This window comes from Ipomoea triloba, chromosome 12, assembly GCF_003576645.1.
Source record: "Ipomoea triloba cultivar NCNSP0323 chromosome 12, ASM357664v1".
NCBI classification, from domain to species: Eukaryota; Viridiplantae; Streptophyta; class Magnoliopsida; order Solanales; family Convolvulaceae; genus Ipomoea; species Ipomoea triloba.
Window position 1 is genome coordinate 24781250 of NC_044927.1, and position 68289 is coordinate 24849538.

The window sequence follows — 68289 nt, forward strand, 5'->3', positions numbered from 1 at the left end:
CTTTTGAATAAGGTACCTCACAAGAAGCTCGATAAGACTCCTTATGAGCTGTGGAAAGGTAGCAAGAAGCTCGATAAGACTCCTTATGAGCTGTGGAAAGGTAGGAAGAAGCTCGATAAGACTCCTTATGAGCTGTGGAAAGGTAGGAAGCCTTCTTACCAATACCTCAAAGTGTGGGGGTGTCTTGCCAAAGTTTTGGTTCCAACACCAAAGAAAATAAAGATAGGTCCAAAGACGGTGGATTGTATCTTTATTGGATATGCACACAATAGTAGTGCTTATCGATTCTTAGTACATGAATCCCAAAATCAGGACGTGCATAAGAACACTATAATTGAATCAAGGAATGCATGTTTCTTTGAAAATGTATTTCCTGTAGGTCCAGTGAGAGACCAAGTACGTCACTTCGAGAGATCGATGCACCTCGAGTGATCGATACACTTCGAGAGGTCGACGGACTGAGTACATCACTTCGAGAGGTGGATGTTACTATGGACGATGATGGCGGGCATTCTAAGGAAATAACCGAGCTCGAGCCGAGACGTAGTAAACGGGCGAGAGTTGAAAAATCATTTGGTCCAGATTTTCTAACTTACTTGTTAGAGTATGATTCGAACACTCTAACTTGTTTGATAGAAAATGAACCGGATTTTCTATCTTGTTTGATAGAGAACGAACCCAGGACTTATCGAGAAGCTGTGACTTCTACGGAAGGTCCTATGTGGAAGGAAGCTATCAAAAGTGAAGTGGATTCTATCCTACAGAATCACACTTGGGAACTTGTTGATCTTTCTCCGGGTTGTAAACCTTTAGGATCCAAGTGGGTCTTTAAAAGGAAAATGAAACCAGATGGTTCCATCGAGAAGTATAAGGCTAGACTTGTAATCAAGNTTCCATCGAGAAGTATAAGGCTAGACTTGTAATCAAGGGTTATAGGCAACGAGAAGGCCTTGATTACTTCGATACGTATTCTCCTGTGACGAGAATAAATTCCATTAGGATGATCCTTGCCATAGCCGCATTGCGGAATTTGGAAGTTCATCAAATGGATGTAAAAACAGCTTTCTTAAATGGTGAGTTAGAAGAGGAAATCTACATGGACCAACCCGAAGGGTTTGTGGTTCCAGGCCAAGAAAAGAAAGTATGTAAATTAGTTAAATCGCTCTATGGTTTGAAACAAGCGCCTAAGCAATGGCACGAGAAGTTTGACCACTCGATGTTAACTAATGGGTTTAAAATAAACGAAAGTGACAAATGTATCTACGTTAAGGAAACGGTAGATGGCTACGCCATTCTTTGTTTATATGTGGATGATATACTCATCGTTGGTAGTAATGATCGAATGATCAAGTCTACCAAGAACATGTTAAATGCAAGATTTGACATGAAAGATATGGGTTTGGCTGATTTAATCCTCGGGATTAAGATCATCAAAAGACCTGACGGTCTTGTGTTGAGCCAATCTCATTATGTTGATAAAATCCTTGGAAAGTTTAACAAGGATGATAATCAATTGGCTAAAACACCATTTGATACAAACTTTCAACTGACCAAAAACCACGGACAGTGTATCTCTCAAGTAGAGTATGCTCGGGTTATTGGTAGTTTGATGTATCTTATGAGTTGTACAAGGCCGGATATTGCCTTCGCGGTTAGTAAACTTAGTAGGTATACTAGCAATCCCGGTGAAATGCACTAGAAGGCAATAGTGAGAGTCATGAGATACTTAAGGTATACTCGTGATTTCGGACTGCACTATGTAAGATATCCTGCTGTACTCAAAGGGTATAGCGACGCAAGTTGGATATCTGACATTAAGGATTCTAAATCCACGAGTGGTTATGTGTTTACACTAGCCGGTGCAGCCGTTGCGTGGAAATCTTCCAAGCAAACAGTAATAGCTAGATCCACAATGGAATCTGAAATGATTGCCTTGGACAAATGCTGTGAAGAGGCTGAATGGCTACGCCATTTTTTGGAAGACATTCCTAGTTGAGAAAGATCTGTACCTCCAATTTGTGTGCATTGTGATAGTCAAGCAACAATCGGGAGAGTAAAGAGTCATATGTATAATGGTAAGTCTAGACATATGCGTCGTAGACATAACACCATTAAACAACTTCTCGCAACTGGTGTTGTCTCGATTGACTTCGTGAGGTCAATAGACAATATAGCGGATTCGCTAACCAAAGGGTTAAGCAAAGAAGTTGTCGAGAGGTTGGCACGAGGAATGGGTCTAAAGCTCCTGAGCTAAAACTTCCATAGTGGATACCCAACCTAGCTGGCACCTAGGTTCAATGGGACAACTAAATTATGGAATAGCATGTCATTGTGGGGGTCCCGGACTCCCTACCACTCCTCGTTAAAACAGTGAGTCCCGACAGAGGCTAGCACATTAGTGCTTTAATGATTCGATTGTTGAATTGATTTTTGCTAAGTGCGCAAAGTCAATTAACATGTGTTGAGTTGCGGGAAACTCGAGAAAGAATCACCTATGTGAGAGAGAAGTGTGGGTCACTTCAAAGGAGAATTGAATTGGGCTTAATTCTTTAGAAACTCTTGCAGAACCAGGCAGGTGTCCCACGACCAAAATGGGCACACTCATGAGAACAGGACGTGGTTGGATGGTTCCTGTGTGAGATTTGTCAATGTCTACACAAACGGCAGTCGGTTCAAAGACATTGCGTTCTACCGTACAGCCAGTAGAGTATATAGATCTCACGAGGCAAGGTTCAAAGGGTTACACCTACCTTTGCTATGCAGGAATCAACCGTTGAACGCAGTTGTTTCTGATTTCAAAATTCCCTTGAAAATCAATTTTCATTCATGTGGGGGATTGTTGGAAAAATAGCACTAAAATGACATTTTAAGTGGCCATTTTGTGGTATAAATATATGTAGGGTCCACATCCGATTTGGGTCGGGTCAAAGTGGATTCGGATTCTTCGCAGTGAGACGAAGAGATCGATATATTATACGCTCAAAATTGATAATGGGTGAATGAGAAATTGGTTCTCAAAGTAGACCCATTTGAGATGGAATTTTAAGTGAGGAAAAGCTTATTAGCTTTGTCCCACATTGGTTGGGAATGAAGATTTTCCCTGATACACTCTCATTTGTACCTATTTTACTTGTGTTTTTATGTAGGTTTTATAGTTAATTGTGTGATAAAATGTTGTGTCCAATGCTTATTTCCTTGTTTTCATATTTTAAATGGTATAATGCTTGGTTTAGATGTTTTTGATGTGTTTAGAAGTGCATTAGAACTATTTGGGAGCAAAAGCCAATTCAAAGGAACCAAAGAGTTGTAATTCCCGCTACCATGGCGACATCTTGGTAATCGGACCATATCTCTTCCTATGAATATCCAAATGAGATGATTCTTGAGCCATTGGAAAGAAGACTTCAAGGGCTACAATTCTTATGAAGACATCAAANCGAGCCACTTATCAAGGAAACACACCACCAAGTTCACAACCCTTGTGGTGTACGTTATGTGGAGGACCTCATGAGACAGAAAATTGCTTCACCTTTGATCCTAATTACCAATATGGTGGGCGATCTCAAGAGCCATTCTACCAAGAACCTCAACAAGAATACCCATCATTTAATCAAGATCCCGAGATGAAGTCTCTAATGGCCAACTTACTTGTGGAAATGAATGAGTTACAATTTCAACTACACAACATGATGGCTCAAAGACAAGGTTTGGCAACTCAAGAACCCAATCAAGAATTGTTTTCCAATGGGGAGGTTCAACAAGAGTTGTTCTTGCCTAATGAAAGTTTTGTGGTTGAAGAAAATAAAAAGCAAGGTGAGGACATTGATGATGAAGATGATGATGCCTATAATGAATGCGTTGAGAAAGAGACACCAAGTTGGGGAGAAAGAGTAGAGTTGCAAGGGATTGGTGGTGATGAGCAACTTGAAGATAATCCAATTGAAGATGTATTCAAGAATGGTGAAATGGAAGAAGATTGTGGCACAAACAATGAATGCTCTTCGTTGGATGACACCCTCTTTGATGAAAATTTTAGAACAATTTGGGAACCGGGGGGTGTCAATGTTCTTGAAAGTGTAGGCCGTCATTGGCCAATATTCATATCCAATGACTCTCATCTCTTATTGGTGCATGAGAAAGACCAAAGATTCCCCTTAATTGTTCAAGAAAAAGAGATGAGGGTTGATGAAGATAGCATATTCTTAGAAGTGGATTGTTGTAATTTCTTTGAGGAGAATATGCTACTTGTGAGCTTAAAGGAGTTCCTTAATGCCCGGCATTTAAGGACATATTTTGAGGAAAAAGTGGACGGAGAAAATGGACTCATCTTTGTCCAAACATGCATGGATTGTTCCTTGAAAGGTTGAGTCGAGCTAGCGACGTTAAACTTAGCGCTTCATGGGAGGCACCCCATGTTATCTTACATTTTCATGCATTTCCCTTTATTGCAATTTTTTTTGCTTCTTTATGTTTTTGTTTACCTTTAGTTTATTTTGGTTAATAATTTTCTCTCCTTATTTTGTCATGCCATGCTTACATTTTTGTTTAGATGTGTATATCCCTTGGCTCGTAGGATCGATTTTGAGGAGTAGATCTTGATTTGAGGAGGCTTCTTGATGTGCACAAGATACTCACTAAGGGAGTCTCATTATCTTTCTCTTGCTCCTTGTGCTTTATTGCATTATCTTGTTCAAATCGATCCAACCTCACCCTACCCCCTCTTGTGCTTAATGTTTTATCTATTGTGCTTTATTTTCTTTTTACATCGAGGACGATGTAAATTTTTAAGTGTGGGGGAGAAGACAAGTATTGAGGTAAAGTTTTGCTTGGATGACTCATATGCTTTTTGTGTAAATAAATTGCTATCTAGGCTTGAAGTTGTGATTATTTCCTCTTTGATGGTTGGTGGTTTGCTTTGGTGGAACTTGTAACAATTTGACTTGTGATAGATGAATCAATGTGAAACATATGATTGAGCTATTCTCTTTCCAATATCCTTGTTAACCACTAATCAATTGGATAAATTTCAATCTAGTGTGTTGTGCATTGCTAGTGAAGGTTTATGTGAGATACCGGTGTTGGTTTAATTGCTATACCTTGTCATAATACTGTCTATGTGAAGTCCAATGATTGCATGCTTAGAAATGATTTAGGCTATTTTTGTTAGCCCCCGAGCCTTCAAACCTACCCGTTATATATGTTACCCTTGTTACCCCCGTTGAGCCTTTTGATTTTTTTTGTTAAACCCCGTTGTATTTATTTTCTTGTGTTCTCAATTATCCTAATTTTTCCTCATATGCATTAAAAGGAAGATTAAGGTGATTGAGTTCTTAACCTTGTCATTTAACCCTTAGCCATAACCAAAAATGTTTTCCCTTCACCCTTGAGAGAATTTATCATTTATTCATAATTTTTGTTGAAGAGATGTAATATGGAGCATTGAATTTTATTTGCAACATTTTGTAAATATTTATGTTTGGGGTTGTCATGACATTTGGAATAGCTTATTACTCCCATGAGCTATTCAATAAACTAGAATGCTTATTACTCCCATGAGCTATTCTTGTCAAAAATTGAGAAAAAGAAAAAAAAAAAAAGAAAATGAAAAGAAAAATAAAAGATACGAAAAAAAAAATCAAAATTTGTATTTTTACTTTTCATCCCCTTTTGTAGAAATGTTGTCTTTTTCTCATTTGTAAAATGCTCCTAAAAATTCATATCTCTTCTAAATCCAATTTGTGAATAAATGTGAATTTTCTCTCTTTTGATTTCCTTATTCCTTCTTTGTTTAAACCTTAACCCATAGCCCCATTATAAGCTCAATAAAAGTCCTACTTGATCTTTGCGTGCAATCTTGGAGTTGAATTAGTAAGAGTATGAAGGACACACCACTTTTGCATANTTTCTATTTTAAAGCTTTGTTGTATATTTGTTGAATTTATTTTAGCCATGATAGGCTAAGCTTTCCTTTGGGATTTTTGGATTGATAAGTGTTTATGAACCTATGTGCCTAGTTCTTTAATTGCTTGAATGAAATATCTATTTGGATTTATTACTTGTGTTGTAATTGTGGCTTAATTTCTTGATGCTTGTAGTTAAGGATCCTAATTACTTGTTTCATTGCTAAATTTGTCTATGAATTAGAGCACCCACAATTGCACTTGATTCTTGTACCTCGAGAGAGGACATGTTGATTAAGGGATTTATTGTGAATAGCTCACGAGAGTGAGTATTCCAATTGTGAATAGCCCACGAGAGTGGGTATTCCATTTATTGCTTGTTCTTGCTTATACGTTGTGAATAGCTCACGAGAGTGAGTATTCCAATTACCTTATTTTGGGTTTGAATTACGAGAGTAATCTTTCCCTTTTAGATTGCAATCATCCACACTTGTTGAACTCGAATGGTTATTTCACTTTAGATTGGCACTAGGTGATTAACACTTTGACAACCAAAAATCCCGCTCTTAATCTCTTGTATATAAAAGTCCGTTTGCCTTGCTTCATTTATTTTGTTTTCATAATTTTAGATAAATACCCATTGTTAGCGTTGGAATAGCTTCTCGTGAATTAATTAGTAACTAGTGCTTAATACCGCGCTTCCCTGTGGATCGATAACCCCGGAATACTCCAGGTATTTGTTTGTACCTCAAAAAGGCTACGACCATTCCCCACTATAAATACAAGAACCTTTTTAAGGCTAATTGACTTGTATGGCATGGAGGCTCTCTCGCGCGCAGGGGGGGGGTGCAAATCAAATCCTAAAATGAGTTCGGAAAGGCTTGAACTCGTGTGCGCCGGCACCTGCGGACACGAATGTCGTTCGAAAAAGTGGCTAGCCTTGCGGGCTAAGTTATGCCAAAATTCCGAACGAGTCTTCCATCTCAGACCACATGAGATCGAACTGATCTCTCGTTCGAGACATCAAATGAGCCGACCTTTCGAGGTAGTTCGATGTCTCGAAGCTCAGCGGAGTCGACCTCTCGAAGGTCGTGCGAGTGCGATGTCGCACGGCCCGGGCTGGCGCGCGCGTCCAATGTCTCGCGGACCAGTGCCATGATGTCTCGAAGCTTGCACTTCTCGACGTCTCGCAGCACGGCGATGTCTCGATGGTTCACAGCTGAACCATGTCTCGCACTGCGACTCCAGTAACCTCTCGAACGCGACGTTTCACCTACTGTGTCCGTTCAGAAATGACTCTTGATATTACGGAATTAATTTGATTAATTCCAATCATTATTTTCAGAGTTATTTCGTGAATAATGGACTTAGTAGTGGGTGTAAATGTGTGCTAATGACAGAATTAAGTATTCTGCTAGTGGGAGGAGGTTACAAATGGATTATCAATGCCATGATTAATGCTATGATCCATTTCCTCCACTATATATTCATTGTGAGCAGCAGGTTTGGAACACAGTACAATACACTGCTTTCTCCTCAAAACTCTGCTCACATTTCCTTCTAGCCACCTGCGTTGAACCCACGTTCCTAGTTCGCCGGATCCAAGTTCGTGTGCTCGAACGATTGGATCGTAGTACGTTTTACCCTGGGAAACCTAGACCGCAACGCTCCAGCACCCGGGAGGCGGTAAATAAGGTTTTAAGGAGAGTGGCAACACGACTCGTGCTTCCAACCACCCGAGATCGTCCGGATTTCATCCTCAACCGTAGTTCAGGTTTTCAACCTTTTGTAGGTTGTGATATTTCCTGTAATATTGATCCTTCGTGGATAATTTTCTGTTTGTATTTCCGTTATTTCCTTGTATTTTCGAGATCAACCTTGTAACATATAGGGCTTGAGTTCAGCTTTGTAGAATTAGTTTTCTTCTTTCTTTGTGTTAATTAGATTTTCAATTTTTTGATGTGGATTAAATGTATATGATATTTCTGTGTTTTCCCTTGTATTTTTGTTTAGATTTAATTTCGGATTTTTCGAACACCAAAGTATTCTAAGTATTTAAGCTTATGTTTCTTATGTAATTTTATGGAAATGCCGCTTTTAAAAAAATCTTGGGACCATTACAAGCATGCAGGACCACATAGGAATGCTCATATATTGAGTGATGAAGAATTCTAGACACATCCCTGTACTCTTCTGATCTCCAGTGAAATTAAATTTTTATTTTTGTGTAATAGAGCATAAGAGTGTATATTGGACAAATCATGGAAAGAAGGAATTTTAGAGCAACCACGCGTACAACCTCCGATTTAACACTACTAGCACCAAACACCAAAGCTACTCAATATTTTTATTGTTGCATGATATTGAAATGTAACGCTGATGACTGCTACGCACGTATAAGAAAATAAAGTTGTACATATGTGACTAGCTATATTTTTGATATAATGATAAGTGTTTTTTTTGAGAATACATAATGGTAAGTGTTTAATCCTAAAAAGAGTTGCAGAATGAAATATATATTTTTAAATGATATGGGAATGTTGAATCAATTAGATTTTTCCATAGTTTATGTTCCCGCTTTATTTGGTTTCAATTTATGGACTGGTTAATTGAGAGAAACCCCTTTCTATTTATATATATCTCTATGTAAGAGGGTTTTTTTTTTTTTTTTAAACTTAGGTGACTCTATTTCGCTGGACTAATTCTAAGTCGAAGGACTCTGTCCCTAGAGACATCACTGAAGTAAATTGCGAGTTATGCACAATCCGCCCACTAGTCAAATTAAATCCTAATTTGCATGTGCACACAAGGATCAAATCCAGACCTTCCATCATTTTCCGAACTCTCACACTGCCGTCTCCCGTCATGACCTTTAAGTCAAGTGACGAACCAGCTACGCTAAGTCCCGGGAATTTTAATTGTTATATTAATTCACTATCAAAACATAATATAATAATATTTAAATTTATTATTAAAAAATACAAATTCCCATGCAAAAAGTCAACAAAAGACAAAGGTGGGACAAAAAGGATAAAGAATAGTCAATTTCTGTTATAAATATATTACTAATGGCCATTATTTTGAGACTTTTCATTTGTCACTTTCCAAACTCCCTCATTATGTTGAGAAATAAAGAGTTGTACTATTGTATATATATACATGTTGATGGATGAATAAAATGAGGCTTTTGAGCTTTTGTGATCTTGTGTTCTTGTTCTTCTTCTTCTCCTTTGCCTTATCTACACTACATTATCATATATATAATCCTAAGCAATTACCGGGCAATCACCACGCGAGAACTGAGCTAATTGAGAAGCCAAATTACAACACGTTATCAGCACGAGTCTCTATCGTGATTTTCGGTGAACGGTATGCTTGCTATCTTGTCTTGTGCATGTTATTATGAAATCTATGACTTTGTTTGTGCATATTGCCTTCCAATATGAATTGGAACCTCCAATCCTTGTTTCTGCGAAATGAGTATTCTCCCTTTTGATTTTATTATCTGTATATATGTGCTTCTGATAATTAGTGTGATAATACTCCATGTTTGTTAACTACTTGTGAGTATATGAACCCCTCATCAAGCTATGGTTAAAGTTTTGGGGTAAATACATGGGTTTGTAAATATAAATTCTCTTGATTTATCCTCCTGGATCATGGATATGTATTAAGCTCTACATGAACCATGATGCTTGAAAATGGTAAATACATGTGGTTATATACCAAATTGTATGTATATGTATCCATGTATGTTCTATGACTTTGGATATCGAATGCATAATCAATTCTTATTATGTTTGTATCGAATTGCTATATTTGCATCAGAATACTAAGATACATATACGCATATTTTTGTAAAATGGTGTTTCTTCATCCATTGTTTGAACATGTATTCAAAATAGTGGTTTTTCCCATTGTTGTCACGCATTGCTTCGTAGAGTTACATGAAAATGATGATCTTGTAGATGATGTCCTCCATTGCCAAATGTGGTTTTATTAAACTCTCTTTTGGTAGAAGCAATTATTAAACTTGGGCTCTAGATATTGAATACATTTGGCATCTAAGGAATTGAGACAAGCTTTTGTTGCTAAGTCACAGAGCACTGATACCCAGAAGGTAAAAGCTCTCATTTTCATACGTCACCACTTGAACCGCGACCTTAAAAATGAGTATTTGATTGGAAGTCCCTGAAGGACCATTTCGACCAATAGTCATCAATTGTCCTTCCTTAGGCACAATTTGACTAGCTCTTTTAATATCGAGTTTTAAGATTATAAGTCAGTAAGTGACTATAATTCAGCTCTGCATAAAATAGTCTCGCAATTAAAACTCTGCAAACAGGAAGTTTCAGAAAAATGCTTATTTGAAAATATTATATATACTTTTCATGCGAGCAAATGCTTATTTGAAAATATTATATATACTTTTCATGCGAGCAACCTTGTACTCTAGCAGCAGTACAAGACAACAAATTATGAAGCATTCTAAGCTGATTAGCACCCATTGTAGCTAAGAAACATAACTAGTTGTTGATGAAGAATCAAAATGCATGTATTGTTGGTTTTGCACTGTTGATGAAGAATCAAAATGCATGTATTGTTGGTTTTGCACGGGTGCCTGAAGCACATAATGTTGTATAGTCGAGCAACTTTATAAGGGGTTGAGGTCGAGGTTGTAACTGGTGTGGTATGAGTTTCGAGCTCAAAAAAAAATTAAGAAACAAAGTGATCAAGGTAATCAATGACGACCATACTTATTGAGGCAAAATTCTAGCCAGAAGTTTGCTTTCAATGTTGGTGTGAAGGGCATTGGTCCCTACATGCCGCGCACCAAAGCATTTTGTCATCGAAGAATGAGTCTCAGCTCATCTTGTTGGTTCTAGTTTGCTTGAAGCAAATACTGTAATAAATGATGATAACTAAATGATGAGGTATTGATGAAAAATGATTGGTGTCATGATAATGTTTGAGTAATGCATGAAAAATATATTCATGTATGAGGAGTTAGCTTATGCCTGAAGCATCTAAGAAGTTAGCTCATGCTTGAAGTATTTGAGAAGTTAGCTTATGCCTGAAGCCTCATGCTTGAAGTATTTGAGAAGTTAGCTTATGCCTGAAGCATACGTGACCGCAATATTTGAAAGTTAGCTTATGCCTGAAGCATACGTGACCGCAATATTTGAAAAGTTACTTATGCCTGAAGCATACGTGACCGCAATATTTGAAAAGTTAATGCATGGCCGAGAAGTATATATATTCTTACGAGTGCAAAGAAATTTAAATTTACTGATTTTCTTTGCTGATTTTACTACTCGGTTTAACTATTTGAAATTTACTATTCAAAAGTGTACTTCTCTAAGCTTACCTTTCTAATCTTACTTCTCGTTTTACTTCCCGGAGTTACTTCCCTTAGTTTGGATGCTTATTTATGAAAATTTTTCTCATGCATGAAATCGTGACCCTCGTATGCAATTGGATGGTTGCTAATTCAAGGTTGAAATTGTTCCAAAAATCCTATATCAATCCTGGAAGGATTGCTATTATCAAGAAATTATGATAATCCTTCTTTGATTAATTTTAAGATGCAAAGATATCGAATCTCCCTATGAATATGTCTTAGTGCAATTCTGTGTTATTTAAAGAGTGGTATACCCCTTTATAAGAATGATCATTGACTTATGACATACATGATATGATTGATTTAAATGTTATTAGCTTGAAATATAGAAGCAAATGATATCATATCAGTTTGTCCGAAGCAAACGAATGAATGAATTATATCATATCAATTTGCCTGAAGCAAATGAGGGAGTGAATTATATCATGTGAATTTGCACGAAGCAAATTAACCAGTGAGTGAAACTAATGGAAAGTTGAGGATAGAGATCTTGAAGATCTATTTTATTTGACAAGCTTCCCAATTTTCCTATGATTATTGTGTACCCTTATAATATCATTTGATATGTATGCTTTCATATTTGATCATAGATGATTGCGTATATGTTTTGGGTACTTCATATGTTGCGGTACATTTTTTTTAAAAGGCTTTAAAGACCCAAATGATATTATAATATGGGATGAGCTAGTGAGTTGCCTTGGGCAAATATTTTTTTTTGGTGAGTCAGATTCCTTCAAGTGCATATTATATAAAGCATATTTTGTGCAAGAAAATTCTTAAACTATGTATTTTCTTGTTGGGGACATCAGCTTTATATGCTATTAGAATCTGACCCACTGCATATCATAATTATTCCCCCTAGTTCCTAATATGTGGTATAAGATCAAACATTTCCCTGTCTGCGTTTTGTTCATAGTGTGCAGTCTATTTTACTATATCACCGCCATTGCGTACCTCCAAGGGCTATCAAAGCTTCCGTCTGTTGTTTAAATACTTGAGCCCATGATATGAGATCAATATATAATTAGGTACGCTAACTGCACACTTGATGAAGATCGTTTCACGGCATTAGGGGGAGATAAAAGCCCAAATTTTATAGAATGCCGAGAAATTTCATGGAATGATTGATGAAAAAGATCTTCAGTATTTAAACCCACGTATTAGGTAGACTGAACTAGAAGTTCAGAAGAGGTAAACTGAACTAGAAGTTCAGAAAATATCTAATATGCCAATATATATACTGATAAGAAGAGTGACTAGGTCTCATATATCTTCCCCAACTTGGACCATATATGTATTTACCAATGCTCCTTGACGCTAGAAGCGTGGAGACATATTGGTATAACAGACAAGAATCCGCGGAAAGCTAAATCTAGCTAGTAGAAAATTCCGTCACTCTTGAAATCTCTTAAAGAAGTATGTCTTGAAGACATTCGTCCAGAAGACGAAAACCCCCAATAAATTTACAGGTGCACCCAAAATCATAATATTGGGGATGCAGAACAACCAGATAAAAATATCTCCGGGAAATGGCTAGAGTCTGGTTGATTTAGAAATTGCCATGAATTTTATAAAATATGGGAGATTTTATGAAAAATATTATAGTTGTCGACAACACAATTGCCTTATAAATTGCTCTCAATATATAAGAATCTGGATCCAGAGCTAGGCACCAGTAGTGCCCTAATTTTTTAATGTATAAAGGAGCAATTAAGGCATGTACAGCTCAGCTCACTAAAACTGTATTCTCTTTATAATATGTACACCATTTAATGTTAACCTAGCAGGTTACAAATGGGTGTTTGTACAAAAGAGAAATACAAACAATTTGGTGGTATGATATAAAGCGAGACTGGCAGCTTAAGGGTTTACGCAGAGACCCTGAATTGATTTTAATCAAATGTACTCTCCCACAACATATGGCATTACATTCCGCTAATTAACATCATTGGTAGTGCATTGTAAATTTAGATATGCAGTTGATGAATGTCATGACCGCAAACTTATGGGTCATCAGATGCTAATATTTATCTGTAAATCCCTGATGGATTCAACACTTTTGAAATGAGGAAAGTGAAAATCGCAACATGTATCATTAAATTACTAAAGTCTTTTTATGACTTGAATATTATTGACTGAGTGTTTTCCTTCCGAAGAAGGAATATGAAAATAATATGTACCATTATGTGTTCGTTAAAGAATTGCTAATGGAGTTATTTATTTTATCTTCTCAGTCGATATTGATGGTTTATGTGTTATTGAAGCACATAAAGAGCTTGGTGATATTAGCTCATGCTGAAAGACGGAGTTTTGAAATGAAAGACTTGGGAAACCCAATTATTGCCTCGACCTGAAGATTGAGATTCTCTTTGAAAGAGTTTTATATACCAGTTAGCCTACTTGAAAAAATGTCTTGAAGATGTTTTATATGAATAAGTATCATTTACTTATCACACTAATGGTAGTCCAATAATCTCTTGAAGTAGATAAGGGACTATTTAGACTCGAAGATGATAATAGGGATATTTTGGGGCTGGAAGTCCATTATCGTTGTTATTGGAGCACTATTATGGAACTAGAAGTTTCCTAGTCGCATCAGGCCTGATATTGAATTTGCGATGAAATTGCTAGCAACGTTTAGTGCTCCCTCTACAATGAAATATTGAAATGATGTTTAACATATCATCTAGCATCTTCGAGGTATAAAGATTATGATATTTATGTGAGAGACCAATAAGTGGTTTTGGCGGGCTACTTGGGTACTGGCTCTTTTATTTTGATCCCCATGATGCCAAGTCCCAAACTGGTTATGCTTTATTTTTACCCCACCAATGTCCCATATGTGGACAAATAAAGATTGTGTTGTCCAAGCAAGTAATAGGTTTGTTAATGATGAGAACCTTACAAAAGATATTGCACCTAAGTTTTACTATCCACATGAACTCCAGAAGATTGGTAAAATTCTTGTTGAGAAAGTTCGCCCCCGTGAACAATCTGGCAGATATGTTCACCAAGTCTCTGCCTGCATCCAATTTTGAGTAATATGTTTATAAAATTGCGATGCGCAGGCTTAGAAGATTGTTATCTTCAGGGGGAGCGACAAACTCTAGCTACACTAGAATGGAAAGTCTAGAAGACTTTTGAAATCCTGAAGATTATGCTCTGAAAGCATATGGTTGTACTCTTTTTCCTTACCTAAGTTTTTCCCACTGGGTTTTCTTAGACTAAGGTTTTTAATGAGGCAACTAATATAGGTGCACTTGAATGGATAGTCATGAAGACCTTAGAAATCTTGAAGATTATGCCCGGAAGGCTTATGGTTGTACTCTTTTTCCCTTAGCTAAGTTTTTCTCCCACTGGGTTTTCTTAGACTAAGGTTTTTAATGAGGCAACCGGTGCAACACAATGGTTTAACATATTTCGTGTACTCTTTTCCTCGTCTAGGTTTTTCCCAAAGGGTTTTTCTAGCGAGGTTTTTAACGAGGCATGAATATGATTAAATAATGGCCAAGGGGGAGTGTTATAAATATATTACTAATGGCCATTATTTTGAGACTTTTCATTTGCCACTTTCCCAACTCCCTCATTATGTTGAGAAATGAAGAGTTGTACTATTGTGTATATATACATGTTGATGGATGAATAAAATGGGGCTTTTGAGCTTTTGTGATCTTGTGTTCTTGTTCTTCTTCTTCTCCTTTGCCTTATCTACACTACATTATCATATATATAATCCTAAGCAATTACCGGGCAATCACCACGCGAGAACTGAGCTAATTGAGAAGCCAAATTATAACAATTTCCAATTTTTTTTTGAAAACGTCAAATTGCAATTCGTACACATAATTGCAAGAGTTACAAAATGATTTGTCACTTATCATTATTATTATTATTATTATTATTATTATTATTATTATTATTATAGTATACGTGCCTAATAATATGCTTTTAGTTAGGAACGGTAGTGTAGAGTATATTAATGTTGGGCATATATAATATATAAATAAACATGTAGTCTAATTACTACAACTACATTAACTCACTATTACAAGCTCATAACATTACTATTATAATCCGTCACACAAATATTAAAACGATATATTGGAAAGGTGTATCAATATGCGTGTATCATTTAAAATATCTCAACATCAATAGATGTTTAACGAAATACATTTTATAAATTGGGTTTATTTATATGAAAGAAAATGTGAATAATAAGTTTAAATTTATAAAGAAATTAATAGATAGAAGTTATGAATTCTTTGATATGTTTTTTTTTCTTGTATACACTTATATATGATCTAAGTTTATGTTGCATCATGCACTCAAGTTTATAATGTATGTAATTTGTCTCTTCCGAAACACAATTTAACTGATCAATTAATTAAAAATAACTTTATAAACTTTACTTTATCAATTAACAATAATAGAATGTATGGTACGAATCTTATTAATATATTAAATAATATAAATAAAAAAAAGCAAATAGAAAAAGAAAAAGAAAACCCTCCAGTTTAGGATTTTTATTTATTTATTTATTTTTTTTGAAAACAAGTTTAGGGCCAAACTTATAATGTAGTTTGTGGTCAAGTTTATCCATGTTTGTTCAAAAAAAAAAAAAAAAAAAAAAAAAAAAAAAAAAAAANATGTTTGGTAGTTAGAGCTTATCTGGATTCCTGACAGCCTAGCCTCTGGATATATTAATCATCAACCGCCAATAGAATCAAACCTACATGCATGGGTTGGTGACAATAATATACTCCCTATATCTCAACGCTTGGTACAATATACCTAGTAATTCCAGGATTTAAAAGAGTTGACCGCTCAACCTTTCTAATTTATTGGAATCTTTAACTTAATAATGTTAAGGAGGAATGCTAGACAATAAAATTGTGAGGAAATAAGTTTTTTTTTTTATTTTTAAAATAAGTGTGAACTCCAAACTTTTAATTGCCCTAATCGCGCGCTCTCTCTTAAATAAGAGTCAAATTTGATTGATATGATGAGAATTGAGTTCATATTAATTTCATTGTGTTAAAATACCAAAATGCAGAAAAAGATAAGAGAAAATTACATTTTTGATATCCAATTATACTCGTGGTACAACCTTTGTTTCTTAGTTATATGCATGATGAAATTAAAGGACCAAGTCAACTACTTTAATAAGTAACAAATTGGCGACAAACAATAGTTCCCGATTGATCACTAAAATCGCTACGTACTTCACGCATAACTTAAGATTTATAGATAGTCAAGCATATATATAACTCATCATGAACTAAAATATCAAAAATGTATTGCGGGTGTATAACTGAAATATCAAAAATGCAATTTTAATGATAAAATTTAAGATACTTGTCCAATATGTTACAATAATCTCAATTAATATATGTTATCAATTTGGTTGTAATGACGATTAATCCCGATGAGATCACTTATCAACGTGCTGGCTGCTGGCCTACACAAGCCCACAACCTTTCTATATAACTTGGTGAAGAAGAGAATGGATTTGAAGCAAAAAACGTTGGTCTCAATTTGCAGAAATATACATACAGCTCTTAATTAAGATCAGATTGATAAATGGGTCATTGGGAAAAGTTAAATCTTGCACTGAGGTTACTTTCCTTTGCCAGCCTCGTGGTTTCCATCATCTTCTCCCTCACCTCCACCTCCGGCGACGACAACAACAACAACTGCGACAACAACTACTTTCCTTGCAACAACAATTACAACTACTTTCCTTACAATTTTGACGTCAAAATCAAGCTCACCTTCAAGGATTTTTACGCTTATCGGTAAGTTTTTCGCTCTGGGTAAGCCTTGGTTTATGATCCTAGCTGACAAAGAAGGAGTAAAACAGCTTAAATTGTGTATAGCTGACAAACTCAAACAAAAAAGTCACTGCTTTCACTGATTGTTGAACTTGTAATCTTGTAGTTGCTAAGTTAGCTAATTTTAAGCTGAATAAGTGATTGAAGTTACGTTGAATGGTTGCAGTTACACACTGTCTGTAAATACAATTGGAACCGTCTATTCTTTCATCCAATTTGTGTTAGCGATAGTAGGGAAATCCGACGATAAATCTTCAGATGGACTGGTTAAGGCTAATCCGTATCTCGACCAGGTATTTAAATTCCACTATTATTTTTAAAAATTAATTTAATTTGCATTATTCTGATTTATTTGTTATGAATAATTTTGGGTTGGGTTAATGGTGATCGAGAAGGTGATGGCCATCCTACTGGGGACAGGAGCGGCGGCGGGATTTGGTCTTACGTTGGACTTGAAACACCTTCGTTGTGCTTCAACCATCACCAGAAGTTTTCTTAACAAGATGACTATAGCTTCTACGTTTTGCGCCGGAGGATTTGGATTCACCGCCGCATCATCCTTTGTGTCTCTCAAAATTTACGAGGAAGAGATGGACGTTTGTTGTTAGTTACGTGATAATAATTTCGATTTATGGAAAAGTCCGTAATTGTTACATAATATGTGTTTTGGGTAGTCGTCAAAAGATTACAAAGAATGATTGCTCATAATTGACCAGTAAATCGAAAAGGTCAAGAAGTTAAATTTAAAATCTTGTGGTTATCCCACCAATTATCCAACCAACTTGGTTGAGGTTATCCCGTCATTAGAATAATAATTATTGTACGTAAAGCATGAAGAGATAATATCATAATAAAAACATGTCCTTCAAGATTAAGTTGTTTGGAAATTAATAGCAATGATCCTATAGACATTCAAGTATTTACAATGTATTTTAGACATTCAAAAATGACATCATCAATATACACTTATACATAAATAAATAATCGATAATCAAGAAGAAATGCACAAAAAGTTAGATTTTAATTTATTATTTTGTCCTCATAATTGACACATACCAAACATATTTCTTAACCTAGAATCAATTTTATTAAAAAATAATAATAATAATAAAATCAAAGTCTTAGAATTAATTATAGTCAAATTAAAAATTAATAATACAAATTTTAAAATTTCAGGACCATTTTAAAAATTAAGTTCATATAAACACTGTACAATTACTTAGGCATCCTCATTAATGATTTTTTGATGATTTTTTCAGATAACAAACTTAAAGATGATTTTTTGTTGCTATGGGCAATGGTTTTTTAGGTGATTTTTTGTCCGGCATGCAATGACTAGTTTTTTGTGCAGTGAGTTCCAAATGAGAGAGATGACAGAAGGGCCTTTGTGCGCGTTGGGCGCACATTCAACGCCCAACCGGTTGCGTGCACTCGTGTCGTTTGCATTTTTTTGTTTGTTTTTTTCTTTGTTTTGTTTTGTTTTTTTTTTTTTTTTTTTTTTTGCGCCAGACATTTTTTTTTCTTTTTTTTTTTTTCTCATTTTCTCATCTCTGTTAATTGGCACCTCAAAAACTACAAAAAGAAAAATTAAAAAAAATCAATACGATTGGAGATGCTCGTAGTTTATAAGCTTCTTGATTGAAAAGTATATTTTATATATGAGTTTTGGAAGTTATAGTTAAATCTTTTAAAATAGTTAATGTAGTGCCCACGTTTGAAATTTTTAGTTATAATCAAAATTTTAGCGTGAGTCATGAAAGATTCTAGTTTATCAAATTGAATTAATTAATTTATATAATTTTACAAATTAATAGTTGACCAAGTTTATAAAAGATTCCCACCACTTGTCTCATTATCAAAGTATCAAATACTATTGTCAACAAAAAATCAATAGACAAAATAATAGACTTTTCGTTATTTGTGCCACTGGGGTGCCTCCAAGTACATACTCCAATTGCCATTAATGCTATATGTACATACTCCAAATTAAAACTAATGAGATTGCAAGTTGCAAGATAGTGTCAATAAGCTAAGTACAGGAACTATACATTTTGTATAGTAAGATTAAAACAAAAAGGTTAAGATGTATAATATTATATTAATTGATGATTTTAGAGCGTCACGACATGTGTTGATTTTGAAGGTCATATCCATAACATTGACAATAAAAGTGACTTTTTTTGTCATCCTTGTTAGGACTCTTAGACATTTGTAGTTGTAATTGTACTGTAACTCTGCATTATACATATTCTCATTGTATCCTGATCACATTTTGGTGAGCCTAAGTTCTCTTAGAAGCAGACTGTTTCGATCTGATGCAGTTGTAAATTTTTATTTTTATTTTTTGTATCGTTTTGGTTAATCAATAATACTAGTCCTAATAATCATCCTTACCTAATTCCCCGAGTCAAGCTAAATAAATACGTATCATCTATCACGGGTTAGAACGCCAGTAGTCATATCGTATTACTCCATTAGGGCTTCTCCCAAGTGGTCTGGATATGATAATATAAATGTATAGTGCTGATTGGGACATGGCAGAATTCAATCTTCCCTAATATATTTTTGAAAGTGACAAATTCATTTTCAAACAATATAAAACGCCTTATTGAATAATATAGTTTTTTTTTTTTTTGAGAAAATAATATAGTTAATGTAGAAAATTAAATTCACAGGAGTATGAATTAATTAACCCAATAAAAAAAATTAGGATAAACATGACACAAATGATGAAAAGACAAAGCATTCTTGAATTTCAGAGTAGAATTCTTCAATATTATTAAAAAAAAAAAAAAAAAAAAAAGGTATTAGAATTAGACAAAATGTGTCATAAATTGGACGATGACTTAACTATTTATATTAACTCCTTAACAATCTCAACGCGCATAGGACGTCTTTGTGAAACTCGGTCTTCGTCTAACAACCACGTTGGCCAATTCAACCTTGTTCATGCCGACTTGGCAACCGAGACAGCCCGTGTGACCTCTACTTCCTAATATGGATGACCCCAAGGTAGGTCGTCATTGGTTCGCATGCTTCACTTGAGTCTCTGTCACGTACACCTGTCGGGCTTAAAAGTTTGGGTTGGTTCATTCTTTACACCGGAGTATTTGTTCTATATTTTTTTCAATCATTTTCAACTTAGCTCAAAGAATTAATGCTCCGACCACAACCTGAGTTCGATCATGTGACCCTTCATTTGAAATGACGACAAAACTAGGTATATCACATTTTGATGATGAAATTATTAAGAATTCCATCCATCCGACATTGCGTCGAAATTACAGTATACTTCATCGTCATCATCGAATCACTTCCAACCGGAGAAGCCGCAAAGTCTTACTCCTCGTTCTGCCGTGCCGTTAAGGAAATTGACCATTTCAACGGCATCACACGTACAACTGTACAATTAAGTTATGTAAACCCTTCGAGGCAAGGACACGGAATGCCGAAACGCCGTTAATTTCGGGTCAATGGATACTTAATCGACGTGCAAAGTCAAGGTAAACTTACGGCCTTGCATGCTTCCCATGTGTGAGCGCCGGAAAACCTGTGGTCCAACGCCGGAGTCGAGTTGTATGGTCGTTGACTTAGTTGGAGCGCGTTCAAAGTCAACGTTTAGATTGCCGTTAACGCCTCCTATAAAAACATGCAACCCCAGTTAGTTGATGTATAGAAGTATCCAATACTCAACTACGACGGAGAAGCGAAGAGATCAGAATTAGCGACGGAAATGGCGCCACCACCATCGACGGCGATCTCGCCGGTAGTCGTGCTGGCCGTTAGGGTTCTGACGTTCGTTTGCCTGTTGATTTCGCTCATATTAATCACTACCAACAACGTTACTATATCTTCTTCCGATTACGATGGGGGTTCAAAGATCAAGTTTAATGATCTCTATGCTTATCGGTAATTACCTACCTTAATCCTTTCTCTCTTAATATAATTAATTATGCCGTGAGCCGGGTGGCTCAATTAATTTTCGGTGAAAGATTGCACCTATGGAGAAATGACCAAATTTTAACAATGACAGTGTGAAAATTTCGCCCACTTATCAGGACCAGTGACTTCTTGTGAGTAGAGTACTCCTGGTTCTCCGTTCTCCCATCTAAGGGACTAGTGAATCATATTGATTTTAAAGCATTCACAATTTATGTAAGGTGAGAGTATGAACCCTAGATGAGAGACATGAGATTTTAATTTTATATGTATCCAAAGCGACCATTCATGTATGGATGCATGATTGATGTTATTATTGCTGCAGGTACCTAGTTTCTACAGTGGTTCTGGGAATAGCATATACTCTTCTCCAAACTGCATTTTCCATCTTCCAAGTCAGCACTGGAAACCGCATTGGCGGAGAGGGTTTCTGCCTCTTTGACTTTTATGGTGACAAGGTGCATACACACATATAAATTAACTAACAATACTATACATATCATTTAATTTGATATCAAAACTAATGATACTATACACATCATTTAATTTAGTATCAGAATTAAATGTGTGCTTTATTGCAGGTTGTTTCGTACCTTCTTGCGACGGGAGCGGCGGCGAGTTTTGGCATGACGGTAGAATTGAAGAGAAACGAGCCGGTGAAGGACATGGAAAAATTTCTGAACATGGGAAACGCGGCGGCTAGTCTTTGCTTCATCGGTTTCTTGTTTGCTGCCGCCTCCTCCGTCTTCTCATCGTATGCTCTTCCTAAGAGAGTCTGATGATTGATTGGATTGTTCTCTGCATGCATGCATAGATTGAATTGCCGTCGGACTATTATATATTTATATCAAGATTTTCCATCTTCCAATGTTTTTAATTTGTTAAGATTGTTCCTGTATGTGTGTATTGTTTTTAGAGATGGTTTAGGTGCATCTATCTCCTTGGGTCTAAATTTATAGTTACATGCATTATGACATGTTGGATTTGTTCCAATCAAATGTAATTAGTATTATTTTTTGTTTTTTTAAAACAACGAACCATTATATTAATAAAAATTTTCAATACATAACGGAATAGAGGAAAACCAACTAGAAGAATCAGACTGAGAACGAGCTGCCCGAGCTAATGCATGAGCTAACTTATTCGTTGATTGCTGAATAAACTGAAGAGACACCACCTCAAAGTGTCGTTTTAGAGTTCTACACTCATTAATAACACATCCTGCATATGAATGATCTGGCAATGAACCATTAAATAAATTGCAAACAATCTGACAATCCGAGAAAATAGAAATCCTTGCAAAATTTATGTCCTTGCACCATGATAAAGCTTCTTTAATTGCAAGGGCCTCTGCTAAATGTGGATCAGCTAAGCACTGTAAGTGACCATTAGTTGCAGCTACAAAAACCCCATGTCCATCATTAACAACCACACCGTAAAATGCTCTCCTGATATCTGGAAAAACAGCCGCATCTACATAGACTTTTAGAACATTGTCGACTGGAGAGACAACAGTAGTAATAGGAGCTGTGACAAAAAACCCACTACTGTTAAAGGATGCAGTTTCGGACGTCACTGACCAAGCCACATTATTCCAAATCACTTCATTCCTCCCCTTCCAGACACACCAACACACAGCCGCCCATTTCATAGTAGTAATTAGTATTATTTGATTGAACTCACATGAAAAGAAGTGTTAGCAATGTCTTCTTTACAAAATCAAATAAAGTTTTTTTTTTTTTTTGTATTTTTTGAAATATGTTACATCATTTTTCGTATTCCATTGTTACTCATATATTGCATAATAAGACTAATACAACTAAGTTTTGATTGTCCCATTTAAATGGTAGATTCTAAAAACATTAGTGCATGCATACATATAATTAATTAAGTAATGTTATTTTCTCAAAAAATATCATAGACATTGCTGAAAATCATTAGAATTTCTGACCACTATAATAAAGTGAACTATATATTCATCTTATAAATTCTCATTAATATTTTTGAATTATTATTTTGTTTCCTATAAGATTCATTAGATAATGAAATTTTTGCATTTAAATTCTTAAAATAGAGAGAAATTTTGTCTCATACATATATAGTAGATCAACTTGTAATAAAATGTACATTTTAATTAAAGCAATATAGATTTGGAATAGAAAATTAAAATTTGTGTTACAAGAAATTTGACTTGATTTTAAGTAAATAGAAGACAATATATTTTTAGAATAATTATAGTAAGTCATTCATATTATTTTACGATGAAGACTCAACAATTAATAGCTTTCACACCTTCTTTATTTTTCTATTTTTTATTTGTATATATAGTTGAAAGAAACAAATCAAATTAAGTAAATATTATTATATTTTAATTCTTACTACAAAGAAGAAAAGAGTTGGAAAAAAAAAAAGAACAGAAAAAAAAATTGACACAAAGCCCATTTTGTGTACACTAATTTAATTGCTATAATAATAATATTTTGCAACGAGTAAGTCAAGAATAATAAATAATTAATAGAATATTTGATTACTAAAATTTGTACAATATAAATGGAAAAGTAAAAAGTGGAAGATGATAATTTTGAAAATGTCTTATAATTGTACAAGGAATAAATCAAAATGTACAAGTTATTGACCAATTCATATTAATACACCAACATAATTTTGTATTTCCGTTATAACCTTACCATTCAGCATTTGCTCTTATTGTATTTATTTAGTATATTATTTGGAGTAGCAAAATAAAAATATAGATAAAATTTTCATTGGAGAACTCTTATTCTACCCTATTCCCACGTACAAGTTAAATAAACCTGATCGCACGTTCAAGTTAAGTAAACCCTTAGATGTAGAAAAAAAAATTGTGTAAGACCGGTCAAATTGGGTTGGACTAACATGCAAATTTAATATGAATATGCATAAATGTAGTATATTTTTTCGTATAAGTTACAAACATTTTATTCTTAATTAGTATTACATTTGCATATTCATTTAACCCGCCGACTCGACCTGTCTCACAGAATCACAGATAAAGATTTATGAGACGGTCAGACACAAATGTGACACTCGGAAGTAAGGACATGGTTTGGGTCAATGGATAAGTACTCATGGGCCTTGCTTGCTTTCCGTGTGCGTGGGAGCTCCGGAAAACCAGTGGGGTCCCACGCCGGAGTCGAGTTATGTGGTCATTGACTTCGTTGGGTGGGCCTTCAGAGTCAACGTTTAGACAGCCGTTAACGCCTCCTATAAAAGCCCATCCAGTTGATAATGTATGCAAGTATCCAATACTGCTACATAGTACACAATTAATACATACGAGAAAGAAGCGAAGAGTTTTAGCGACATGGCCACGTCACCAGTAGCCGTGTTGATCGTTAGGATTCTAACGTTGGTTTTCCTGTTGGCATCGCTCATCCTAATCACTACCAACACCGTTACTCTACCTGATTTTGGTGGTGTAAAGATCAAGCTTAAGTTTCATAATTTCACTGCCTATAGGTAATTACTTAACCTTTTAAGAAACCTGCAACCACTATTCGAGTGTGCGTACTGAATAAATCTTGCTTTGTGATTTTAGCGAGTAAATTAAAAGATATTCATAACTGACCAGTTCAAATCAAGAAACGATAAAAAAAACTATCATTAAACGTTGTCGTTGGAGAGGCGAACTTGTAACTGTGTATTAACAACATGCATGTATACTCACAAACATATAAGGATGATGATTGCTTTTATATATGTGCAGGTACCTAGCTGCCACACTGATTCTGGGATTAGCATATACTCTTCTTCAAACTGCATTTGCCATCTCCCAAGCCTGCACTGGAAAACGCATTGGGGGAGAGCGTTTCTCCGAGTTTGTCTTTTTTGGTGACAAGGTCCGTATATAAATTCAACTAACATATGTTGAATGTATATATAGTGTTACTATCCGTTTTAACTTTAATTTTAGTTAAAATGTGTTAGAAATTATAGTGATAGATTTTTATGAGATAGAATTTAGTTTGTTTGGTTATTTTACTGTATTTTTAGATTTAGGTTGTGTTTGGAAGCAATTGGAAAATTCAGTCAACGAAAAACATTTTTTTTTTTGACTGGAAAAATCTAGTCATTTTCCACCACACTCAAAACAAGATTTTCGGCGGGAACCATAAGGCTGGTTTCCACTGGAAACCAGTTTTTTTTCAATGAATAATAAATATTCTAAATAAAATATTTAAAATGTTTAATTATACAATTCTACTCATTTTTCAAAAAATGAACCAAACACATAAAAGACAATTTTCTGCTGTGCAACCAAACACAGAAAATGACAATGTTAGAAATTGACTCATTTTTTCGGAAAACATTTTTCAAAAGTCATTTTCTTGCTTTCCAAACATATCTTTAGTTGTTATCATAATAAGCTTATAAATACATGTTTTTGTTATAGATTATACTAGTCATATAAATTTTTCTAGTTTTATATTAATTCTCATTCTACTGCTGTTTTTTTTTCCTATTATTGCCTTTCCGTCGAGTGGTATCATTAGCCACACGTCGGACCTTATTTAAATTTTAGCATGGTATCAAAACAATAGCCTTCAATCAACAACTTTTAAGTGTCTAATCTCAGTGTTTTTCAAGAGTCTTTGTTTTAGCATTCGATGTTGTCTATTGCCATATTACTTCCCAAGGGCAATGAGTACGTTTTTCATAAATTTTTTGTTGGCATTACCATGATTATCTTGGTATGTCGTATCATTGTTTTCCCGATGAGTTCAATCATGAGATTGCTGGTCATTAAATTTTGTTAGTTGCAAATTGGGGATGAGGCTACATATTATGTTAATTTGCTAGCTTTTCGAATCCATGTGCTCTAGCTTGAGGCCGACGTGTTAGAAATTACAGTTACAGATTTTTATGAAATAGAATTTAATTTGTTGAGTTTTTTACTATATTCTCAGATTTAGTTAGCGTATAGTATAAATATATGCTTTTCATTGTTGGTTATAAATCAGATTGGTCATATAAAATTTTTTAGTTTTATATTAATTCTAGTTTACTCTGTTTTATTATTCTATTCTTTTATCTTTCCGGTGGGTGATATAATTAGCTATTCCTCGGACACTATTTAAATTTTAACAGAATCAGACTGTCTTGTCTATAATGTGTTGCAGGTTGTTTCGTACCTTCTGGCCACAGGAGCGGCTGTAAGCCTTGCCATTACCCAAGAACTTAAGAAACAGAACAACATGATGAATAAACATAAGGAAACGGTTATGAACAACACATATGTCGAGGACGACATGGATAAATTTGCCAACAAGGCAAGTGTGGCGGCTAGACTTTGCTTAATAGGTTTCTTGTTTGCTGCCACCTCGTCCGTCTTCTCATCGTATGCTCTTCCTAAGAGAGCCTGATATATTGATGAGTAGATTATATTGTTCTCTGCATGCATGGATTAAATTGGATAATGGTGTCGGATTATTTCAAGTTTTCTCATCTTCCGGCATTAATTTCTGCCCAAAATTTCCCCTATTTACAATGTTTTCGTTCAGATTATCGTTCGTGTGTACTATTTTTAATTACAAGTGGTTTAGGTGCATGTTGTTCACGACTTATTTAATGTTAGTTGGATATTTGAAATTAGAATAAAGAACTTTATGTAACCAAAATGTTGGGTTGGCACTAAAATAATTGGTGTTACTAATGTTATTGTACATGAAACATAGCATTATGTATGATTTATGATTAACTCAATTATGTTTCCTTGCTCGATCATAATTTATCACTTATGAATTAACTGAGTTGTCTATGTGAGCAATGACATTTCTTTATCCACCTAAATGTAGTTAGTATTTAATTTGATTGGACTCACATGAGAAAAAGTGTTAGCAATATCCTATGTACAAAATGAAATAAAGTTTCTTCATGTATTTTTAGAAAAATGCTACATAATTTTTCCATAAATTTAATTAATAGGAAGGGCATCCACGCCTCCGCCCGACAAAACATTGCGATGATGTAAATCATGATAACTCAATTGAACACAAAAGACTTTGAGAGGTTACACCCATATTTCTTTTCCCAAACTTCACTCCAGTAACCAGTTGAGCTGTCTATGCGGGCAATAGAAAAGTATCAAACGCTCTTTAAGTTGTCAATAACTAACCAATTTAAACTAAAAAAAAAACCTAGGGCATTATCATAAATTAATTATTCTCCGAAAAACATTTGGGCTTAAATGGCCATATTGCCTTTTGAAAGGATTTGACAAGAGAAATTAGGAGGCCCATGAATCTGCTTAGGAGCCAGATTTCCGTTTGAAGAGAGAAACCGAGGGAGACTGGTCGTCGGAGATGAATAAGAGATTCGGCGGAGGGAGTAAGCCGACGGGAACTCCGTCGCTCGCTTGGTCCTGCGTTGTAGTTGTTGCTTCGTTACTCACCGGCGCCTCCGTTGTCCACAACTTCTTCAAACCTGATTTGGTACTCCCTTCCCCACTAATTCCTCTATTTCTCCTGGATGATGAACTAATGCTCTTTGTGGTGAAATTGTATCAGTTTCCGTACTCGTAATGAATGTTTAATTCTGAGAATTTTGTGTGTCTTGTGCGATATGTGATTTTAATACCTCATTTTCATGCCTCACTAGCTATCTGTCCACTCCTCCTAGCTGTATGATAAAATGCCTCTTAGAGAATCTGATAAAATAACCAGCGTTATTCCATACTGGTTAGTTACATTCATAGCTTTAATCCTTGATGCATTATAACTTTCTGTTCTTGATATAATACACTGCATGTTTAAGTAAGTTGTTAGTTGAGCTTAAGGGAAAATGGTATTTCAGAATTGAATAGCCAAATCAGTCTGAGATGCACTTTGGAATTGTATGCCCTCCAAAATTTGAGTTAACTGCTACTAACACCAATGACTGAGGAGCATATTGGGGAGCGGATTTGCAACCCGCTAGAATTAGAGGAATGATTGGCTACTCAACTATTATTGAGGAGCATAAAATGTCTTCTATACTACGCTTAAGAAAAAGCTGAGATAGAAAGAAGGAAAACGGATTCTGTATATAACATTTAAGCAATTAATCATTACTCCGGTAGAATGCATTGACAGGGCTAAGCAGGAACACCTAAAGACAAATTAATTTCCTCCCATTAGCCTGAGTTTGATATACATGGAACTTTTAGATGCTTCATGAATGTCTTGAGAGATGCCAAAATAGTAAAAAACAAACAAACAATAGTTATCCTCCCATAGCTTTTGATATTGCTCTATATATACATTCAACATTCTGATATACTTATGTTCAATTGGGGTTCATTGTTTCTGGCTTATGATTCAAGTGTGCATTTATCCATCAAGCAGTGAAATTTTGATGCAAGAACAATATGAATGCTGTAGTTTGTTTCAATCTTGTAGCAGCAACCACATGTTCTTTAAAAACCTCTCCAGCAATAGCTTCTTTTTTTTTTCTTTTTTTTTTCCAGATTCTGCACGCAAATAAGGGTCAAACTGTCAAAGTTTGGCCATTGGTTTATACTGCTATTTTTGACACCAGACTCAGAAAATTCATATTAGTCGTTCCCAAATCTTTACATTATTGTGGAGTTGTATTTCTTGGGGCCTTGCTGTTACTGAAACTCACACACTTTTTCTCTTCCCCTTCCTTACTTGTCTGTCACTCCTCTTCTTACTCTTCCTCTCATTGCTTTGCTTAACTCATGGTGATGTTGCATTGCAGACCCTACCACCAGTAGAAAGCATTGATGGGGCTAAGCAAGAACAAGAGAAGAAATAATAATTGCCTTCTCAAACATCCTTTGTTTGATAGACTTGGAATTGCTGGAAACTCCTGCACTGAACTTAGTTGAAATGAAATGAAGTTGAATAGTATCCGCTTATGAAAGCTTCAGGTTGTTAAATATTTGATATTTCAGCGGCAGGTTTATATACTTGGAAGAACCTGTCCAGTAACACTATAGAGGATACAATTTTTTTATCTGTTTTTTTTTTTTTTTTTCAATTCATTTTAATTTTTCTGCTTATCAATTTAATATAATGTGATCTTTAAAACTGCGATTAATTTAATTTTTAATCCAATTAACTTAATTTGAATCAAGTTCTTTTATTAATAAGAATGGTTTTAAAAAAACAAACAATTAGGAGTATTTTTTTTTTAAAGGAACACTTTAAAAATAGTTTTATTTTATTTTTAGCAATTTTATGATAGATAAATTGTGTGATACTTAAATTATACTTTGCGTCTCTATTCACATAATCGCATGGTCATCTATTTTCATCAATTTTTTGAGATTGTTTGTCATTCTTAAAACAATTTTATTTTGACTAGAAAGTATCTGACGCTGCTATCGTGTTGGGTTATAAACCTTAGGTCACATGAACGCTCTTTCAGAAATCTTTTAATCTTTCACCCCACTAAATTCCAAAAAATCAACGATATATACGTCTAGGACTAGACAGTTTGATTCGATTAAGTACCGAACTACTGGAGCAATTTGATAGTCAACCAAACACTGCTTGATGATAGAGCAATGCTATTAGTTAATGGTAGATTAGTCAATTCTTTAGTACCCAATGAGTGAAAGTTTCCTAAGTAGGAATAGGAATAGCAATAGCAATATTAATAGTAAGTTATTTAAAAAAAAAAAAACAAAAACAAAAAAGCAATATTAATAGTAATAATAATAATAGGCAATTCCCTAATTCCAAACCCAGATTTCCATCGACGCAACCAAAAGCCAAATCCCTAATTCCAACCCTACATTTCCATCGACGCAAAATCGAACGGAGAAGAACACCGCTGACCGCTGCCTTGCTCCGCCGTTCGCGATTCCGCGGCTCACCTGCTCCAAGCGACCAACGCAGTGACGCTGTGACAGTGCGACGACCAAGCCTCCAATCGACTCCGCACCTCGCCTGCTCCAAGCAACCACAGCTCCGGTATCCTCTCCTGTCGACCAAGGTACTCACGCCCACCCCTAGCTACGTTCAATTCCTCTCTCGTTTCTAGGGTTTCTTCGCCCATAATATCAAATCCAAAGATTCAATTTTATCTAGGTTTTTGTATTCATAATCTGTGATTCACTTAAACCTCAGATTCTTCCATTTTATTCATTTGGATTCTTTGATTGGTTTGATGGATGAGGGGATTTGTATGGTACGGATTCTGCAAGTCCTAATTCTGATGTGAATATAGATGTATTAACCAACTGTTAAGCTTATCACTTCTTATAAGATCTGCTGCTAATTGTGCGCAGGGAAATCTCAAACCACTCTGATTTTCTAAATCATGGGGAAAAACGAGTTCTTGACCCCAAAAGCAATCGCCAACAGAATCAAAGCGAAGGGTCTGCAGAAGCTGCGATGGTACTGCCAGATGTGCCAGAAGCAATGCAGGGACGAAAATGGATTCAAGTGCCATTGTATGAGCGAGTCCCACCAGCGCCAAATGGAGGTGTTCGGCCAGAACCCTGAACGGATCGTCAGTGGCTACTCGGAGGAGTTTGAGGATTCGTTCCTCGAACACATGAAGCGCAGCCACCGCTTCAGCCGTGTGGCTGCCACGGTTGTGTACAACGAGTACATTGCTGATCGGCATCACGTGCATATGAATTCTACGCAGTGGGCGACTCTGACGGACTTTGTGAAGCATTTGGGGAGGGCTGGCAAGTGTAAAGTTGAGGAGACCCCCAAGGGGTGGTTTATTACGTATATAGATAGAGATTCGGAGACCCTTTTCAAGGAGAAGATGAAGAACAAGAGAATGAGGGCTGACATCGTGGAGGAAGAGAAGCAAGAGAGGGAGATTAAGAAGCAGAGAGAGCGGGCAGAACAGTTGATGGGTGCAACAGACGAGAACGGTTCTCAGCAGAAATTGGAACCAGAGCTCAAGCCTTTGCAAAAATCAGAGACTGACCAGAAAATCAAGCTGTCTTTGGCCTTGTCAAAATCCAATGTTAAAGAGAGATCTGAAAGTTCAAAGTCTGTATTTGATGTGATGGATAACCGTGAAGAAGGTAGGAAAGATACTGAAAAGATTGGTAAAGGTGGTAGTGGGGTAAGCGGGGGTGGCAGCTCAACATTGGATGAGCTGATGAGAGAGCAAGAACAGGCAAAGGAAAAGCAAAATAGAAAGGATTATTGGTTATGCGAGGGAATAATAGTGAAGGTAATGAGCAAGGCATTAGCTAACAAGGGATACTATAAGCAAAAGGGTGTAGTTAGGAAGGTGATTGATAAGTATGTAGGGGAAATTGAAATCCTCGAAAACAAGCATGTCCTCAGAGTTGATCAGGAAGAGCTCGAAACAGTAATTCCCCAAATTGGCGGTCTTGTGAAGATAGTTAACGGGGCTTATCGTGGATCAAATGCAAGGTTGTTATCCATTGATACAGATAAGTTCGCTGCCAAGGTGCAAATTGAGAAAGGTATATACGACGGGAAGGTGCTCAAGGCTATTGAATATGAAGATATATGCAAATTGGTGCAATGACAGGTTCAAATTTGTTTTTCTTTGTAGTGCTCAGTTTATTTACCATATTTTCTGGTAATGGAAAGAAACATCTGCCATGGTTGTATACTTGTATTGTATGCTTGCATTTGACAGATATGAATCCAGTGAGCTCTTAATTTGCTTCTTTTTGAAAATTGGATTTAATCAAGCATGATTTACATATCCCAAAAAAATAATAATAATAATAATCTAAAGTTATGTCTTATGAGCAATCAGACATTTTCTTTCTTTTTGCCTTGCTGTAAAGCCAACTAAAGTTTTAGGTTGCCTACTTGTCTGCTTGGTAAGCTTGCTTCAAAAGCAAAAGCAAGTGCAAGAAAAATAATATAGATTGAGCTGCAGCCCATATATATCATTTATAATTTAGAATAATTTCATTCCAAAATGAAAACTTTAATGACAGAAATGTTTGAGTAGATGACAACTATTGGATGAAGGAAAGATAGAACATCTGAGTTGGAGAATATTTTCTTGCTAGCCTGTGGAAAGCTGTTCTGTTCTACCCACAATTCACTTCAAAAGCCATTTTTCTTTAGGACACACAACACATATGCAACTTTTTTTTCTCTCTAAATAATATTTTTCCTTTTTTTACTAGATTATTAGTAAGAGTTTTAATGTCATGAATCAAAAGTAAAGCTTTTATTGAAAGAAATCATAACTCTATTAATAAAAGTAGGATAATAATATCTCTCGAGTCTCTCATGTGTAATTTGCAGAGACTATTACATACGAACGAAGTTTATCTAGTACATACCATCAAACAATGATTACGAGTTTCTCTATCTTAAAAAAAAAAAAAAAAAAACTTGTATTTTAATTTGGAAAATTCATGAATGTGCTATGGGAGAAAACAACAAAATGCATAAATGCAGAGAGCAGCTGCCACGGGATTCACAATCCATTTCCAGGTCCAAATTCTTCAACTCAACCAGCCACATAATAAAATTATTATTATTAAATTACCAAACCACAAAAAAAACATTTCTTTTGTTTTTTAACATTAAAAAAACTTCTGCATTCATGTTGTAATAATCAATAATATTTTATACGTAAAAATTATTTTTTCTTTTGGATATAATTATTAGCAGAATAATGAAAAGCGAAATGGATATTCCTTCTTATGATATGTCAAAAAAATTTTAAATTAAATTTAAACAAAAAAGTAACTGAATGAATTGAATATGGTTCTTATAATCTTTTATCAGATTATTATAATTTTAATTTTTGCCAATAATCTTTGCGGTTTACCTCTTATGCAATCCGTGCACATATTTTATTTTTTAAAGAAAAGAAAATGAAAAAAAAAAACTCAAAATTAATGAAATAAGTAATAATCCATTTCTTGAAACTTGAAATGAAAATTAAAATGGAAAAATAGTACAAAATGAGAGAAAAAGGCGTAGAGAGGGGGCAGGCAGTGGGGACCACAGATGAAGTCATGAAGTAGATGACTAATGATGGCCCCCACGTCCGTAAGATCCAGACTGCCTCTTCAATCCAACGGTCCAAATTCGTTCTCTTTCTTCTATAACCCCTACAGAGAAGCTATACAGCTAACACCAGAAGCAAGAAGAAGAAGAAGAAAGAAGAACAGAGCTCCGATTCCTTCGCGCCGTTGTCTGTCTTTCTCTCTCTCTTCTCTCCGATTCCGACTTCTAGAGAGGTAGCTTTCGCTTTCACTCCCATCTATGATGCATTCGTTGATGGATCTATTTTTAGATAATATTGCGTTCTTGATTTTCTTGCTGCGTAATAATGGCGGCACAACAGTGAAAAGTTACTGATTTTTGAGTTGCTGCTGTGGAAATGATTGGTTGGTTATTCTTACCGCAAAGATTTTATAGTTTCTGAACCAAATGTTCACAAAGCTCTTATCTGTTTCTCACAATTAGCACTGAAATTTTCTTATGGCATGATAGTTTATACCTGAAATATTGAATTGGTTTATTCATTTTTCATTATGTATGTTTTTGGATAATCTTTTTTTTTTTTTTTTGAAAGTTTTTGGATAATCTTGTTACCTTGATTTGATTTACGGGGAAGTCTGCTACTATCTGAATTAATGTGTGCTTTGTGTGAAATCTTGTGGTTATAAGCTAAATCAAGAAGGTCAATAGAAAACTCACATACGAGTTTAACTTGAAATCTTGTGATTATAAGCTAATAATCCGCGACCAATTTGGATGGGGTTGCCCTTAAAATCTTGTTACTTGTTTATCATAGTCTAGTGTATCTATGGAGCTTGTATGTCTTTTATAGTTTTATTCTGGACTTTTTGACAAAGTTGACAAAGAACGTTGCACCGAGTTTTTTGTAGTTTGAGGTTTATATTTGGTGGTAGACAACCGAGATGTTGGGATTATATGACTGTTCTTTCTTTTACGGAAGCTACAATTTTCCTGCAGGAAGTAGCATAAGATGGCCGAGGCAGATGATATTCAACCACTTGTCTGTGACAATGGGACAGGAATGGTCAAGGTACTGGTCTAATGTTTGTGTTTTTGGTGAAGGTGGATGTTTTACTGTTATAGAGTTGATGAGCTGCTATGTCGTTTAATGATTTTGTGAAATCCGGGCTCTGTTTCTCTATTCAATTAAGTCTAAAGATTGGTATGTTGGTTCGATTTTTAGGCTGGGTTTGCTGGAGATGATGCTCCGAGGGCTGTGTTCCCTAGCATTGTTGGTCGTCCTCGCCATACGGGTGTGATGGTGGGTATGGGTCAAAAGGATGCGTATGTGGGAGATGAAGCTCAGTCGAAGCGGGGAATTTTAACCCTGAAATACCCAATTGAGCACGGAATTGTTAACAACTGGGATGATATGGAGAAGATATGGCATCACACGTTTTATAATGAGCTTCGTGTGGCCCCCGAGGAGCACCCGGTACTCTTGACCGAAGCACCTCTTAACCCTAAGGCTAATCGGGAAAAGATGACCCAAATTATGTTTGAGACGTTCAACGCCCCGGCTATGTATGTTGCCATTCAAGCTGTTCTTTCCCTGTATGCTAGTGGCCGTACTACTGGTAAGAACGTTGCAGAGAGTTATCGTTTTATTTAGTCTCAGTTCGTAGGAGTGTTTCGAATTCATAAACATATGGTCCATATCACAGGAAAAACCCTAAAAGGGCAGGGGTGCTTCTTTTGTTATCTTAAAATTCTTTAGTATTTCTAAAATCGAACCTTCTCTTAATATATTCATCTGCAAATTAGTACTTCCGTTTTTCGTTTTCAGGTATTGTTTTGGATTCTGGTGATGGTGTTAGTCACACTGTCCCCATCTACGAGGGTTATGCCCTTCCCCATGCCATCCTTCGTCTTGATTTGGCTGGCCGGGACTTGACCGATCATTTGATGAAAATCCTCACGGAGCGTGGCTACTCTTTCACCACCACAGCTGAGCGGGAAATTGTGAGAGACATGAAAGAAAAGCTCGCTTACATAGCCCTCGACTATGAGCAAGAGCTGGAGACTTCGAGGACTAGCTCTACTGTGGAAAAAAGCTACGAGCTCCCCGATGGGCAAGTGATCACCATAGGTGCTGAGCGTTTCCGATGCCCCGAGGTGCTTTTCCAGCCTTCGATGATTGGAATGGAAGCAGCAGGAATCCACGAGACCACATACAACTCGATCATGAAATGTGATGTCGATATTAGGAAGGACCTGTATGGAAACATAGTACTTAGTGGTGGTTCCACCATGTTCCCCGGTATCGCTGATAGAATGAGCAAGGAGATTACAGCTTTGGCCCCGAGTAGCATGAAGATCAAGGTGGTGGCACCGCCCGAGAGGAAATACAGCGTCTGGATTGGCGGCTCCATCTTGGCTTCTCTTAGCACATTCCAGCAGGTTCAACTTCTACACACCCTTCAAACGAAAACGACACACACATTTGAAACATACTGTTCAATATGCTAATTGCTGGGTTTTTTTTTTTTGGGTGCAGATGTGGATTGCCAAGGCAGAGTACGACGAGTCTGGCCCGTCAATTGTTCACAGGAAGTGCTTCTAATTCTCGAAGAACAATGGTTTTTTATGATGGAATGGGCTTTTCCTATCGAGTCAGGCTGCAGATTACCACCTTATATTCTCTTCTACCTTTGTTTTTCTGTGTTTGTTGTTCACATGTTGGATGTATGAAACCTTGAGAAAGGCAAGGAGTTGATTTGGATTTCATTGTTACAATTCTTTTATTTTTATCAACTTATAAGTTTCAACTCTCATATGATCTTGCATTATTTATCATGCTTCCTTGCTGATGATTCATACCTGTTCTGCAATCTAGATCATAGTTGGTTGGACTGTTGGCTTGGTAACCACAAGGTTTCAAGTTTGATTTCTTTGGAAGAGACCTTTTGGCCTTTTTGGTTGAGTTGGTCAGCAGTCAGCTATGAGCAATTTAGGCTGGTTTACCTTCTTGTGGTCTTTTGTTAGCTAGCGTCACAATGCAGGGTTTACTTAGTGCACACTCTCAGATAGTGGTTGGGTTTACCTCTGTCACCCAAAAAAATTGGTAAAAAGTTTTTCTGCAAACAAAGCCTATTTACCTTCAGCAACTTGTAAATCTACAAGAGTGCATAGTTTTACAAACATCTGTATTCACCATAATGCAAAATTCGAAATTCATCCAAGATTTAAGTTGTGGAGGAAAGCAGGGAGATTCTACTGTGACTCCCTTTCTCAAAGAATGGATGATGATCTCTTGCACTGGTTAAACCCCAACCATTTTGGTCATTTTCATATGCTATCTTGTGGTATTCACCATGGCTCTGAATTTGCTTGTTCAAGAACATGGTTTTGCTCTCCATGTTCCCTTCCTCTGAAATCGAGTTTTTGCAGAAATGAGAATTGCACCTCATATACCTCTCAGAAGTGGCATCTTTCATGGTTTCTTCCTCAGAAACCGAGTTTTTACAGAAGCTACCAAAGCCATTGATCCCGATTGTGACTTTGCGCTCTCTGGTTCTCTCTTCCTTGAGATATGATCTGTCTTCCAGCAGCCTGATTACTCTCTCAGATTTCTTCTGAACACTTGATCCCCAATTAAACCTGCAGATAATCAGAAAAAGGGTATTTAGCAGTTTTGACAGAAGAAAAAAGAAGCAGCAAAATATTGAAACTTATTATTTGGCAAACCCTTTTTCATCAACATATTGAAAGGTGATCATCTCTGTAATAACTTCTTCATCACTCTGGAACTCATCTGCAACACTTTCTGGTCCATGGGTGAGAAGATATTCCAACAATGTCAGAGCCTTATAGGACTCTCTCCAGTTCCTTTTGCTAAACTTCATCAGCCTGAATCAGAAAACATAACCATTAAAATCTTCAAATTTTTGCAAGAAGAGGAGAGAAACAGAAACCTCTCGATGAGCATGTTGAAGAATAACAGTTGTTCTAAAGAATATGAACTAATAAGATTAATAGCAAAGACTAGTCATAAACATTTTAAAGAACACCTCTTGTGCAGAATATCAACAATCCTCCAATAATCATCCACTTCAAAGGCTGCCCGCGCAATCAGTCTCATCACCTGCACATTTGCTGCACCCAAATCCCCATTCGTCGCCTCTTCTGTCAATCTTTTCATCACCATCACAAGATCAAAACAACACCAGATGTTTTCCGTATCAGCAAAAATATGAACTCTGAAAAAAACAAGAAAAAGTAAAAAAATTTGTCTCTAATGAAGAACTTACATCTCTGCAGGGGTAACATCTGTTAAGGCTAATCTTGCAGTGTTGATCTTTTCCCTGAGGAAAAATGAAGCTTTTCTTTTGAATTCATGCAAGAGAGGAGCATCCATGGTTGTCTGTTTTCTTTTCTTTTTGCCTACATTATATACCTGCCAACAGATTAACTGAAAATGGAAGTTCATGGGAGTTCAAAACGTTGACTCTACTGACGTAAGATGGAACTACAACTACTCCATTAACAACATTAAAGAAACATCTCAACTACTTTGTAAAGTGGATTTGCGTATGTAACAAGGAGAAGATAAGGCAGAAATTTGGATTATTTTTCTGTTAGAAGAAGGATTAGGAACCTTTCAACTATTGACAAAAAAGGTTCGAATGACAAAATCCTACAGAAATATTTTACCAACAGGTAACACGAGATTTGAATATTGAATTCTATCGAGCAGCTTTGTCTTTTGGTAAATGTTGTTATTTGAAAGGTTTATTTTACACGGCATGTTTTTTTTTTTTTTTTGAAGATTTTTACACGGCATGTTAATTTCAATCTTTGTTTTATAATTGGGGACTGACCATATAATGTTTGCATTGTTGATCAATTGCTTGCATTGTTTTCTTCTAGAAACGGTAGGCTACAAGGGACCAAATGTAGCAATAATCAATTCCATGGAGTCAAATGTATGCAAATTACTATTTGCTAAAAAATTTCAGTTTAAGGGCACCATTCAACCAAGAGTTATCATCATCACCATTATTAAATATAATTTGAAAACTATGTTTTAACATTCTCCCCTATTTAAGAAGCATATCAATCTTCTTCTTTAATAAATGTAACCACAAGCCAGTCAACTATACACAAGTAGACAATTTAAGCTAGTTATCTCCTTGTAATCCATTGCAAAGTCACAAAGAGAGTTTCACCAAAGTAAACCTTCATATAGTGGCCGCAAACTTTCCTATAAATCAAAATGTCAAACATTTTAACTAATGAAAGTTGCACTAGATTTACCTTGTGCAAGGTTAAAAAATTAGTTATAATTGCACTGATGTTTTGTGTTGTTGACATTTAATACAAACTTGTAAAATGTTTCGCTATAACCATTGCAAAGACTCAATGCTTTGGTTTCTCTTCTGACCTAATGAACCAATTACACAGTGAAAATGTTGAATGATGCTCGTACGGGAACCAACTCAGTTACCAGAATAGAATCTACCTTGCCAGTCAGTTGGCTGCTGCAGTGTCATTCCAAGACTACAAAACTCTAAAAACGAACCTGGTGGAGAGGCGACATAAAAGCTCAACTGTAAATTTCCCAGATGCCACTTCTATAACCCAATGACATGATTGCCAACTCCCATAACATATTGGGGATGCTCAAAAGGTTAACCTTTGAGCCGGGGATTTCAGTCCAATTTACGGACATCTCAATGACAGGAACGCGGAACCATTTGCATAGATAAACTAGTTCAACATCAAAGCACCACCTAGAGAAAGGTTGTTTGATAAGTTACTCTTTACAAAAAAACAAAAAATAAATAAAAATAAAAAATAAAAAATCAAATTATAAGAGATGAAAAGCAGGGGGGAGAAAGGGGAAGGGGAAGAGGAAGAGAAAATTTGAGGGAAGAAAAAGCAACCCCATTGAAAGAAAATGTCAATATCACAAACTTTATTAAGAAAATACCTTTTCAAGCGGATGTTTAGGAAAAGTTTCCTGGCAGCAGCTCTGGTAAACATCTTGAACCCACACTGAAATTAAGTAGTTTCAACTAAGTTAAGTGAGAAGCCAGAATATACCCACTAGTGTGAGAGGGGTATTAGCGGAAAGGCATAGAACTATTTGTAGAGTACAAGATACCTGAGTATCACGGATTCCAGGTCCAGCAGCTAAGAGAACTACAATATGGAAACCTTTCATTAAGAAATTCCGGTACCACTTCCTCTGAAATATAGCACAAAAAATTTCAGTAATTTGAAACCACATACAAAAAATACAAAATAAAACAAAAGAGAAGAAGAGGAAAGTCACGAAAAGATTAATAAACTCAAAATGATTAGTGCAAGAAATTAATAAACTCAACCGTTGCAAGAGCCTTCTCCTCGAGATGTGCCCGAGAACCAAATGCAGCCACTGAGACATCTGAAATTCTTAATGACGAATCACTAGCAGCAGAATCTCCAAACTGATGTTCCTTTCTAGCAACTGCAAGAATCTGACTTGCAAACCATTACATCATATTTCTAACAAATAGTATACAAAAAGGGTGAACTTATCTAGGCTACCAATAAAAAATAAAAGGTCACCAACCTGATTTTCTAACTTTTCTAGATCATCTATCTTTGTAGCCCCATCAGCATCAAGCATTAGAAGCAGCGCACCACGTGAGTGAAGCATTCCCTGTTTTCACAGAAGCAACTGTCTTTAATAAATTGTAAGAGATAAAGACTTTCATTTTCCATATCAGAAGAAACTTTTCTGAATGAGCAAAATAAAAAATGAAAACATGCAAAGATTGGCTCACTTTTCTTATGGCTTCCCCCTTTCCATGATTGCATCCCAATAGAATGACTCTCACATTTTCAACTGTGTGCCTCTTCACATATTCAAAAGCTACTCTTCTTGTTCCATCAGCACTTCCATCATCAATTATAATCACCTGTTCATGTATTAATCAATTAAATTTCTAGAAAAAACAAAGCATGAGCAGATCCCAGATATTGCTACCCCTATCAGCATATCCTCTCTTCCAAAAAGAAAGGCGAATGTCATGAGAACGAGGTCTTCTTAGGAGTAATTATTTTCTTTCTTTGGCAAGATCTTGAATCCTTTTTTTCTTGTCACTCTCTATTTTAAATTCTCCCTCTCCCAAAGCAAGAGTTAAAAATCTCTTCATTGGGCAGCCTTCAAGTTCAAAGAATACAAAAAATGAAGACCGACTATCCCACACCCCAGAGAAAAGGAAAAAAACAGAACCAAATTAAATGTTAACTGAACATTTCTTTTGTTTATTGACAATTTAATCAGCCAACTTGAGTCACTGGCAAAAGTCCACAGACACATTTGCTTCAGTCATTTCCATCTCTAAATATGTCCTTTAAGTAATACTTTGCCCTCTCAACTATATCAATCACAGATTTTATGGCAATTTTAAAAAAATAAAAAATAAAAAATAAAAAATATCACTACCCATACATCTTACGCTGGAAGAGGTGTAGCCTTATTATGCCATTTTCATTCCTTAGAGGATTGAGGAAGACATGGAAAGGATGAAAATAACTGAATGTTACTTGTATCATGACCCTTCTATAGTTAGTTCACATTATGCATTTAAATGAAAGCAAAATAGACCACATTTTATTTGTAACTATACCTCATATGTAAATGATTTGTCCTTAGCAGCTCGCTGCTGAAGATAACTGAAAATAAAATCCAAAAAACATTATGTTTTTAGATATGATTAGTTCACCTGTAATGCTTTAACGTTCTTTCAAGATAGTTATTGAACAATATTCAACACCTAAGAAACACATTAATTGATTGAAAGCATATGAAATGTCATTCATAAGGCACTGGCTCTCTTTAGTAGGCAGGGTTTACATACTTACTTCAGTGTTTCATCAAGAGCCCCAGGAAGCCTATTCTCTTCATTGTAAGCAGGAATTATCAATGACAAATACTTTTCGGCAGGATCATCAACGATATGTGGACAGCGGACCTGCAATAAATGCTTATATGATTAGTTTTAATTAGAACACAGTCTATTATAATTTGAATTTTGAACTGAATACAAGAAATTTAAGAATATGCTCCATATGCAACTCTACATCCAGGATGCATCAGTCCATCCTCCAAACTTAAGTTCCATATTTCATTTCCATAGTTACTGTCATGAAAACTATCAAGTTAAGAAACACCTTGACCTCAGGACAGCAAACAACATATATATCCCTATTATTCTTTCCTATATAGCTATGGTTTCAGCTCAATCATTATCCTCAGAAAGCACTCCGATTAGGCAGTTTGCAAATTTTTCTTGGCGTTTCTATCCAGTTGAAAAAAAAGTTATCCAGATTGACATGGCATAGTTCACCTAACCTATCAGAAAACTCATTCATCCAAATCTCTCAAACAGATTAAAAAGGTCTTCCGAGCATATAAAGAATACTAACCGGTTTCAAAGAATTTGGATCTTCGAACACAGGAGGAGCATCAAGATGACTGCAAGTCGAGATTCATATGACAGAGAGAAATCTAAACAAAAATTGAATGCAAAATTAGGGTTTACAGAAAGCGCACGTGTGATTGAATCTTCTTCTGAATGTTTCGAAAACGATCGCGGCTGCTAATCCAAATGCAACAAATAATGCTAAGACGAGCAGCAGCTCGAATGCTGTCCAGATTGCATCCATGATTTTGGGCGTTGAGAATTAAGTGGATCGCCTAACTGAACGATCATAACGAGGAGGTTTAGCAGTTGCGATACCACTCTGAAAGGTCGTTACTCAAGTCAACCACTCTAAAACTTTTGTGGATAAGCAAACACAAAGCCCGTCTAGCTCAGTCGGTAGAGCGCAAGGCTCTTAACCTTGTGGTCGTGGGTTCGAGCCCCACGGTGGGCGTGATTTTTGGCCGGGCCGGGTCCGTTTTCTATGTGTAGGCTTCGATAAACTAACTTCCAAACGGCCCGTTTGTTTTGTTGGCTTGGTCTGGGCCCACCTCTGAAAGAAGGCTTTGTTAAATTAACTTTTAATTGGGCCGATGCATATGATGATTTTCTTCTTCTTCTTTTACCTGTTTATATACGTCAACTCGAAATATAATTTAATATAATTTATTTTTTACCCAAAAAACAAAAATTTATTCTATTTACTCGACTGTTATTTTCGAAACTATCATTCGATTACACTTTTCGAGACTGCATGAAGTATTTATTGTTTAGACTTGAGAGGATGGTGTGCTCTTAATTGTTGCTTCTAGATATTTCCAAGTGGGGACTGGGGTGCCCACTGCTATTTCCAAGTTGGCGGCATTAATATGACTAGCCAGCAATTTTAATATAATTAATTAATTATCAAAAAAAAAAAAAGTCATCACATATGACTTTCATTTCTAAATGAATATATAATCTACTCCTAATAATGTTATTAATATCGTGTTTATGATCTTCTTCTTCTTTTTTTTTTCTTTTTGGTTCTGCATATTCTGTTTTCTTTTTCCATATCATATGTTATATTTTTGAAAATTATAAAAATTGTCTATTGATTTTTTATAAAATAAATAGTACAATTTATAAAGCGCAAAGCATGACGTCGATACTGAAGGTATACGTTGAGTAAATACTGCTCATGTGTAATATTCTACAAACTACATAGGAGATGATGGTTTTGTGATTCGGGGTAGTCACTCGGCAGATTAATGAGACAGGTAAATCACACTAAAAATATGCAATGTAACAGACTCAACCAAGAGAGCGTCGACAGAAATTAAACTCGTGATTAATATGAGAATTATGTTATACCCACTCGACTACCCATTATGGACGGTATATTTTGACATTTGATTTTTAGCTTTGGTAGGTGGAGAGTTGAATTGAATCAAGGATACGTTGCCAATCCGACTGTTTAAAGTAAATGAAGAACGACCTTCCCCGTGTCAACTTTCTCCATATATATCATTTTGGTTTGAAATGTGGGATTAGATTCCAAACAAGCTACGGAAATATAGGTGAACAAATTAAAGATGAAGTACGAAATTTTGTTTTGGAACCAATACTTTCTTCTTAACCTCTCAATCTCTCAATCTAATAAGGTCACAGGTGGATATCACTTGATTACAAAGTTTGACATCTATTTACTAATTTATATGTTGAAACATTTCTTTTTGTTGGATCTCATTATTTTGTCATTATATATAAACAAAATTTATAACTTAAATAAGTAATCTCACATTAAAAAAATTTACAATATCAATCAATACCGATGTCTGTTTGTGTTATGAAAAACCATGAATGCTATATGCATTGATAGTATGAGTATTGTCAACACTTATATTTATAGTACCTCATGTGTAACTAGACATATCATGCATGTGTGATTTTACCATTTAATTTGTACATGTAACAAAAGATACTTAATCAACACTTTAAGAAAATTCTATATTCACTTTTGACATGATTTAAAAAAAAAATCAAAAATTAGTTACACCTCTAATTATTTGGTTCAAAATCATTACAAGAAAGTTTTTTAAAGTAAGCAGCTTTCCCTTTCCAATTAGGTACAATGCATTAATAGAGAACCCTAAGTAATCATTTTATTTACCATGAGTAGAATATTAGGTGTGATCCCCCAAACTATGATGCAAATTTCCATTTCAAAATTTTTAAATAAATGTCTATCTGAGTGCATGAAACATGATTCTTATATCAAAATTTCACAAGTTTGATTTTTAATTGATAACACTTTCTCAATTGAGTTAGTTACTTGCACAAAGTCTTTAGTGCGATTTATCTCTCCTGTGTGATTTACAGACTATTACATAAAAGTATGATTTATCTAATACACATAATTAGTATATCAATTGCGAGTTTTCCTAATCAACTAAAAAATTCCACTCCAAAAAACATCTTTTAGTAATCTAAAAGCAATTAATTGGTTGTGTTCTAGAGGTTTGGGTTGACTCTTGCTAAGTTGCTATCCAATGTGAAGTTAAAAAGGTCATTGGTTCCCATTTGGTTTGGTACCAATGAACCCCACCAGAATTAATGTTTGATGATGACAATTTGAAGCAAGTTGCATATTATGTTTGCATGTCTCTCCATTGCTAAACATGCATTCAATTCAATAATAAATAATTTTGAAATATTTATTTAATGAGTTGCTGAATTTTTGTAGTTTGTACAATTATGTTGTTCAAGTAAAAAACTACAATTTTCATTTTTCATATGTTACTATCAAGATCAGAGTAAAAAATTGATTACTTGATTGTTTAAATAAAAGTTTACACGCCAAAGACCTTGTGGTCCAACAGCATAAGGTGACTTTCATAAATGGAAAATCATTGGTTTGAGCCTCAGTCAAACCTCTCACACCCATCCCCTCTATGTCCTTTGTTTCTTGTGACAAATTCATGTGAGAACTTACAACTTCTGTGACCAGTTGAACTATTCATGTGAGAACCCACAATCAACTTTTGTTTCTTGTGACAAATTTCTAATCTATGACCAGTTGACTTATCCATATGAGAACATCCAACGAAAGAGGCAACAATCATCATGGTTGTCACTTATACAACCTAAATTATCATATAAGTAATAAGTAAGTAATTTTTACCTAAAACTTTATAGTAACTTATAAAAATATAAAAAATAAAAATTACACATACAGTTTTTACTTGTTTAGTGGTCTAATTACATATTTTTAAATTTAGTAATTTTCTGAATTGGGATTAGCCAATAATTTTCATCGTCAATAACATCTTCATGGCTAGCTATAAAATATATGCAACTGGTATTTATGTACTCTACATGAATGTACGTCTTTGCCGCAAGTCCACCACAGACAATTAGACATTAGTATACAATCACTCCGAAAAATGATTATTGGTATATCTCGCAATTAACGTCCTCTATTAAAATGTGATAAAACAAGTTGACTTTATGAATTGAAGTTTAATTTTTTGTTTAGGTGGTCGAGAAAATTTCACAATTACTACCTGAGCATTTTAAACTTTTTATTTTTTAGTGTCTTTTATATATGTTTTTATTTACTCTTTCACGTACATTTATCAAATGTTTTTTTTAATAAATAATTTAGAATCTTTGATTGGACTTGACCATAAATCTTTAATTTCTGGAAGATAAATCGAGTAAATATAATTTTAAGACTCTAACACTAGATTGTACTCTAAATTTGTTTACATAAAAGAAACCTAATTCAATTCCAAATTTTAAATGTTAGGAAAGCTTCTAACCGCGGGTTTAATGGTGAGTGGTGAGGCGTGTGAACAAGAAAATGAGGGTGGCAGAAGAAGACCAGACTGAATAAACGAGGGAGGACAAGTCAAAGAAGCGTTAGGGTTTTGGCCCTTGGTGAGGTTCTGGAAGAGGAGAGAGGTTCTCGTGAAAGACAAACCAAACAAATGACAAATATTCAAAATGTTCACATCTTTGTGTTCTGATCTGGTTTGGTTGTTGTGGGTCGGTTTATTAGACAATTATCTTAGAATCATTCAAGAACCACTGCTATTTTCCAAGGGTTTAAGAAGCCAAACAAAGCTCTTTTCTTGGAGGAAGGAGAATCAGAAGAGAGATTGGTCAAATTCATGGGTTCTTGTTTCAGTGTCAGAATTAAGGCAGAGAGCCCTCTCCATGCTGGTAATTTCTCCCTTATTTTAACATTCTATCTTTATTCTTGTGGAATCTTTCAGTAAAGCTGCTTTTTACCCATTGATCCTCTTTGCAGTATAATAATAATAATAATAATAATAATAATAATAGCTCCTTATAATAAGCCACCATTTGCATAGTTGTATATACAGTTTTGTGTTCATTCCCTGAAGAAGTGAATTGGGTTTGATGAAAAAACTGTTTTTTTTTAATAAAAAATAAAAATTCACTAAATAGTGTTTGGGGAAACATATGATGTTTTTATGTCAGATAATGTTAGAGATATGGTCAATGTAATGCTCTGCAATCATGTTTGGCACTTGGAAGGTTGTTGTTCCATCTAAAAATGGAAATGTTTGAACAGGAAATTTAACCTGGAAAACAGCTAATTTCCTTAATTTTGATCTCAAATTTGCAACCATGATGATTGAAGTGCAAAATATGTTGGATTTGGTTTGATTTCTAGTCTGATCTTTGCCCTACTGTGGACATATTTTACTCGAAATGTATATGTTTTAAGTGTTTTGGTATGTGTACAGGAGCTAGAGAGTTGAGCAAAAAACTTTCATTTGCCTCGGCACCAATGACCCCTCGGCATGAGAGTGATATTCTGGAGTCGTCGAATCTTAAGAACTTTACTTTTAACGAACTCAAAATAGCCACCAGAAACTTCCGGCCTGATAGTGTGTTGGGTGAAGGAGGTTTCGGTTGTGTCTTCAAGGGATGGATTGACGAGAATACGTTCAAGGCAGCCAGGCCCGGGACTGGATTGATAATAGCTGCGAAGAGACTGAATCAAGAAGGCCTTCAAGGTCACAAGGAATGGCTGGTGAGTGCACGACCAAGATATGAAATCAATCTGATAATCTTGAATCTCATGTTTAGCTTGTGGCGTTCCAAACTGCTGCCAAGGCATGAGATCAATCTGGTTATCTGTTTTGATTTTCTTTCCGTGTGTTGAACAGACAGAGATTACTTACCTCGGGCAGCTATCCCATCCCAATCTCGTAAAGTTGATAGGTTACTGCTTAGAGGATGACCACCGAATTCTGGTGTATGAGTTCATGCCTCGGGGAAGTTTGGAAAATCATCTATTCAGAAGTGAGTTTCGGCTTCCCTTCCCATCCCGGGAATTCCAACTATTTAATTCTCGTATAGAACTCCATTATTCATCTAATCAGTGTATTTGGAACAGGGAGTTCTTACTTTCAACCGCTATCTTGGAATCTTAGAATGAAGGTTGCTCTCGGTGCAGCCAAGGGACTTGCATATCTTCACGGCCCAGAGGCAAAAGTTATATATCGTGATTTCAAATCGTCTAATGTTTTGATTGACTCTGTATGTAAAATTCTTTTTACCATTGAATTTCAATCGTCCTTAAGGCACTACACTTTTAGACAGGTTCTATTACTGACCGACTCTCTACCATGAATTGCCAGAACTACAACGCAAAACTTTCTGATTTTGGATTGGCCAAGGATGGGCCTATCGATGGAGAAAGTCACGTCTCTACGAGAGTTATGGGTACATATGGCTATGCAGCTCCCGAGTATATGGCCACAGGTAATTAATTCGTCTCCCATTTGTTTAACTATCCCGTGATAGAGGTGGCAGTCTTGGTCATGTGAACAGGAGGCCCAGGCTCAGGCTCGGGCTCGAGAAATCTCTGACCAGTGATATCACATTAGACACATTATCACTTGTTAGGCCAACCGCCAAAGTAATCGAATTATCAACTGTCAAAAGCTTTACTTAGCATTAGGTATCACTCTGGGTTGGTGTTATATATTGTCATATGCCTGTTTCTATAGGTCACTTGACTGCCAGCAGCGATGTGTATAGTTTCGGGGTCGTGCTCCTAGAAATGCTGACAGGCCGTCGAGTAGTGGACAAAAACCGACCCAACGGGGAACAAAACCTCATCGACTGGGCTAAGCCTTACCTCGCCAGCAACCGCAAAATCCTCCGAGTCATGGATCCTCGTATCCAAGGGCAGTACTCGTTGAGTGGAGCGCTCCGAGTAGCACTCCTCGCAGTGAAATGCATATCCCCCGAGCCCAAATCAAGGCCCAACATGAACGAGGTGGTAGCAGAGCTTGAAAAGCTTCAAGACTCAAATGACAGCACAGCGAGTCTCAAACAAGAAGCGATCAAGAATCATCAGAGATGCCGCGCCATTGAAGAAGCTTCAAGTAGAAACAATGAAGACTCGAATGGCAGCACGGAGAATCTCAAACAGGAAGCGATCGAGAACCCTCAGAGATCCTGCGCCATTGAAGAAGCTTCAAGAGGAAACAATGCCGCTTGTGCAACTCCCTCTGCTTCTGCCATTGTTGCATGAACACTGAAGAATCAGCTTATCTTATTATACTGTATACATTAGCTTTCAGAGAAGAACATACCCAGAGTTTATCATTTCAGGATCTTGGACCTGTGTTAGACTAATCTACCCTTAGTTTTGTACAGTTCTTTGCTGTATTTTGTGCACACCAAAAAAAAGAAAAAAAAAAAAAGAAAAGAAAAAGAGTTCGATGTTTTCTTCAAACATTAACGTAAAATAGTCCTTTGTTTCTTGGATAAACACATATATGTATGCTTTCTATAATCGAACCAGGCTCATGAAAAGGTAAACTGAGACTCAATATTAAACTGTACACTTTTGTGCACAAGGACTCCAATGTTTGTGGTTGGAATCGAACTCTCTATTAGGCTTCTCATATTATAGACTTTTTGTGCACAAGGACTTTTCATGACAAGAATCGAACCCCTCACGGTCCACTAAATTTCTCACCTATTAGACTAATCAATGTTTGGATCAAATTCATATATGTTTCTACAGTTTTCAAGGAAAAATTTTGTTGCCCTATAACCTGACATGATAATGGAGAGGTAAAATTAGTAAGTACGGTTACCAAACCTTAATCTTAATCATCTGTCTTTACTCACAATCTGCTCTTTAAGAACTAACTCATCTGCCCATACAGGTAAGTTAAAGGACTTGTTTATAAAGCAGACATGTGATTTTCTTTCTTAAGATTTTACAAAACGATTTACCAAAAAAAAAAATTACAAAACGACGTCGTACATTTTCCCCCAAAATCTCAGCATCCGCTTCAGTTGACGGTTTAGGGTTTTAGGATAAACAACGACAGGATAGAGGATCCATAACAATTAACAATGTTAGGAAGAAGGTTCCTCTCGTTCTTGAAGCGCAGTCCGTAAGAAAATTATCATTTTATTGAACTAATGCTTCTTTAATTGTTGTGCCGAATTTTCCAATTTCGTTTGATGTTTTTAAAATCCTTAATGTTTAGTTCGACAACGAGCGAGGTAGAGGAAAGCCGGGCAAAAACGTGGGGGCGGAGGATAGTATCAGGAACATTGATCTGCGTAACAGGAGGTGTTGCTCTTAGCGCCCTCGATGATCTCTCTATATATCACAGCTGTAGCAGGTAAACGATTTTTTTTTTTTTTTTTGAAATACGTTTGTTTCCTTGTTTATGTGATTCTTGAAGCTGTTTGTTTAAATGTTCATCTTTTATGTTTATTTAATGAAAGAAAAACCTTATGATCCTCACATTATGAACATATGACAGATTGAGCTGTTTGTTTAACTATTCTACCTTTTATGCTGATTTGATGAAAGAAAAATATAAAAAAATCATATGATCCTAGGGCAACCCCATTGCCCCAACCAATTTGGTCAGACTGTTGATGGATAACCACAAGGTTACAAATTCGACTCCTAATAGCAGCGACCTATTGACTTTCTTTATTTGAATCGGTTAGTTATGAACAACCTGTTTTACTTGTGGTCCTTTGACGGCTAAGGTCACAAGATGAGATTTTTCTAGTGCACACCCTAGGTAATGGCTGCAGGTTTCCCTCGTCAATCGAAAAGAATAAAATTTTATGATCCTCACATTATTAACATATGACAGGATGAAAGATAAGATGAAGGTTTCTGAATTCTCTAATATTAGTTAACCAGAAGCCTCTAGGAAATATGAATGTCCTGCAGCTTTGTTTCATTTTCAGTGGCAGCTGCATCCTTGGCTTCTGTTTAGATTTGTGTTGAGTTGGGTTTCTGTGACTACATTCTGTGTTGTTTCTCTTTCAGCAAGGCCTTAGAGAAGGCCAGTAAGAACAAGGCCATAATAGAAGCTATAGGAGAGCCCATCATTAGAGGACCTTGGTATAATGCGTCACTAGGAGTAGCTCACCAAAGGCAGTCTGTATCGTGCACATTTCCTGTTTCAGGACCACAGGGCTCCGGGATCTTTCAGTTGAAGGCAGTTCGTAATGGAGGTGAGTGCTGATTCTACATATATTTTTTGTTTTTTTCTTTCCGAATTAATCTCATTTCTCCGTGAGATGTTGGCTTGTTTCCTATAATCTTTGACCCCTTGAGCGTAGTCTGTTTAGATGTTTGGTATAACTATTTAGCCATCAACTAAGGGGAAATCCAATATAAACATAGACACACACACACACTAATGAGTGAGTAGTAAGGACCGAGGAATATCAAATTTATGGTCGAGCAAAGTGGTAAATGCTTAAATTAGACTCGTATTGTCTGGTATTCCAAGATTAATTCATACATGAAATTACCAACAATGCTATGAAAGTTGAAATTGAAATTTGAACCATACAAGGAATGAGTATTAAACAGTCTCGTGAGTCGTGACCATAAGGTCCTTGGCGGGATTCTAAGATTAACTGTTACTTCTAGTCAATGGCAGTACTCATTACACTTGAGTAACAAGATTACTATCATTGCAGTGTTGAAACTGAGAAAAACCGAGATGTCTTTTTGGTCAAGTCCAAATTTGTTGTCCTTTCTGCGTATTGGTTCTGCATTTCTTACTTCTTCATGTGCTTCATGTGAGCCATTGCTTTGATGTGGAACAGATGATACATGGATGTCATTCTTACGGCCCCGTGACTGGGAAATCCTCATCATGGAAGCTCTCCTCCACGTCCCTGGAAACGAGGAGAAGCAGCAAACTTTTCGAATCACTGTTTCCAACGACTTGCCCCCTCCAACAGCTTGTGTGTCATGCCCTGATCCTAAGTCTCAAAAATCAGATAGTGTGGAGAAGAACTGAAACTGTCTATCCATCTTGGATTTGCCACTCTGATTATTTCAGATAATACTAGAGAATAATGCAGAGTATAAAGTTTGTATTTCTAGAGTGGTTTTTGAATTTTTATGAAGGCAACTTCAACAGATTTATGAACAACATTAATTTTGTTGAGTAACATCATACATAAGATGTAAATCATATTAGGAGAATCCTGTTCATGGGTTTGACTGAGTGGATGTTGACAATAATTGAATTTGTGTCATTCTGATATGAGAATTATGCTTCACTCACTCAATTATATCTTTCGGTTACTTTATATCTATGTGTGTGTGTATATATATATATATATAACTTGGCATAATAAACAAGCTGTGGCTCCATAATGCTGCACTTTCTCCAAGCACTCAAATAGTCAAATATATTACAATCAGTAGTCGAAATGTTCAGACAAGCCTCCTAAATTTTCTCCTATTCTAATTTCCCACTAAAAAACTCTCAATTTTCACACTTACCATCCCTCACTTTTGCATTGAGGGGCTCGAAAATCTAGAAAATAAAAAGAGATTAGAATTAAAAGCAATGCGATGAAAAGGGCACTGGTCAAGTTCTTCAATTCCTTTTTCCTCTTTTTGATATAAATTTTTGGGGATTAAAATTAGATTTTGAAATTCTTGCCAACAAAAGTTTGACCGAACTGCCAATTAGAAGGAGCAATGTTCCACGAAGTGGAAGTGCGATGATCACTGCTTTTGACTCTAAAGGATAGCGGTTGTCCCACGAGCATCGCGTTAGTTTGCCAATTTTGCCCCCAGTTACGACTCAACGGTATCCAATTAGTTCTTGATCCTTTTATCATCACCTTAACAACATCCCCTGCGCCCGCCACGTTAGTCACCAACACCAAGTTAAAGAAACGGTGGCCGTTGATCGTGAATCTGATCCCTCCAGGCTTACGGCAAGGCACGCTGGACAAAATTGTAAATTTAATCGAGGGTAATATTGACAATAAACAAATACCAAAGTGAAATGATAAAACAAGAAGAAAAGCCAAGCATAGTGTACAACATCGATAGATTAGGTGACGGTGCATGGAGAGAGTTTAATATTGGATACGTAAAATCTTGTACGTAGAGATTTGGGACCCACTTTTGTGATAAAATGTCAAAAAAGATCAGACAGTGGAAATTACATGCACATGGGAGTGTGAAAAAAGTCTATGATTCTTCTTTAATGGCTACGAACGGCTCAGATTGTGGAGAGATGCAGTGAATCAATCTTAGATCAGGCAGGGTTCACAAGACTGAGGTGTACAACGTTGGCACGTTGCTACTGCTAGGATTAATGAAAGTCCAAGAGTACAATCATTTTGTGCGTTACAACTAGACATACTTAATCCACATATCATTTCCTAAGCTCCTTTTTATTTTTATTTATTTATACCTATATTCTTCCGTTTCTCCCGGTTATAACCTCTATAAATCCACCATCAGAATTACGAGAAGATAAATTGAAAAATTTAACTGCGAAACTCAACACTCAATATCAAATAACGATATAGATTACACTTTAGATGAATAGCCTACAGTTAAGTCAAGCTAAAGACTAGATCACAAATAGAATACTGTTAACAAAGATATATACTTTTGAGCAAAAAGAGCACAACTCAAAGTTCCAAACCCCACCCGAAAACATGTTTTAAGTTAAATTTGTTGTACACTAGACAAATGCCTTGGAAACACTGTTTAATATTTTAACTGAGTTATAAGCTCAGTTTGGTAAAATAGTTATTGACCACTATTATTTGTTTGACTTGGTTAAATAACAAATATGAGTGGTTGGTTAATTAACTTTTTATAATAGTTTATTGCTCCAAAAAGTTAAAATAAAAAAACTGCTCAAAGAAGTTTTTTAGATAATTAATTATCAACTAACAACTAATCTACCAAACATCTCTCTACAATTAGCTAATACTATCAAGTAATCAAATTCACTAACTCAATCAGCTAATAACTATCAGCCAATAACTATTTACCAAACATTACTATTGTAGTGTAATGCTACTCATGCTTACATTAAACAAAATATTTTAATTAATTAATTATCAAAAGAAAAAGAAAAAGTGAATGGGGGGCTGACCGGCGATAAGTGACGGGGACAATGCCGGCTTGGTAGTCGGCGATCTTGAGGAACATGGGCATGGAGAGGTCGAAGTGGGGGCGGGGAGGGTTGCACCAGCCGCCGTGGTCGTTGGGCAAGGCGTAGTTGGGCGGGCAGAAGTTGGTGGCGGTGATGAGAATGGAGGGGCGCCCAGGGTGGCACGTCGACCCCGCCTCGTTGTCGCACTTTATCTCAAAGCAAGCTCCGCAACTGAACCCATTGTTAAACAGCGCCGTGCTCAGCGCCGCCGTGTTCACCCCGTACCCTGCGCTATACAGATTCCCATACCCACAAGCACCGCCTATTTCAATTCAATTCAAACAACAATTAGAACCCACTTTCAAAAAACAATTAAAACCCATAATTAATTTAATCTCCTTAAATTCCCACAACATATCATTCCTACGTTAAAACTAAGTAAAATGCAGCAGTAACACCAGCTAAGTTAGTTAGACAACATTAGAGTCACTAGACAGAATTTACTTAATGCATACTCTTGGGTAATGATTGTGAGTTTTGTTTGTCACTAAAAAGGATGTAAAATGTGGCAGTACCGTACCCATAGTGCCGGAGGCGTCGCTGCCGCCGTAGAACGTAGCATGGGCGGTTTGCCACGCGCCGCCTTGATAAACGCCGGGAATTCTGGCTTGGACGGCGAGAGTGGAAGCAGCCAAGAAGAGAGCAAGAGTAATTGTGCGACTGAAATCCATGATCAAGAAGCTGGGGAGAGTGTGAAAAGGGGTTTAGTCTTTGTGTTATTTGGGTAGAAAGGGGAAGAAGGTGAATGACTACTTATTATTGAGGTTTTGGGAGGGGGAGGGGGGTAAAGGAGAAAAATGAGAAATCATCAGACATGCTCCTTAATTACTGCTGTCTGGTCAGCACGTATACAGCGTTATGCGACTAGTCAATGTTTTCTGCATGGACCAAATTACCCTGGGTTTATCCATTTCATTTATGTATTTTTTTTTTTTTAAAATACAATGGAAATGGTATTTAAAAAAAAATACTACAAAATTTTAAGGAAGGTGGCAGTATGGCACCAATTACATCTGATGGTGATAAAAAACTTTGGAGTGTTTGAAATATTTATAACTAAATTTGGCTCGAGATTAAAGATGAAATTATATAATTTGTAATGCATTACTTTTCTTAAGAATATGTTCGATATAATAATCCCATGAGCATTGCCAATGCCTTGACAAGGTGAAAATGAGGGTCTCCCTCTCTTGCACCTCATATTTGATTCCACAAAAAAAAAACCAAGCAAAATCATCTATCTAATGGGGATACTCTTGACAACTTGTTGCATTGGTCTCATCCAACCAATCAAACATACAAAGTCTTGTACTAATTACAAAAAATGTACGAACTAATTTATTGGTATGTGCGTGTGAGTATAGATAAAATAAGTTCAGAATAAATAATTTACATGATTAAAAAATGAGACAAATTCCATGTGAAAGAGACAAAGAATCGTACTGTACTTGACATTATTCACAACTTTGCTTGAAATGCAAGTAGTGAAATCCAAGAATATATGTCACTCTTTACACATTTTTACTCACATATATTTTTCTTTTTTTCTATTATTAAATAAATTAAACTTTTCGTCTTCGTGGGACTAGCCTATAATTCGTATAAGGAGGAACCTAACATCAAGGAGCCCAACTCGTACATCTTAAGAAGTCTAGTTCCAAATTATTTGTGATTGAGTTCGAACTATACCCTTATGCTGAAATTGATCATAACTTATAACACCACAACCACTTTGACCATTGTATTTCGATTATCTTTCCCTTATTATTTTCATTAGGCTTGAAATGCCACTTTCTCTTCACAACATTTGTTCACCACCCTTTACATTTCTTCATTTCTGTCGTTTTCTTAGAGTTACTTCTACTATTTGCATTATATTCTTTTGTTTCTTTATATATAGCTTTTTTTATTTGGCCAAATATTCTCTATTTTTTTTTCACTTTACGTGAACATAGCCTTCACCAACTAAGTTAACCAAACGGCCGCCGGAAACGAATATCAAACCCTTCGTCTTAAATACCGTCTTATCGAGTCATGTTATTTGAGATACATTATTTTAATTAAACTGATAATTTGTTATCATTATACATTACGGCATGAATGCATGATGCTATAATTATGCGTTGAATGCACTTAAATAACCCCACTAATGTCAGTGCTCGCACTTTATGCATTTGGAGAGGAATTACCCTGCGATTAGGAGGTGCTTAATCATTGATGATATTACCCGCCAAGGATTTTTAATTTTTTTTTGGAACAAAACAATGGGAAGTCTCATTTAAAACATGTATTTTTAGCAGTAGAGTCGTGTTCAATTATTGCCACCAACATTAATGAGGTGTCTAGTAGGATGAAATTGTAAGGAATAAAGCTCAAATTGGCCACTGAACGTAACATGAAAGTGCAATTAGGTCACTGAACGAAAAAAATGTGCAATTAGGCCACTGAACACTTCAAATGCATGCAATTTCACCTGATAGCAGGTTACCTTCCATTTCATCAGGTTGCCTGCTTACATGGATGGTTAGTTGACATTTTAAAATATTTTTTTAATAATAAACTTTATAATTAAAAATTAAAAATTAATTAAAAAATTAAAAAATAATATTAAACAATTTTTAATATTAAAAAAATTAAAAAATTAATATTTTTTAATTTTTAATTTTTATTTTTAATATTTATTAAATAATAAACTTTAAAAATAAAAATTAATTAAAAATATTAAAATATTAATATTAAAAAATATTTTAAAAAAATAATATTTAAAATAATATTTAAAATTTAATATTTTTTAATTTTTAATTTTTTATATTTATTATTAAAAATTTATTTTAAAATGCCACATCATCATCCATGTAAGCAGGCAACCTGATGAAATAGAAGGTAACCTGTTATCAGGTGAAATTGCATGCATTTGAAGTGTTCAATGGCCTAATTGCACATTTTTTTCGTTCAGTGGCCTAATTGCACTTTCAGGTTACGTTCAGTGGCCAATTTGAACCTTATTCCAAATTGTAATTTCGTTCATACCAAATTTCAATAAATTTATATTTCATTATTTGGTTAGAGAGAATTGTAATTGAACCCATGCCAATGTAGTTTACAAGTTTACATTATGTTTTATCGTATTTGAATTCATTTAGAAAAACTCTAAGTGGTTTTCAAAAAAAATAACTTTAAGTAGTTGATATAACAAAAAGAAAAAGTATTTATGAATATAATATTAATATAGATGATATGTGATTTACATTGTCTTCTCTATTTAAACTATTTTATCTAATTAATTATGTCTCATATTTTTTCGTCTCAGTCAAAGTATATTTCTGGTCCTGCCCCTAACTATACCATAGTTCATCATAAATATTATATTGTAATTTAAAATGTATTTTGTATTTGAGTCATACTATCGGTGTTTGATATTTTGTTATGAACATTTTTTAATTCAATTGAATCTCGCTCCCACTCAGAAAAATTTATGGATCCTTCCATGTTTCTAAGTTCTAACTATCAAATAGTGGAATTTGAATTTCTACCTTATACTTTTTTCACAAAATTGTAATTTTTTCTTCCTTAATTCCCTCATTCCAATCAAACGCCCATGAGAGTTTAGGTTTGCGGTGGTCATTATGTGCGCCAGTGTTGCAGAAGGCGCTAGGCGCTAGTCGAGCGTCTGACAGCCGCCTAGCGCTTAAGCGGTTTAGTAATCCGAGTATATCATCTTCACATTTTCCACACAGGGCTAGGAGTTGTTAGACTGTTATAATCCCCAAACTAGTCAATTGGATATGTTATATAGTTAGTTGAGTACGTACATGATTATAGAAATATAAAAAGGAGTAGCTTAGCAGGAAAAATACCACTCGACTGAGTTGAACACCAACTAGGCCGAGTTAGGCGCCAAACTTGGCGCCTAGTCGGCTGACTACCTAAAAGCCACCTAAGTTGAAATCTCTTTGGCCTAGGTGAACACCAACTCCGATTTTTACAACACTAAATTGTGCGCAAAAGTTTAATTATAGTTTAATGTTAAAGTTCAAAATTATATTAACTTAATTATCTTATCATAGATCTGAAGTTTATAATATTATCTAACAAAACAAAACTAATATATCTTAACATCGATATGGAGTCTAATATGTTATGATTATCTAACAAAGCTAGTAAATTTGGGTTACCAAAAAGATAAAAGAAATGGTTTCAATCGGCGCACAAGTCCGCATTCGTCCGACCTCATTTTTGCGCCGTTCATTAGCTTATTGCGACCTTAGTTAGCCGTACCATCTACATACGTACGTCGTAGTGACACTACATTCTTGCTGTTGTTGGTCCATGCAATGTATCTTATCACACCGACAGGGTTTCGAATATTGATTGTTTTAAAATTTTGCCCGATAAAATAAATTGTGAGATGTACTTTAAAAGTGCTCACGACAATATCAATTTCATATTTTCATTATAGGAATTGAATTCTTCACCTTATGGTTGTTAATGAAATAAAATTATTAACTTTTTTAGATTTTTCAATTAATTTTTTTGACTGATTTTTCAACTAATTAATAAAGTTGCGCTCCGATGGTAATAAAGTTTTGAATATAGACCATATTTTTACATTGAAAGTTGAGGGGGAGCTAATAATGATTTGCTAATTAGTTGAGATCAATTAATTATACTCTAGTTATAATTATACGGTTGATACAATAAATATATATATATATATATATATGTATTTGCCCTAGAGTTACGAGTTGTTAGTCTAAATATGTATGCTATTACCCTAACATGTAATATCATCTGGCCGGGTTCAAGCTTTATAATGAAAGAAAATAAATGGAATAATAGCAATTATGAAGGAAAAGGCTTTGAGTAGCTTGGAGCTCTCAATGCTAATAGTGAAATGTATTAAAGTTCTCTAGCTTCCTTTGTCCTATTATAAAGATAATATTTATACCAGCAATCTTAGGGTGTTACGATGTATGAAATGACTGGTTACATATGGTGTAATTACACATGTTGTATGTGTTAGTGTCTAACACGATTCATTTTGATACACACACATATATATAAAGAATAATCAAGTCAATCAATGAGCTCAATTCGAAAGTGTGCGAGGTTTATGCAGTTAATAATGAATCTCGAATCAAAGTGCATAATCAGATAGTTAGGACGATGCACTCGATCTGATTGGTCATTGTTGAATTCCATTATGAGATCTTATAATTATTATTTCAAGAAATTTTTTTATGACAACACATTATATTCTTACGACGTAACACATTCATTAATCATTATTATTCTTACAAAGATAAATTAATAGAAAGAAATAAACATTATCTTGTTCTTCTACATTGTCTTGATCATTTCTTTATGTGAAACTAGTTAATTAATACAAGTGTCATATATTTTAATTTTATACACACACACACATATATATGGTGTAGTGAGATCACAGGTTCAAATGAGAACTATATTTCTTGTGAGAACCTATAAACTAATTTGATTTGTATTCATCAAAAATGATAAATGGCTAGAAATAAGAAAAAATAGGTTCAATTTCATAAATATTACAAACTTTTACTCATATTTATGAAATTGAGTCCACATATTTTTCCTAATTTTTTCAATCATTGATCATCTTAAATGGATAATTCATATTAATCCGTAAACTTTTACAGGAAAAATTGTTCTTATTTGAACCAAATCATATATATATATATATCACCTTATGAATTCTTGACGTTTAACATTTCTTTTTCATTCAACTAACTTAACTGTACGTAGTTGTTGTGGTATAGATATTGTCCGGGACCATGATTTGATGCTAAAGAATGAGGAATCAATTCTGGTCTTCCTGAACAATAGGCAGATCGAGTTACATATATACATACATAAGATGTAGGAATTGAAAATGTATCCATTTAATTTAAGAATTAGTATGGGTTGGCTCATGGCTGGTAGGTGTGAAATGTGGGGAGTTTAATGCTTTATCCACAAGTCAGATCGTACAATTTTGGAACCAACTCACTCAATGTCACCGGCCTACTCTTTTAGACAAAGCCATGTGGACGCGTTTATTAATCGAAGAAATGACTTATTTTTCTAAAAATTGAAGAACTATCAAATTTGATAAGTTTTATTAGACCATACGAGTATTTTCGCCCGTGCGTTGCACGAAATAAATTTATTATAATATTTTAATAATATTTGGATCGATATACAATTATATAAATTATAACATCAAATATTATATAGCACAATTAATGAAATTGGTTGGATTGATTATGCTTTCTAATGTTTTTCTTGCTTGAATTAGATCAAATAATTGTCTAATTACTCGTGCGATACACATTTAAATTTTTTATTATATATTTAGATAATAAAAATAAAGATACAATTATAAAAAAAATTCTAATATTGAACGTGTACATTTATTTGATTATAAGATTAGTGCAAAAGTATTACTCAATTAATTGAATAATATATGACTTGTTTGTCTACCATTATCTTAAAAAGATCGGTATGTAATATGACTTATGTAATTATATTATTACTAAAATAAATATGGAAAAAATGAGAAATAATTTAATTATAATTATTATAAAAATAAATTCAGCGACCAATGCTTAGCTTAATTATCATAATAATTATTAGGCAATTACTATTACTCAATTACACTAATATATGTGCAATTATACTTTTATACCTTAAGTATATTCATTTCCACCATATCGCATTTAGTTTTTTCTTCCTCCTCCATATTTGAATGAATTAATTTTAATTATTACAAAAAATCTAACAACCCAAGTTTAATTATTTTTTAATAGTTTAAATAATTTAAAGTTTTCAAAAGAAAAGTGTAATTAATTCTTTTTAAGTTTTTAAATAATTTTCAGTCAGTTAGTAATATCTTTTTCCTTTTCTAATTTGCTTAATTTCCGTTTCCTTTTTCATTAGAATCGTTTTATATTTTCAATCAATGAATAATATCAGTTTTTCTTTTCCATTTTATCTTTACTATTGTTTGGCCGGCAATTTCACAAAGGATGATTTTATTTTTTATTAATAGTAGTATAGATATAGATCAGAAGTATAGATAAGTATTCGAATTATTATTATTGGTAGAAATAATAATTAATAAATTATTTTTTTCTTATAAAATTACGCAGAATTTGATTCCATTATTCTCACAATTATAATGGTTTAATTATTCTTATAATTTGGTAAATAAAATTTTGTTATCAATTAAACTTTATTAATTATTTTACCAATTAATTAATAATATTAGTTTGTGCGGGAAAGTTGAAGGGGAGAATTTTACTTTTATTAATAGTATTGATAAGTAAATATAGAAACAATATTACCAATTAATTGATATTAGTTAATTTCCATTTTACATTTTTTTATCAAATAAGTTTTATTAATTTTTTGACCAATAAAATATTTAATTAATTTGACTACAAAAGTTTAGGCGGAAAACTGAAATAGGAGAATTTTACTTTTATATATAGTATAGATTCTAAATTCTATAAACCCATCTCTCAAGCTTTTGAAGAGGCAAATCGAACATGTCTAACTTCAAATTTTACACTAAATTGTACTCTTCTATGTATGAGGACTGAGGAGTATGACCTCAACCCGGGACCAAATATACGATTTACTTGTTATTTCTCAAATTTGAAAAATGAAGAAAATAACAAATCCTTAGTGTATCATGAAGAGTAAATCTAGAGGTGGACTTGAAAGTAATTTTTTTATACAAAATTTTTACCCCCATTTTCTTTACAAAATAACAAATACTTAGTGTACCATGGTCCATATAACAAGATAGATCACTAATATACATGTTATGTTCATTATTAGTATATTAAATGTTCATTTTTAAAGTACTATAGGCTCATTTTTAATATATTACATATTTATTTTTAATATACTACCTATAAATAAATCTTCACTCTACTAAAAATAAAAATTTATCACTGATCTATATTACCATGTGGAATTGTGGACCATAGTCCAGTATAATTTGCATGAAACAATCGCTTCGGAAAATGGGCCCAATTTATAAACCAGTTAGCCCACTTCTCATAAAGCCCAAATCACATCACAACACCTGTAACAGTCTAGGAACTAAGAGATCCAATGACATTAATTTTGTGCTTTGAATTCCATATAAGCCCAAGCAGGCCCAACTCCCAAACATGTTTTGTTTTTTTTATTTTGTTTTATTTTTTTTTTTTTGTGATAACTTATTTTAGCTGTTTAATTTCGAGCAATTTGATTATTGTTTTAATAATCAAGTTTCCCCCGCTTCGTCAGACTATATTTTAGATTTTGTTTGGTAAATGGTGTTTTGACCTACTTTGGCGGATTTGATTTTGTTAGTGATTTAAATTAGTGTTAAAATGTCAAAAACTTTCAACTAATTTGAACAACTTTTTGTAAATCACCAACTTCAGAAACATCGTAAATTTCAACATTACGCCTTGGTGGTTTGGCAAAAATTAATTTTGTTTTCATACTACCCCTCCCAAAATAAGCATGAGGCTCCCCTTTTATAAGGGAGTCTCATTCTCTAATTTTATTTTTTTTTAAAAAACTTGTTTCTTTTTCTTTTATTCTATAATTATATTATATTAAAAATTATAAACATTAATGAAAATTATTATTTAAATATAATTAGATAAAATATTATATAAGTAATAATTAATAATTATTTTTATTTGTTTGTTTACATATTTATGTTATTTATTTAATTTCATTTTTTATGATTAAAAACTATTATAAAATTAATAATTAATGAATTATTTTTTATAAAATATACTGATGTCTATATATGTCTTTTGACATGTTAACAATTAATAATAAGCAATTAATTTTATCAAATATATCCCTATAAATCACTATCCACTTATCAAAATCGCTAACCTAATATGCTAACTATTAATCGTCAATGGTCAAACAAAACCTCGGCCTTATAAGTTCGACATGGAACATGTTTATCACATCACTTCTAATTTACATTTTTCTTTAGTAAATCGATGATTTAAAAGATCACGTGAATAGTGCAATCCACTCTAAAATAGTCTAATGTTTGGCGTAGACCAAACTCACTCACAACCTTTAACCACGTACTTATGTTATTATGTACGGAGTAATTATGAACTCATTTACGATACGTAACTCTTACTACGTATTACCTTTCCATGTTCTTTTTGGCGGCTAAGCCATGCCACCACGTTTCAACTTCTCAATACCTTCTTCAACTTTTCCAATAATAAAAAAATAATAAAAATAATAAATCGTAATTATTTATCCAAAACAATATTTTTTTTTAGTATTATTGACTATATTGCAATGTAATATCTATTTATGCATACTTTCTCAACATATTGAAGCATAAAAAGTCAATACCTCACTAGAGTTCAAATCTGTGATTTATCATAAAATGCTGGTTTGTTATGTTATTATTGGTCGATTCAAAATAAACACTTGTTAAATAATTAAATAAAAAAAATAACAACATATTATATTAGCATTTTGTCTTTAAAAGAATGAAAATGATAATATCTGTAATCAAATATTTTATATTGAACATGATGTTATATATTAGATTTTTAAAAAGTTGAGCATATATGATGGAGAAAATAAACTTGGGTAGGTTAGATATATGCATGGGTGTTGAAATATATGATCCCAGGTAAGGTCGGCAATTGCGAAACGAAACTGAAAACCGGGTCATTTGGCTGGGCCACAACTTCAATCTTATCATAAATATGTGTGCTCACTGTGCCATAAAGCTATAATAAACTATATTAATTTATTAAGTGCAATCAATAAATACATTATCTCTAAACTTGTATTATATATGCAAACTTATTTAATATGCATGGTAGTATACTGTACCTATAGATATATCTTTATGAAATTAATTCATGTATTGTATTTTCATTTTACATGAAAGATTCATGGATAATATATATATATATATATATATAGTTTTGGTTCTTATATGGACAGACTTTTAATTTCCGTGCTAATGTGCAGATCTGCACTACTAAGTATCACCACGTGTTCAGAAATGCACTAGCGTGTTCAGAAATGCACTAGAGTGTCGTATATTTGTGCATTTCATTCTGGTGCATTTCTAAACACATGGTGGTGCATTCACGCATACTTGATGGTGTACGTACGCATATAAAAGATCATGTGCAGATTGCTATTTCAGTATGGACTTGCACTTGAATTATGCATTTTTAGAGTTTCTCACTAAACATGCACAACATAAATGTTAAAAATACACAATAAAATACGAGAATTAAATACTAATACGGAATGTGGTTAAGGATTACACTCTTTCTCTCTCTTTAGCGTCCAACACTAATTGAACTTAATTGTGATTTGGGAGACCATACAAGAAAATTAATCAGGTTGATTTTCATTGTTATCAATTCTAATTTCTATATATGTTGTACCAAAACAAATGAAGAAAACAGTCCAAACACTTTTGAGCTGATTAGGTTGAAGATTCATGATTAGGGGAAAAAAAAGCTAATATGCTATGTTTGAGATTTAAGTCCTAACTATTCATTTCAAGAATATTGTTAATCTTCTCCCAAATATCATTTCAAGAATATTATTAATCTATTGTAGGTACTTTTTTTTTTTTTTTTTAAATATTCAAGTGTATTGTAATGACTCAGAACCATTAATATCAATTTTTGAAAATAATTAATTACATTTTGATCTACAATGCAATAGAGTTAGTTGTATTAAAAAAAATACATTTTGATTTAAATTTTGTCACGTGAAAACGCTCAATTTTAATTTACGAGAAAACAAACCGTCGTTATTTGAAGATGTGCTATGATAAAACTCGTTTTGTGACTCTAATCGATAAACGAACACAAACAAATAAAGTAGCTTAGGTTATTCATAGTTTATCGGGTTAGACCGAGAAGATGAGTAGATAAAGTCAATAAAATTGAACTTTGATATCTACCGAACAACCTATTAGATCTAAACATTAAAATCAAATGTTGAATTAGGAGAATGTATTTGTTGTGCTTCCTATTGTTCACTGACCAAACAATCCAATTTTAACATAGAATTGAAGCAGCTGGTTTGACAGAGATCTTAACACATGATCCAGGCTAATCTTGACAGGGATGCACAAGTCAGATAACACATGATATGATCTATAGGCTATAAGCCAAGATTCTAGATATATCTATCCAACCAAATAGATTTAAAAATAAATAAATATTTATTCAAATAAAAAAAATTAAGAGCGGACACAAATTTTTGATTATTATAAGAAAGAAGAAAAAAAAAAGAAGAAGAAGAGAGCATGATATATATATGGTACAATGTTCATTGTATCAAAAATTTTATATTAATTTGTGTATTGTGTGATTTACATATAATTAACTTGTATTTACTTGTTAAAACTTTGGTTAAATTTTGTGTTATATATATATATATATATATATATATATATATATATATATAGGGTTGCACTCTCGTGCGAACTACCGCCTAAGTAGGAAATGAGAACGCCCCACAGCCGTCCACATGTCCAGATCAACGAATCAGATGCAATTTTAAAAAAATGACGCGGTGGCATTTTCGTAAATAACTAGAACTTTGGTGCACCTAGTTTCACTTACAAATGCACCTATTTTTGCACATATTTTCACTTACAAGTGCAAGTAATTTACCTTGTTAATATCCATGCACCTATTTTCGCAAATATTTTCACTTACAAATGCAAGTAATTTACCTTATTAATATTAATGCACCTGGTGCACCTAATTATAACATTAGGTGCACCTAGTTATAACATTAGGTGCACTTAGTATTGACGGTCATTGTACAATCCACTTGCACCTGTAATACATTTTACTTGCATCTGCAATACATTTTACTTGCATTTGTGCAAGTAATTTACTTTGTTAACATTCATGCATCTGAGTGCAACCTATGTGCACCTAGTTAAAACATTAGGTGCACCTAGTTATAACATTAGGTGCACTTAGTATTGACGCTCATTGTACAATTTACTTGCACTTGTAATACATTTTACTTGCACGTATGCACCTATTTTCAGTTACAGGTGCAAGTAATTTACCTTGTTAACATTTATGCACTTGGGTGCACCTATGTGCACCTAGTTATAACGTTAGGTGCAACTACATTCCGGACACGTGGCGCGCTGTGATTCGTCCGCAGTTCTCTCCTGGGCGGCCAGTACGTACCTGAACGCGATCCTATATATATATATATATATATATATATATATATATATATATATATATATATTATAAAATAATAATAATACACATTCAAAACTATATCTTATCCATCAATAGAAAAGTTATCTTATATACATAAAAGAAAAATACATTGATTTAAGTAAATTACTAATTAAACAAGTTACAAGTATAGTTTCAATTTGTCTATATATAATATATTAAATGCATAATAAGGTCAAAATGATATTTTTATAACAAAGCTAAATTTAATGTACTGGTCACTTAACTAATTTACAAGTAGTTAGAAAATTGTAACATTTCAACACCTATTAAAATATTAAAAGGAGTTTGCTTTTCGTTGATGTCTCAAAAACTCCGTTGATAGAATTATATGTTTTTTCGCAATAGTTTTTTTTTTTTTTTTTGAGAGGCTTGGGAGCTGAGACAAAGGAAAATCGTCACTTGTGAGAATTGAACCCAGATTCTATCAAATTCATCCCACAAATAAAGTTCACTTGTCACTTGAGTTACCACATTGACAACATGTTCATTGTATTTACTTTATTATACATTTATTGATCTTTACCCATTTCATATTTCCTCATCGTTCTCAACGTATTTATTATTTATATTGTCCTAATTTTCTTAGAGCTTTACTATTTTTTTTTCTTCTTGCAAGTATTTTACTAGTTATTGAATGTATAGCAATTATAGGTAGACATCTAAAAGTAAAATAAAGACATTGCATAAAAATAGATGAATAGGCATTTCCGTCATCTTTTTGCTAGGTTACAATACAAACTCGTAATAAAAGATATATATTCTAAATAAATATTACTTTTGTATAATAATTTATAAGTTACATATGGAAAATAAATAACACTAAAAAAATTATGTGGAACAAATTTGATTAAAAATATATTAACAATAATCTAACTCGTGTTTAAGGTATGAGAATATTCCAATCATCTTTGTACCAATAAAAGAATTTTTTTCCCACGTCATTGACGATTTGACGTGCTGAGGACACAAGAAACTATTAATTGATGTAATAAAAATATGGAATGATTTATATAATTAATTCAATAAAAATGCTGAAACTTGAATGAAGCAGAGCAGCCAAGAAGCTCAGCTAAAATCCACGTGGCGGAAACCCATCTTGTGGATAGGCATAGTAGTGGTGGCAAAGGGAGGGGGAAACCTGCAATAATCCGGACAGCAATCCCCTTTTACCGGCTGGTCCGGTTCTGTGGTGTTCAACCTATAAAAAAACAACCTTTGAAAATCACGAAAGCTGCATCAGCGATAGAGGGAGAGAGAGAGAGAAAGAGAGAGAAAGGGGTTTAAGCACTGTTTGGTTGTTTGTTTTTCACCCCAGCTCGGAGGTTTTCAATTCCTGTCCACAACTTCTTCACTTGGATCAAATTATATATACAAAAAATGTTCATTCTTTCATTCTTACCACACTGAATCTGTACAGTTTTTTCTTCACCTCAGGTAATGTTCTTTGTTATGGGGAATTGAATTTGGGTTGTTTCTGCACCTTGGGTTGGTGGCTTTTTCCTTTTTGGGGAGTTGGGTTTTGATCTGAGTCTGGGAAAGTGGGAATTGGGTGGAATTCAGGTTGATCAGCTGGGGAGCTCTGATGAGATGTTTCTGGGTTGGATTTTCTAGGTTGTGTTGTTGGAATTGGAGTCTGGTTTCTGCTTTGCATGTTCTAAAGTTCTAAGCTTGAAGCCTTCAATGGAGGTGGGTTTGGGTTGGATCATATCTTGGAATAAGATCTGTGGGATTTGAATCATTTGATGGCCTAACAGTTTTTAAAATTTTTGACTTTTTTGGCATTTCTTGTTTGAATGGTAATTCTTGAACCAAATTCTCTCTTGCAGTATTTGGGAATTCAATTTGATAATTGCTGATTAAAGATTTGAATCTTCAAAATTTAATCTTTTTCTTGTTTCTGAGATTGTGATTGACTGGTTGCTGTTGTTATTTGCTGGGTTATAACTTATAATCCGGTTTTTCAATCTTTCTGTAATTGCTAATTTTACTTAAGGTTCTGATTGAAACTGTATTAAATCTTTGCCTGCAGATCAAATTACCATAATTTCACTGCACATAGTTATCTGTTCTTGTTATGCTGGTTAAGAGATGGTGCTGAAGAAGAGATTGGAGTATGGTTTTGGTGGGTTTCAGATTCCCTGTGTGCCTAGAGGTCCCAGATCAGTTCGAGTAAGGATGGTTTAAATATTTTGGAATTAGCCTTTTCTCTGCAATTTCCTTAATTTCTGTGAAATTTGTTGTTTTTTGATTCAGAGGAGACACCCCCTCAAAAGTTTGGAGGATAATCAAATTTGTGCATTTGAATTGTTGGCCACTGTGGCTGGGAAGCTTTTGCAGGAGAGTGAAAGCTCTGCTTCTAGTAATGCTGCAGATGTGAAAGATGAGGAGAAAGGTATTGTTAAGCAAGAGAAGATTGAAGCAGGGAAATATGTGAATAAATCTGAGTGCCTTGATCAGGGAAGCTCGGTGGAGAGCGGTTTTGTATCTGATCCCCTCGTTGAAGGGCAAAAAATCGATGATGGTTTTGGTGGATCTTTGTATCCGAAAGATTGTTCGTTCCAGGAACAGACTTCTACGGTTTTGGAGTCTGATTTCTCGAAGGCGTTTTGTGGTGTGAAGTTGGAGAACAGTAGGAATGTTGTTGCAGATGGGGATTTGGATAATGGAGTACGAGGTGAACCCGATGGGGATTGCACTGTAAAGGATATAGAAGAAGACTTAACCGTAGCTAACGATTGCACTGTAAAGGATCCAATGGAGAATTATGTGAATGATAACACCCTCCACCTCGTTAACTCAGAGAGTAGTGTACATTTTCCGCTGTACAGGGAACGTTTTCCTCGTGTTTCTTTTGCAAAGCACAGGAACGATGTAAAGTTAGGTGTTAGAGATGATGGCGAAAATTCTTACGGGTGCTATAAACACAGCACCAAGATTAAGCCCTTCAGGTCACAATCCCGCATTGGGTACAAACGAATCAGGAAAATGCTGACATCCAGACACCGAAAGAC

General features: G+C 34.6%; 12 protein-coding genes and 1 non-coding gene across 14 annotated transcripts in view; 9 read left to right on the forward strand and 4 right to left on the reverse strand.

Moving 5' to 3' along the window:
• The first annotated feature begins 16830 nt into the window (after positions 1–16830).
• On the forward strand, positions 16831–18019 carry LOC116000415 (CASP-like protein PIMP1). The gene is made up of 3 exons (XM_031240499.1): positions 16831–17096; positions 17299–17425; positions 17528–18019. Exons 1-3 carry the CDS (start codon positions 16882–16884, stop codon positions 17738–17740), a joined length of 555 nt encoding a protein of 184 aa, XP_031096359.1. The 5' UTR covers positions 16831–16881; the 3' UTR covers positions 17741–18019.
• Positions 18020–20794: 2775 nt separating this feature from the next.
• LOC116000079 (CASP-like protein PIMP1) lies at positions 20795–22142 on the forward strand. The gene is made up of 3 exons (XM_031240099.1): positions 20795–21041; positions 21397–21529; positions 21653–22142. The coding sequence occupies exons 1-3, from the start codon at positions 20866–20868 to the stop codon at positions 21848–21850; spliced, it is 507 nt and encodes a 168-aa protein (XP_031095959.1). The 5' UTR covers positions 20795–20865; the 3' UTR covers positions 21851–22142.
• LOC115999571 lies at positions 22117–22722 on the reverse strand. Its single transcript, XM_031239413.1, has one exon. It carries the CDS (start codon positions 22720–22722, stop codon positions 22117–22119), a length of 606 nt encoding a protein of 201 aa, XP_031095273.1.
• Positions 22723–24369: 1647 nt separating this feature from the next.
• On the forward strand, positions 24370–26822 carry LOC115998613 (CASP-like protein PIMP1). Its single transcript, XM_031238219.1, has 3 exons — positions 24370–24569; positions 24817–24949; positions 26231–26822. The coding sequence occupies exons 1-3, from the start codon at positions 24415–24417 to the stop codon at positions 26471–26473; spliced, it is 531 nt and encodes a 176-aa protein (XP_031094079.1). The 5' UTR covers positions 24370–24414; the 3' UTR covers positions 26474–26822.
• A 2954-nt stretch (positions 26823–29776) lies between these two features.
• Positions 29777–31735, forward strand: LOC116000186 (KIN17-like protein). Its single transcript, XM_031240216.1, has 2 exons — positions 29777–30050; positions 30346–31735. The coding sequence occupies exon 2, from the start codon at positions 30378–30380 to the stop codon at positions 31578–31580; it is 1203 nt and encodes a 400-aa protein (XP_031096076.1). The 5' UTR covers positions 29777–30050; positions 30346–30377; the 3' UTR covers positions 31581–31735.
• A 1407-nt stretch (positions 31736–33142) lies between these two features.
• On the forward strand, positions 33143–35826 carry LOC116000044 (actin-like). Its single transcript, XM_031240047.1, has 5 exons — positions 33143–33267; positions 34010–34082; positions 34236–34629; positions 34839–35452; positions 35550–35826. The coding sequence occupies exons 2-5, from the start codon at positions 34023–34025 to the stop codon at positions 35613–35615; spliced, it is 1134 nt and encodes a 377-aa protein (XP_031095907.1). The 5' UTR covers positions 33143–33267; positions 34010–34022; the 3' UTR covers positions 35616–35826.
• Positions 35827–36130: 304 nt separating this feature from the next.
• LOC116000046 (clathrin interactor 1-like) lies at positions 36131–38135 on the reverse strand. Its single transcript, XM_031240049.1, has 4 exons — positions 37303–38135; positions 37063–37185; positions 36740–36901; positions 36131–36652 (listed from the first exon to the last, which is right to left on the reverse strand). Exons 1-4 carry the CDS (start codon positions 37479–37481, stop codon positions 36238–36240), a joined length of 879 nt encoding a protein of 292 aa, XP_031095909.1. The 5' UTR covers positions 37482–38135; the 3' UTR covers positions 36131–36237.
• Positions 38136–38303: 168 nt separating this feature from the next.
• On the reverse strand, positions 38304–41808 carry LOC116000045 (dolichyl-phosphate beta-glucosyltransferase). Its single transcript, XM_031240048.1, has 10 exons — positions 41598–41808; positions 41471–41519; positions 40907–41016; positions 40672–40717; positions 39823–39957; positions 39609–39698; positions 39382–39513; positions 39159–39242; positions 38985–39049; positions 38304–38784 (listed from the first exon to the last, which is right to left on the reverse strand). Exons 1-10 carry the CDS (start codon positions 41708–41710, stop codon positions 38598–38600), a joined length of 1011 nt encoding a protein of 336 aa, XP_031095908.1. The 5' UTR covers positions 41711–41808; the 3' UTR covers positions 38304–38597.
• Positions 41809–41847: 39 nt separating this feature from the next.
• Positions 41848–41920, forward strand: TRNAK-CUU. The gene has a single exon. It is a non-coding gene; the product is annotated as a tRNA-Lys (tRNA).
• A 3355-nt stretch (positions 41921–45275) lies between these two features.
• On the forward strand, positions 45276–48315 carry LOC115999662 (receptor-like cytoplasmic kinase 176). Its single transcript, XM_031239513.1, has 6 exons — positions 45276–45672; positions 46224–46513; positions 46650–46785; positions 46880–47022; positions 47124–47247; positions 47496–48315. Exons 1-6 carry the CDS (start codon positions 45621–45623, stop codon positions 48023–48025), a joined length of 1275 nt encoding a protein of 424 aa, XP_031095373.1. The 5' UTR covers positions 45276–45620; the 3' UTR covers positions 48026–48315.
• A 467-nt stretch (positions 48316–48782) lies between these two features.
• Positions 48783–51066, forward strand: LOC115999172. The gene is made up of 4 exons (XM_031238967.1): positions 48783–48902; positions 48999–49136; positions 49805–49992; positions 50596–51066. The coding sequence occupies exons 1-4, from the start codon at positions 48862–48864 to the stop codon at positions 50790–50792; spliced, it is 564 nt and encodes a 187-aa protein (XP_031094827.1). The 5' UTR covers positions 48783–48861; the 3' UTR covers positions 50793–51066.
• A 75-nt stretch (positions 51067–51141) lies between these two features.
• Positions 51142–53716, reverse strand: LOC115999171 (expansin-A4-like). Its single transcript, XM_031238966.1, has 3 exons — positions 53488–53716; positions 52908–53229; positions 51142–51736 (listed from the first exon to the last, which is right to left on the reverse strand). The coding sequence occupies exons 1-3, from the start codon at positions 53636–53638 to the stop codon at positions 51427–51429; spliced, it is 783 nt and encodes a 260-aa protein (XP_031094826.1). The 5' UTR covers positions 53639–53716; the 3' UTR covers positions 51142–51426.
• Positions 53717–66502: 12786 nt separating this feature from the next.
• Positions 66503–68289, forward strand: part of LOC115999047 (telomere repeat-binding protein 4-like) — a 4645-nt gene continuing 2858 nt past the window's right edge. The window contains exons 1-4 of one of the 2 annotated variants that reach the window (XM_031238783.1): positions 66503–66712; positions 66890–66964; positions 67308–67447; positions 67532–68289. The exon at positions 67532–68289 is cut by the window's right edge and continues 38 nt beyond it. In XM_031238783.1, coding sequence (XP_031094643.1) covers positions 67367–67447; positions 67532–68289 — 839 coding nt within the window. In that variant the 5' untranslated portion in view covers positions 66503–66712; positions 66890–66964; positions 67308–67366. The remainder of the gene's footprint in view (positions 66713–66889; positions 66965–67307; positions 67448–67531) is intronic. The other variant, XM_031238782.1, reaches the window with a different exon arrangement.

What these genes read in the sequence shown, in the direction of transcription:
- LOC115998613 (XM_031238219.1), top strand. Translation starts at nt 24,415, where the DNA reads ATGGCCACGTCACCAGTAGCCGTGTTGATCGTTAGGATTCTAACGTTG. An exon ending in CATAATTTCACTGCCTATAG is followed by an intron (nt 24,570 to 24,816) that starts GTAATTACTTAA and finishes ATATATGTGCAG; the next exon opens with GTACCTAGCTGCCACACTGA. An exon ending in TTGTCTTTTTTGGTGACAAG is followed by an intron (nt 24,950 to 26,230) that starts GTCCGTATATAA and finishes AATGTGTTGCAG; the next exon opens with GTTGTTTCGTACCTTCTGGC.
- LOC116000044 (XM_031240047.1), top strand. Translation starts at nt 34,023, where the DNA reads ATGGCCGAGGCAGATGATATTCAACCACTTGTCTGTGACAATGGGACA. An exon ending in TGCTAGTGGCCGTACTACTG is followed by an intron (nt 34,630 to 34,838) that starts GTAAGAACGTTG and finishes TTTCGTTTTCAG; the next exon opens with GTATTGTTTTGGATTCTGGT. An exon ending in CTCTTAGCACATTCCAGCAG is followed by an intron (nt 35,453 to 35,549) that starts GTTCAACTTCTA and finishes TTTTGGGTGCAG; the next exon opens with ATGTGGATTGCCAAGGCAGA.
- LOC116000045 (XM_031240048.1), bottom strand. Translation starts at nt 41,710, where the DNA reads ATGGATGCAATCTGGACAGCATTCGAGCTGCTGCTCGTCTTAGCATTA. An exon ending in AGGGGGAAGCCATAAGAAAA is followed by an intron (nt 39,699 to 39,822) that starts GTGAGCCAATCT and finishes CTGTGAAAACAG; the next exon opens with GGAATGCTTCACTCACGTGG. An exon ending in CTAAACATCCGCTTGAAAAG is followed by an intron (nt 38,785 to 38,984) that starts GTATTTTCTTAA and finishes ACCTTTCTCTAG; the next exon opens with GTGGTGCTTTGATGTTGAAC.
- LOC115999171 (XM_031238966.1), bottom strand. Translation starts at nt 53,638, where the DNA reads ATGGATTTCAGTCGCACAATTACTCTTGCTCTCTTCTTGGCTGCTTCC. An exon ending in CGACGCCTCCGGCACTATGG is followed by an intron (nt 53,230 to 53,487) that starts GTACGGTACTGC and finishes GAATTGAAATAG; the next exon opens with GCGGTGCTTGTGGGTATGGG. An exon ending in GTCCCCGTCACTTATCGCCG is followed by an intron (nt 51,737 to 52,907) that starts GTCAGCCCCCCA and finishes AATTTTGTCCAG; the next exon opens with CGTGCCTTGCCGTAAGCCTG.
- LOC115999662 (XM_031239513.1), top strand. Translation starts at nt 45,621, where the DNA reads ATGGGTTCTTGTTTCAGTGTCAGAATTAAGGCAGAGAGCCCTCTCCAT. An exon ending in AGAGAGCCCTCTCCATGCTG is followed by an intron (nt 45,673 to 46,223) that starts GTAATTTCTCCC and finishes GTATGTGTACAG; the next exon opens with GAGCTAGAGAGTTGAGCAAA. An exon ending in GGAAAATCATCTATTCAGAA is followed by an intron (nt 46,786 to 46,879) that starts GTGAGTTTCGGC and finishes TATTTGGAACAG; the next exon opens with GGAGTTCTTACTTTCAACCG.
- LOC116000186 (XM_031240216.1), top strand. Translation starts at nt 30,378, where the DNA reads ATGGGGAAAAACGAGTTCTTGACCCCAAAAGCAATCGCCAACAGAATC.
- LOC116000046 (XM_031240049.1), bottom strand. Translation starts at nt 37,481, where the DNA reads ATGAACTTCCATTTTCAGTTAATCTGTTGGCAGGTATATAATGTAGGC. An exon ending in GTTGATATTCTGCACAAGAG is followed by an intron (nt 36,902 to 37,062) that starts GTGTTCTTTAAA and finishes TTTCTGATTCAG; the next exon opens with GCTGATGAAGTTTAGCAAAA. An exon ending in CAATATGTTGATGAAAAAGG is followed by an intron (nt 36,653 to 36,739) that starts GTTTGCCAAATA and finishes GATTATCTGCAG; the next exon opens with GTTTAATTGGGGATCAAGTG.
- LOC115999172 (XM_031238967.1), top strand. Translation starts at nt 48,862, where the DNA reads ATGTTAGGAAGAAGGTTCCTCTCGTTCTTGAAGCGCAGTCC. An exon ending in TCGTTCTTGAAGCGCAGTCC is followed by an intron (nt 48,903 to 48,998) that starts GTAAGAAAATTA and finishes CTTAATGTTTAG; the next exon opens with TTCGACAACGAGCGAGGTAG. An exon ending in ATATATCACAGCTGTAGCAG is followed by an intron (nt 49,137 to 49,804) that starts GTAAACGATTTT and finishes TTTCTCTTTCAG; the next exon opens with CAAGGCCTTAGAGAAGGCCA.
- LOC115999571 (XM_031239413.1), bottom strand. Translation starts at nt 22,722, where the DNA reads ATGAAATGGGCGGCTGTGTGTTGGTGTGTCTGGAAGGGGAGGAATGAA.
- LOC116000079 (XM_031240099.1), top strand. Translation starts at nt 20,866, where the DNA reads ATGGCGCCACCACCATCGACGGCGATCTCGCCGGTAGTCGTGCTGGCC. An exon ending in AATGATCTCTATGCTTATCG is followed by an intron (nt 21,042 to 21,396) that starts GTAATTACCTAC and finishes TTATTGCTGCAG; the next exon opens with GTACCTAGTTTCTACAGTGG. An exon ending in TTGACTTTTATGGTGACAAG is followed by an intron (nt 21,530 to 21,652) that starts GTGCATACACAC and finishes GCTTTATTGCAG; the next exon opens with GTTGTTTCGTACCTTCTTGC.
- LOC116000415 (XM_031240499.1), top strand. Translation starts at nt 16,882, where the DNA reads ATGGGTCATTGGGAAAAGTTAAATCTTGCACTGAGGTTACTTTCCTTT. An exon ending in AAGGATTTTTACGCTTATCG is followed by an intron (nt 17,097 to 17,298) that starts GTAAGTTTTTCG and finishes GAATGGTTGCAG; the next exon opens with TTACACACTGTCTGTAAATA. An exon ending in CTAATCCGTATCTCGACCAG is followed by an intron (nt 17,426 to 17,527) that starts GTATTTAAATTC and finishes GTGATCGAGAAG; the next exon opens with GTGATGGCCATCCTACTGGG.